The 72,089-nt window shown below is 38.9% G+C and overlaps 1 protein-coding gene across 2 annotated transcripts; it reads left to right on the top strand.

The window, feature by feature from the left end:
- The first annotated feature begins 28,644 nt into the window (after nt 1-28,644).
- DCP1A (decapping mRNA 1A) lies at nt 28,645-70,672 on the top strand. 2 transcript variants are annotated; one of them, XM_086755503.1, is made up of 10 exons: nt 28,645-28,835; nt 29,906-29,946; nt 31,751-31,878; nt 41,174-41,240; nt 50,196-50,334; nt 55,079-55,189; nt 59,280-60,041; nt 62,525-62,590; nt 64,691-64,909; nt 66,539-70,672. In XM_086755503.1, exons 1-10 carry the CDS (start codon nt 28,701-28,703, stop codon nt 66,617-66,619), a joined length of 1,749 nt encoding a protein of 582 aa, XP_086611629.1. In that variant the 5' UTR covers nt 28,645-28,700; the 3' UTR covers nt 66,620-70,672. The 2 variants fall into 2 exon arrangements, with proteins under 2 accessions (XP_086611629.1, XP_086611628.1); XM_086755502.1 differs by lacking the exon at nt 31,751-31,878 and having other exon boundaries at nt 28,745-28,835.
- The last annotated feature ends 1,417 nt before the right edge of the window (nt 70,673-72,089 follow it).

Genomic DNA, 72,089 nt, shown 5'->3' with positions numbered 1-72,089 from the left:
TTTACATTGTGAAAAGATTATAAGAGCTTTGCTGTGAGATGGTGTTTCTCTCATGTTCAATTGCCATTGTAGGAGAGGTTTCCATCGAGAAGGTGTAGACCTTCTTCAGAGCTTTCTCTCCAATTCTTCAGTTGGGTAAGCTTTCCCTCTGACAGGCTGGCAGCCTGTTACAAAATCCTGTTTGACATTGGCAGATGTGTGAGTTTTGTACTTTAGTCATGCATTATTTATTTACAGAGTATCTATACTGCATTGTACTTTATTTACTCTTTGTCTCCTTTTTTTTTTAATAAGATTTTCTTTAAAGTTCTTCTAAATTCACTATGATGATTGCCCAATTCATTTGGGGCAGGTGCCTCAGAAGTAATTTGTTCCCAGCTCTGGAAGTCAGGATATGAAGGGGATTTTTGCAGGTGCCTGCAGCTAAAGGTATGGCTTTGCTGGAGACCACCTGCATCAGTGATTCAGAGGCAGCAAGATTTACAATTAAAAATGCATTGGAAGAGAGGGAAAGATATCATATGATGGTGGGCTGGGAGGTTCTACTATCATGTGCTTAAATTGGCCACTTCACTCACAGTGATGAAGATACAAGGTAATACATCTGTGCACATTCATGCTGAGCAAAGTTAAATTGATTTTTAAAAGATCACATGCTATGTATTATATATATTATATTTTTCTTAAAATAATATTCAAATGTAATTTTTACCAAAACTGTGACCACACATTAAGTGCAAAACTGACTAGAAACAGCTTTTTCATATATAACTAGGATATGCCTTTTTGCTCTTGAAATTACAGCAACCAGAAGAATATAGTGATTAGACTTCCAAAAAGTAGGGAATTGTTGCTTTGTGATCACATCTTTTTCCAGTTCCCAAAACAGTAGTAATGGCACCTCATCTGCTGCTGCCTACTCTCATTTCCAAACTCACATTCTAGTGGTCATAGCAATATATGTTTGCAGAGAACGTAAAAGACATTTCCCTGAAGGCATCTTGTAGAAAAAGCTTTTCCCTGCACAAATCCATTACAAATCTGGAAAAAGAAGCAACTATTGAACTTCCCATCATTTCTTCATAAATGTTATTTAGTACTGAAAAACTGAAGTAATAAAACTTTAGAAATAGGCATAGACAGAAAGCAGTTAAACATGAATAGGAAGAATAAAATTTTACTAAGCTATTCCTTTAGTTCTGTCGTAGTTCAGCCCCAACGGGGACCAGACTACGCAGTCTCTCTCTCACACCCCCACTCTCCGAGAGAATAGGAGGAGATTTGACAAACAAAAGAAAACCAGGGAAAAAAAAAAAAAAAAAAACAAAAAAAAAAACAAACACGCAGGTTGAGATTGAACAAAAAGTAAATTTAACAGTAATGACAGAAGAAAACAAGAGAGTGATGGAACACCAATACAGTATAATAGCTCACAACAGATCTCCACATCCAGTCTCTTCCAACTAGCAGGGCCTCCCTTCAGCACCCTCCTCACTTATATACTGAGCATGATGTCAGATGGGATGGAATAGCCCTTTGGCTAATTTGGGTAAATTAACCCCAGCTGTTAGCTAATTAGTTAACTATCCCAGCCATAGGGGCTACCAGCTTCAGTTCTCCACCCAGCTCAGGTAAATATTAACTCTATCCTGGCCAGAACCAGGACAGTTCCTTAAGAGTCTCTTTGTGGCAATTTTATGCACAACGAACACTCCTTTCTCCAAAAAGTAGTTTCATTTATGTTAGGGAGTCAATCAGTGTGATCAGGGTTAATGAAGTGGATGCCAAAATAGGGTTGATGAATCTGCTCTTCCTTTAATTTCTGAATTGTTGTGGCTGCATTTTTCACTTTTTTTCAAATACAGGAATGTTCCACCAAGCAATCTCTGTCATCTGAATATATCATCAGTTGTTTCCCATTGACTGCCGTTCTTTAAATTTGAGAAGTAACTCAAAATTACAGGGTTTAAATTATCCATCAGCTGTCAATTAGTATTTACTGTGAGTATCTAATAATTTTAGAGTATTTTTTAAATAGATGCTCTCTATGTGTTTCTCTTTTTCTACTCTTTGTTACACTAAACAACGTCCTCATTCAGTTTATGTCTATTTGACTTTACTGAGTGTAAAGGACAATGAGGGAGATAATAATCCAGATTATTGTGTAGCCAAATCTCAGCAGAAGAATGTCTCCCAGCTAAAGGCATATAGATGAATGAACTTTTGTTAGCAATTAAGTGGTTACAGAAATGTTAATTAACTATTTCTTTATTTTCCCTGCCCCCCAAATCCTCTCCAGTCATTGTGGCTCTCTGTTAAGTCATTCCTCAAATTGCATTCCCAGCAGCAGGTACAGTTCACATTGCTCTGTGTGTGTGTGATTTTCATGCTTAGTTATCACAAGAAAATCATTTCTTCCATTTGGTTCTCTGAACATTGCCTCATGCCCATAAAGAGAAGGCTTTACTGAAGAAACTGAATGTTCTTGCTTAGCACAGTCCCTACCATGTTTCATCTGGACTAGGAGTTCAGGCAGAAATTTAGGATTAGCTCTGACACCAGTGAAGCCAGTTGCAGCATTGGCCATTTTCATTTATCCTCATTCTGAACTGAGTCAAGAACTAAGCTGAAAATCCCAGTGGACATTTGACTTCGGGCTCACCGTGCACATTAGTCTCAAATGGAAATACAATGTGCAAAGCTGTGCAGCAGTCATAAGAATGAAACTTTTCTTAACTGCCTTAGAGGAATGTCTCAAAATGCTCCCTGAGATGTTTTTTGAGGTCAGCTGATGAAATTACTGCCTGACTCAAATAAAGCCGCTGTTCATAATGAAGAATAGGGAAGACTTTTAAAGAATTGTACCTTCCAAGAGTCTGGGTGACTCGCACTTCAGTAGCTGAGTGACCACAACCCATCTCTACAAACAATGGCACTCCAAGGTCCACTTCTTTTTTTTTTTTTTAATACTTTTCTTTCTTATATTTGTAAGAAACAAATGTATAAAATAATCTTTTTTGTCACTGGCTACTTACAGAATATATTTGGATGTCCACCCATTAACACACAAGAGTAAAGCAAAGTTCCACAGAGAAATGGAACAGGTATTTGTCAACGGGTATTTGTAAGTTGCCTAGATGTAGAGCTTGAATGGCATTGACAAAATACATTTTCTTTCTTACAGCCCAGGAACATAAGAGTGACTTGAAAGGTGAACCATCATGTTCTGTGAGGTTTTCAGTCAGTATAGTACCAAATGGGTGTAAAAGATATAACCAGAGTTTAAGCTTTTACATTTTCTCGAACATAAAGCAGTAAGCCTTTTATATTAAAGAATGGCAGCATTAGGAAAATGGTGTGGGCTTATTCCTTTAAACTTGGGCCAAAAATTACATACCATTTGTGTGAACACAACACAGCGTTCCAAAGTCTTTTGCACGCTGCGTACAGTGCGTAATGCAACAGTGGATCTGACAGTTGTAAGAGCAGAAAAGGTCAACAAATAATTTCTTAAATTACCTTATAAACTAAAAAACTAGAGGGATTATATTTCAGAATACAAATAGTTGTGTGAAGATTTGCCTCTATAAAATTACAAAATTGCTGTCTTCTGACTACATCTTCTGGGAAGGGCACGTGTCTGTACAAACACGAGCTGTCACAATGCCGCGAGGCTTTGTGCAGAGAGAAGAGTAAGCAAGATTGCATTTAAAACCAAAGCAAATAGAATTTTTATGAGACTGATTCTTATAAACCAGAAAAAGATCTTGAAAACAAAATTTGCCATAAAGTATTTAACGTTAGAACATTTGGAATAACATTAATGTGTTTCATTTCAAGCTATACAGAACAAATATATAGCTTGTTTCTCACGTATAAAATATCTATTTGTCAAAATTAAGTGTTCTGTACAGTAGAAATTCTTTTTGTGTCCTGCTGCACTGAAATCTGTGGGGAAAAATGCATAATGGCTCTTCTTTGGAACAAATACTTCTAAATAGAAGGATACCAGATCTTCACTGGAGAGACAGAAGAGTCTCAAGCTCTTCATGGAGAGGAAAATAAGTATTTCAGTGGTGGCTGTACCAGTTTCCATCTATGCCACCAGAATAAGCTGGAAACTCAGTGCCACTGGTTTCCCTTTATTGCTTCTCTCCTTTGCTCCTGGTCCACACGCATGGTTTTGTATTAGTGGAGAGGCGTATGTAGTCTCCAGGTCTCCAGTCTCATAGAACAACCTCATACTGGTGAGGAAATGGAGTGGGCTGACCTACAAGATCTTTCCCTCACTAAAGTTTGTAATTCTGTGCTCTCTGTAATGATGTTGAGAAAGCTAATCTATGAATGGCTGGGTCACAAGAGAATTAATGTACCACAGCAGTGGAGCATGATATGCAGATCAGAGAGGGAGGAAGAATGTGGAGCTCAGCATATCACTTCTTTCTCATGTGCTCAGCTTAGAGAGGAAAACCGTACTAACGGTGCAGCTGACGTCTTGTTAGAAAACATCTGAACTGTGACCAATTCTTCTTGACAAGAATTTTTATTATGTATAAAAATGCAATGCTTAGTCATTTGGAAAATAAAGACCAAATCAGTGATGTAATTTCATTCAATGATGGAATTTCAAAGAGGGGTTTTTTTTCCCTTTATTATAAAGAAAATCTTTTAACAAGTCTATTGAACCAGCCCATCAATAAGCCTCTTTGCCGTCAGCATCAAAAGAGAAGTGAGAGCACAGTGCCTAGAGGATAAACAGGGATATAAAACCCTTTCTTACTGTTTTAAAATTCAAAGTTTCCGTGTCTCTGCATAAGGCTGTATGTGTATGTTCATGCACAAATAAGAGTGACAAGCAACAAATATCCTTGACAATTTTTAGCCTCTTGCTGTACAGGAATGAAAGGCAAATATAGAAGAAAATGTAACATGTCAGACATCCACACACTTCTTTCTTCCCGCAAGATACATGCTAGTTCTCCATAGGGAAATCTGCAGGAAAGTATTTCTCAGAATAGAATGCTGACTTGCCGATGACGTAATATATACGTTCCAGTGGGAAAAAGGGAAACAAGCTAAACCAGTTAGGACATATTTTAGCAGCACTTAATCAAAGTTGGTGAGTGAGCCCCAAGACAAGGACACAGCTGAAGGGACTGTTGTGTCCCACAGGTCTTTGCCATAGTCCCTCTGAAAATGAAACTCTAGTTTTCTCTTAGGATCCGGTGAAAAGGAGGCTGCCAGAAAAAGGTCACTGGGCAGAGGTGGCTGAGAGCACACCCACATACCTGTCCATCTCTTCGCAGGGCATTCCTTTCCATGGCTGTCTGGCTAAGCCATATATACAGTGTCAGTATGCACCAACATAGGTTTACATGTTGACATATATACCAGCATGTCCTAGTGTCAAATATTACCTCTGTATTCAGGAATGAAAAATTGTGTGGCTTCTTGGGCAGATTATACATAATTGGTTTTTTAAAGCTTTCCTTTTGACTTGATACACTGGACTTCCCAGAAGCTATTTGGAAAAGTGGTACAAAGAACAAAAAGTCTAGAATTTGTTACACTTATTCTGGTGGTTTTGGAAGTTTTCTCAAAGTTTACTAGACACTCAACAAATCAGTATTTTTTATACTTTCACTCATATCTGTATCTCAAAGAGTAATCATAATGAAATCAGAATAATGCTTAACACTCAAATCTTACTAAGCATTGCATAACTTTGGTTGTACACTCAAGAGACTATGCGTTTCTGCCTCCTGTACTTATATTCCCAAGCCAGGAGTTACTGAGATCATGATGTATCTGTTCTGGAGGTGCTGTATAACTGCGTTTCCTAACAAGGTTTCTTTATAAACTCTTTATGTCCTACTGCAAGAGTCCAGAAAAGCATTCACAAAAAAACAAATCTGGATTTTATTACAATTGTCATGCAGCACAGCAGGCTGCTAACCAGCAAACCCTTGGACTCACGTCTTCTTCTAAATATTTCAAAATACTTCACTAGATGAATAGATGAAGCTTCTAGTCCTCCTTTTTAATAAAAATTTTAAAATCCACATTTTATATGGAGGTAAGATGAGGCAATGAGAGATGTTTTGCATAAATATGAAGTATAAAATGCAAGTTTTGTTGCAATTACAGGTCTGGGGTAAGAACAAAACCCCAAAAGTTCTGACTTCCCTTCATCTGCTGTGATCTGCTCTGGAGTACAATGACGGTAAAGCAAAATAAAGCAAGTTACTTGGATCTTTTCCCATACATTTTCTTGTGCTCATATGCTTTATGACCTGCAGAATATTGTCAATGAAGATCCCATAAATACAGAAAACTGTTTTAGCTGAAGAGTCAGACATAATCCAGAGAAGGCTGCCATCACCTGTTTTGCAATTCTGATTCTCAGAAGCTTCTTCTGATTATTTTTTACCTTCTTTAATCAAACCTGACTCAGAGAAGCATGATATCACCCTCACTGCAGCTGTTGTCACTCTTATTAGCATTGTCCCTCAAAAGACTACTAATGAATAGCTGTGGTAGCTGTCAGCTCAAGAAACCAAGTGCTACACCCAGTTGTATAGACAGTGGCTGCATGCCTTCTTTAGGTAGCGAAATCTTGAGAGACCAAGGGGAGTTAAAGAGAGGCAATGATGTCTCCAACGATGGAGAGTTTATGCTGTTTCCCATGGAAAGCAGCTTGCAGCAGTGTTCCCCGGGGCAGCCACATCGGTGTCACACGGTTCCAGGAACTCCCCAGATCATATCCCTCAGAACCTGAGAAGTGGGTGCAAGGCCTGCGATATAATGCTGTCACATGTGAAAAGCACAAGAGAAAATGAGAGCAAAGGCAGGGATGATGCACAGTAATCTTTTCTCCGTGAATCAACGTAATTTGCATCAGTAAAGCAAAGGAAAAGTGGGATGATTTCAGACAAAGCAGGTGAATTCTTAAGGCATAAGCATTTTCATTCAAAGATCATTTTAAAGAATGAGCAAAATACAGATCTTATAGTGACAGGGAAGCATAGGAGATCAAATGAAAGTTTATACCTTGACTTGGCTGACAGCAATGAGCTGATCTGTTGTTGGTATAACATACTTGAAGGGTCTTCCTTCAGTGCTCCTGCCAGAGCTATTAACCTCCCTCTAGGCAGCTCTAAGCACCCACTCATTTGGTAGTTTATTCAGATTCACAACACCAAGGACAATTATTTCACTACTAATCTTTCTTTTAATAGACTAGATTTGTAGAACGATAGCAGCTGGAAGGACCTCTGAAGGTCACCTGGTCCAATCCCAGGCTCAGAGCAGGACCCACGTAGAGCAGGTTGCTCATGGCCTTGCCCAGTTGAGTCTTCTCCATGTCCAAAGATGAAGATTTCATTTCCCCAGTGGGAAAATGGGGCTAAGCTTCATGAGGGTCGTGTCAGTTGATGTCTGTAGGCTGTTAACATCCCTCTGCACATACTTCTTGTTTTATCTTCTTTAATATATGCATATCATATTTATTTTGTTAAAATTAATACAGTGTTAATCTCAGTCACCATGGGAAGATATATGATGGAGCTAAAGGGATTACAGTTCCCCTCTCCTTTAGCATTACCTGCTCACATTTACAGCAAGAACCACACATCCACCCACACCGTGATTGCATCCAACTGGAATCAGGCAGATAGCGTCCAGAGGCAATTCTCAGAGCCAAATTCCTATCTAGTATAAAATGGCATGGCATATTCAAGATGAAAGAACCTCTGCCATTTTAGAAAAGCTAGAGATCTAACCAAAAAGGCCTCTTGAAAATTTGTTTCTGCTTTCACTGAGATCAATGAGAAACTCCACAGGATCATTACTTCCACTGCTGCCATGTCAGGCACATGCAGATGGAGAGTGGGCACTTCAGGATGGATTCATATCTAGTTCATGCATTATTTGTGCTGTGGTAATGTCAGAAATGTTTTGGATAGCATCCATACACACAGGAAAGCAGACAGCCTGCTTCAAATGACTTACAGTCTAAAATATTAATGCCTACACCATCAACTAATACTTCTTTAATATGAGCTAAATTTTCTAATTCTTAAAGCTTTACTCTTTTCCCCTTTACAACAGAAAATCTCCTGTTTTCTTCCACCTTAGAGGACACTGACCCTACCTCAGTCAGAGGTATATAAAATGTCATTACAGTGAGTAGGTGCAAAGTTGCTGGCAGCACCGGAACAGCAATGCAGTATTCCACATCTTGCTAACGGTGTTTTTCCTCCTCAAACCTTAAACCTTTCCCCACCTCTAAAATGAAGAAGGTAGCCCCCAGAGAGGAGTCCTTCCACCCCACTGAACAACTCACTTCTAAGCCATAAACCACTTGAGTAATCCCACTGCTCAACTCAGGATAAAAGGAGAAAATAGCATTAAAGATTTAAAGTAAAGAACATAGCAAACTCAAATGATAGCTGCGCCATTCACGTCATTACAGCTAAGGGTTTGTCAGCACTTTCATTATCATGCTCATTTCTCTGCTGTCACTCGAGGCTAAAATTTGGCAGAGCATAAAACTTAAAGCACAGACAGACACAATAAGAACACAGTGAAAAGGAAAGTAAAGGCTTCAAGGACAGCATCCTAAGATACCTTCACATGTCAGGAACAAACAATATCTTACAAAGCGTGATGCAAGAAGTTAAGCTAGGAGAACGATCCCTTCTCTCATTAAGATGGTGTGATAGAGAGAGAATTGCACTGAAACCTCAGTGAGATATATTGTTATGAAACTACTATGGATGGATTAAAAGATCCTGAAGGCTGAGTATTAATATGGTAATTTAAGATAAATTTATGCCACAGTACAATTGAAATAAATAAGCTAGAAAGAAAGACTACACACAAATATTACATCAGGACAGTTTATATCAGACTTCACTTAGGGAATGTGTGAAAATATGTCTGCTTGGACTGGTCTGTGAAGTGGAAAGTGCCACCAACATAAGAGATTTCTCTCAAGCAGTGTTGAGTACCTTTCTCCCTTCCCCCTTTCAGAGTTGAGACTGTTTCTCCAACAAATGTCCAACTATAAGAAGAAAGCAGGACTGAGCGTAGCATAAAAATATATCTTATACTCCAACAGTAAGCCTTATATTGCACGGTCGCATGAATTAGTGCTGCCATTGCAAGAAACGGCCTCACTCACCCCTCTGCTTCATCCCCTCAGCTCCTTTGTCAGCCTCAGTACTGGTACCCATATGGATGCAGAATGCCCCAGAGTACAGCACTGAGTTAGATCAAAACTAAGCTATGATGGTGAGTCAGTTTTAACTTGGATAAAGCCCTGAGCAACCTGGTCTGAGACCAGTACTGATGCCTGCTTTGAGCAGGAGGCTTGGCTGGGTGACCTCCTGAGGTCCCTTCTTACCTGTGAGAATCTCTGCTCCCATGGATCAGCTTGTGGATAAGGTCAGACAGGTTTAGGACCCCTCCTCACACTAACAGAGCTAGCTAATGCTAGGTTAAAGTGTCTGTAGAGCCACAGTATTAGGTTGGTTTTTTTCTTTAAAAAAGTTTTTAACTGGTTTGATTACTTTCATAGAAAATGGTAAGAAAAGCAAAGATGCAGTTACTGTTACACAGACCTGGTGCACTGGATGGTGTACTCATCCCCCATTTTTGCCAGTAGGTGCTGTGGGACTTAGCAGCAGCCATTTAATTTTGTTTCAGCATCAATGAAAATGTTTCTTATCTTTAAAAAGCACTTAGAGATGAACAGTACTGTCTACGCAACATACGATTGTTATTATTATCTCAGTTAAATTTTATGAGGATTTGAAGAATGCCAGTAAGTCAAAAAAGAAGGTGCTTAGTTCCCATGTTCAGAATTAGTTATAACAAAGACCTAAGATAACAATTTTATAGGCCACCTAATCCCATTTTCTTTGTTAGGGTAGCATCTTCCTTGACTTTGTAAATGAGTGCAGGTTTTGACTGATATTCTTTCAGCAGCGCTTGAAGAGTGACAGCTGTGCATCCTTTATAATACATGCTCAAGTGTTTGAGAAAATCCAGTGCATCCTTCCTAAAGCAGTGCAACTGCTGAACATGGAAAAATTGTACTGTGCTCATCATATGAGGCTCTGATGGTTGTAGGAAACCGGGAATTAAAGGCAATATTAAAACAAACACATGTCCACACAACATCAGTTTAATTTGGTAGCAAAGGAATTATTTTCACTGTAGTAATGAACAATGCTGTTGCTTAAGGACTGCAGTTCTGTCATAAGTTTATCAGGACATGCACGCATGTTATAATATAAAATTTACTGTCATTTATCACAGACCAGCACTGGAACTCCATTCCCCTGCTTGCCTTTGTTGTCAGGGAAGGGCATGCTGTTTGCATAAGATCGAGGTCAAACATTCAAAACCATTTTCCTGGCACTCTCAGTCTGCTTCCTTTGTGCAAATGCTGATGCTTTTGAGATGCAACGATTTAGCGTGTCACTGTGCTAGCGTAACAGATGGCGCAGGAGGGTAGAATGAACAATGAACGAGGGACCACGTTTCACTTTTGTCAGTGTGCGATTTTTTAGCGGTTCTGATACAAGGCATCTATTATTCCCTGTTTTTAGATCAATCTGCTCACTTTGTTTAACACTACCCAGTTAATAGTGAGATATATTTTGGCCAGAATTAGGTTAAGAGTCAGTGTAGTATGCAGAATTAATGGGAGAAGTCTGGTCTTTTTAAACCTGAGGTCCTCATTTCCTTCTAACAGGACCCCACAATGATGAGTATTCTCTTTATCTTGTATCTGACCGTACAGCTCCCTGAATCAAAACCAAGAAGTGTTTCCTAGCCTCCTCTGCAAAGTCTAGCGCAACCCTTCGGTGTCACTGAAGCCCCAGACAACACCTGAAGCCAGGATTTTAAGTGGGATTAAACATTCTTGAGCAAGGACCTTAGACTTTGCACTGACTCTTTATTCAAGGATAAAGCTAGAAGAGGATAAAGCTTCTAAAGAGTAAGAAAAAGAGAAAATAGGTTTAAAGTCTTCAAGGCAGCATTCAGCTGCGTGGCCGTGTTTATCCACTCACTAGGCATGAGGAGCAAAGACAGTGGATTAAAAAACCCCGTTCTAACCCGCAGGTAAAGAGGAGATAGCTGCAAGATAAAATGCAAAGGATGACTTCTCTTGTACAAGTTAAGGACCACTGAGGCACAGCAACATTCTTACATTCTGTCAGACCTCAGGCAGCTGTTCCACATATTTCTGTGCGTGTGGAAAGGAAAGAGTGATACTCTTAAAATACCCATGTATATGTTAACATGGGAAGGGGATGTATCAGGTGGAAAATAAATTATAAGCTTTTCAAGTGCAGGTATTAAAACATCAAGCTATGAAAAGCACTGCAGCGTTCTATAGTAACAGTCCAAGCATTACAGTCTAAAAATGTTACAGAAATGTTTATATAACCGGATCTAAAGACCTAATCCAGTGCTCATGGACTTCAGTGAGACTAAAAATCTTGATTCAACTTTTTTTTTTCTTTAAATAATCCCTTGGAACTGGAAAACCAGTATGTATTTGGAGACCAAGGGCTTTCCACTGACAGAACTCTTGGAAAAGTCATTATTTTCTGAAGTGATTCCTGTCTCTGAAGGTTAATTAACGTTGATTTGACTTAGTGTAAAAGGGAAAAGAAATGGGATTTTTTTTTGTCTTAATTTCCTTTGATTTTAAACAATGTGCTACTGATACACAGTTCTTACGTGCTACACATTTTTTCTTATCTGACAGCTCTCAGGCTTCAATTGTCAAGGCTGCAAGAGGAAGCACACTGCTTTGTGTAATGAGGATACGGATCCTGCTTTAGGGAGCTCTGTGCAAAACCCTTTTCAGTTAGAGTAATAAATTGTCTATCCTTTGGGAAATTCAGGCATTTCAAAATTTATTTCCATCCTAAGTGGGCTAAAAAATATTGAAATCCCAAAATGTTTAGTAAAATATGGATTCCACTGTCTTTTAATTTGGAAATATCAACCAGGCCCTGTTGAAATATTTTTACAGTAATATTGAAATATTGCAGCCTGTACATCTAAAGATTTGAACATGAAAAAAAGATCCAAATGAAAAATTAAAATGTTGAAATAGACTATTCCATTTCATTTAAAAAATATTTTTAATATTTTCCATATCAAGTTATTCTTCTATATTACTAGAAGACATTTTGAATTAAGTATTTTCCAACATAACAGTTCTTTTTTTTCTAGAGCTTATTGAAAATTTTTAATTTTATAAGCTTTCAAAGAAACAGTAAAATTTAAAATAACTACCTGAAGCTTCTCTGACTTTTAGGAATGTGTCTGCACTTGCACACATTTTAAAAATCGCACATCCTGTGTCTGTGATCCATATTCAGGGAGGGAAGAAAAAAGCGACTACAAACAGCTGCTACTAATTTAAAGCCTATACCAAATTCAGAGACTATGAGGTTTAATGGTGTTGAAAAGCTAATGCACTGGGAATTAAAGGGAAAAAAAAAGGAATTACAGTGTCACTCTTGAAAAGATATCAACAAATACTTATTTTTTTACAAAGACACCTAAAAGATGCTTTTATCCCAAACATATTTTGGATACCCCAAATCACCTTTTTTTTACATAGTTCATTTCAAAGCCTTAAATGACCTACCAGCCAGTCAGAAATGTGTGTCAAATTATTCAGTATCTATTATCGTACTAGTCTCCAAACTCAAACCCTGGAATTTTACTGGGATTTTGAGCGTATAGAAGACTTTAAAAAATTAAGTCTGGGCAAGGTGCAGTACGCTCTGCAAGTGTCTCTGCCTGAGCTGGAAATGATGTGGGAACTTCCATTTGGTTGGTCTCGGTGCAGTTTTAAACCAGTGCAAAAGGGAGAAAGGGGTCCAAGGAGAGCAAGGCCACAGAGGACACTCCTCCACAGCTCTGCAAGGTGGGAACTTGTGCATCTGAAAGGCATGATTAGCTTTTCCTGCAATGCATCCAAACTTCTGTCATGGAAAGCCTGAGAGATCCAGGGATATGTAACAGCAGCAAAATGACTTCATGGTGGATGCTTCACCCACTATTCAGTTCCCATCCAAACCCACTTGCAGCAAGAGGAAAAGAAGCCAATTACATGCAGAATGCAGGAACGGACCTGCTACGCCTGCTCCAGCATGGAGGAGGTGCCTCTGCTTCAGGGTGAAATACAAATACTTCTCCACAAATGGATGAGTTAGAAAATAATTTTTTTCACAATAGTTTTGCAACTGTTTTCCCAGTAGAAAGTATTATTAATTACTTCCTGAAAGCCATTAGATTTTAGACCTAAGTGTAAAATCCATGAAACGGATAGGAATTACAGTGAAAAACCAGCAGCCAGAACAAGCCTTTACTAGGCTATACTTGGAGAATGTTAAAGGCAATTTAACCTCTGCCATCAGAGTGGAGGTTGTGCAGCTGTAAACAGCTCTCACATCCAACCCTCTAGCACATCCTAAACCAACACCACCTTAAGCCTGCTCCCTCAGCTGGGAAACAGGCTAGTTTAAAGGCATCTTTGATCCCTGCCACCTAGAAAGATCTTGTTGCAAAAAAAAAAAAAAAAAAAGAAAAAAAAAAAGATATGGGGCAGGACTTTGAAGATAATCAATTCACTGGAGGAAAAAAAAAAGGCCTCCTAGGCTTTGGCAGGTCTTTCTCCTACGTACAGAGTGTCTGCCTATCATAAAATGTGAGTGAGATCAGTCAGCAAGTCATTATTAATGAATAACGGGAAATGCAACGGAAAAGCCAAACCCTGAGTGCAATGGACAATAACAGCTTCAATGACTATTTTATCTCACCAGTTATAGGTGTGCTTTCTAAAGTATCAGAAATAAAACTGAGTTACAGAGTCCACAATGCAAGATGCAGGTCTCAAGGAACATCAAATATAAGGAATCCATGGGAATTGCTTCTCTCAAAATAATGATCTTCGTATATGCTGCTGAAACACTTGAAAGTGTGCGTCAAGTCAGTGCAAACAAACCAGGATGAAATAAAACTTCAGCTAGTTTTACAAAAACAAGACAGCAGCTCCAGCTGCGAGTGAGGTAGAAATGCCACAGCAGTAACCATTCTGATGGCAATCCTTTGGGTCTTCATCAAGAGCAAACTGGCACTACCATCTGAAAGTTCTCTGAATTCAGTGTAATTCTTTACTGAATTCCACGTAATCATTGAATTAAAATAAAGCATTGTAAATAGCCTTTACTAACATTTCAGTAAGGAGAGATTTTTTTTAAATAGAAAAGGAATCATCATTGTTTTAAAGAATCATTACTAACCTCTTCTGCCTTAAAAACTAACTACTCCTTTAAATTAAAAAAAAAAATGTATTTAGAGGACTATGTAAGACTAGTTCAGTTTTGCTATTCATACGAAAAATGTTCTGACTCAAGGTCAAGCCCGCCAAAGCCCAAAGACGACCTGGTCTGTGTTGTCCACACTCATCATTTCTGATCTGTAACAGGCGGACAGTGCAGTGTTTCAGCCTTGTTCTTTAACACATTTTGTTCCTGGTGTGAGTTAGTTGCTCCATTATGCAAAAATTTCTTTGATGTGCTATTTACTGCTTTAATATTCTAAAACTGTGGGATGCAACAACAGCAAAACTGCCCTACCACAAACACCTCTCAAGAATGTGCAGGTATTTACTTAAGGAAGAACTAATAGACATTAAAACTTATTATTTATGTCTCTGCCTATTTTCTATGAATATGTAAAATGACAGTTTCTTTCTTTGCACCATACACATTTCATTAAAACCAAAGCTTTGTGATTTCACACAAACTCAAAATGTGGCAGAAAAGTTCTAGACAAAAACTAAAATGTAAATTATTTTAACAAATAGACTACAGAGTTTAATTATTTTTTTTATATGACTATACCATGAAGTACAGTCATATACATTTAAGCTACAGTTACCAAGCCGGGTCCTCAATTTGCTTGTCTACTTACTGCTTCACAAAAAGGGCTCTCTTCAAATTAATCTTCTGCAGCTACTGAAATTATTCAGTATTCTAAGATATGGAGTTAATCCTTGTTTTCCCTGCAGAAAGTCTGCAACAGATGAACTACAGTGCTGTGTAGAACAATGATTTAACACTTGTGTGTTCAGCTTTGTAGGACCCGTGTACTGAAAAGGAGCACTCGAAAACTGGAGTGTGCTTCCTCCCCAGTTAGTGTATCTCAGCACTAAAACTGGCCATTGCTATCACCCATCAAGTAATACCTAAGGAATATCAGTGTACACCTTTTGTGTACTAAGATACCTTAGATATGCTCCAAGGATTGGTCCTAAAGGAGCAGGGTTAGACTTAGCCATCGAACCCGCTGACCTTCCGTTCCCACAATTCATACAGTGGTGTATTATCTATACACAAACAGCAGGTCATCTGACAAGGCATTAGAGCAACAGAGAGCTTGTGCTTTTTTCGAATTGCTGAGAAGAATGACTGTGGTACACAGCCTCTCTCTTCAAAATAACAGCTGTCTCTACCCTGAAGGAAAGAGAAGAACAGAACTTGGGCTTTTGGACTCCAGGGGGGGTTCAGCAAAAGAGATAAAGAGCTGGCGAACTTCAAAACGCCGCCCTAACACATACGTGCTCACACTCACCGGAAGGTTTTCTCTTTATAAAGAACAACAAAAATTATTATTTGGGAGAGGGAAGGATAGTGCGGTGGAGTGACTTGAACTGACAAAATGAGGTGCTGATTCCAGACCATATGTACTGAATTCTCCTCCAGAAACCGAAAGAACAGTCACCGAGTCCATCTGGTCCCCGTACCGCAGAATAAAGCCTCCTTTGCTCACAGAGCTCGGCGCAGCACATGGATGTGATTTAACTTCACCTTCCTGTAATTATCTTAGTACATTCCCCAGGAAGCTTGTCTTATCCACTTGACAGCTACCAAGTGATCCAGGCAGAGCCCAGCGCTCCCGCTGAGCCAGAGGCATGTTAATGGACAGCCGCCCCGCAGACGATGTGACAGGGGAGTCCAGCAAACGCTTTATCATGCATTTCCTCCCCGTGTTTCCCAAGCCGCTATGCAAGCACCGGCACTTAGCGGAGCTGATTCTCCCTATCTAAGCAGTCTTCCTAAAGCTGTGACAGTGATTCCTGTTCGAAATCTTCTGCTGCGTTCCCAAGGAGGCCAAGATTGCATTAACCATGGAACAATAGGATAGTCAATATCTCCTCTGAAATTATGCCGCATCCTCACTTGAGGAACAACTGCATCTAATTCACTGAGCTCTCTGATCCAAGAGAAAGCGGTGACAGAAAGGTTCATAAGCCATTGAAAATATATACCCTGTATTTCCTTACATTCCTTTTTACCTTTAAATAGACCAACTAATTAGTGCTTTGTTATAAAATACTACTGGAGCTGCCTGAATAGTCTTGTAGTTATTTAATAAATTACTCGGCAAAGGAGTGAATTTAGCCAGGCGTCCACTGGTGAGGAGACTGCTAATTAACTGATATCCAGGCAGGCAGCAATTATCCTTCTCCTCCCAGACAAAAAAAAGAATATCTCTATTCCAAATACATGTCCAGAAAGAATTAAGAGCTCTGAAATGTACATCTCATCCAGTACGAAGTGATGTGGAATGGAGTAGCAGTCAACCCAAAGATCTCACATCCTTTTAAGTAAATACAAAACAAGATAAAATAAAGAATCTGTGCTTTATGAAGGGAGCGAACTGGCTGCAGGAATAAGTTTCCAGCTGGGACCAGATTGCAAATGCCTTTATTCACTCTGCGGGAGTAGTTATTCACGCGAACAGTCCCTGTAAAACCAGGGAAATAAACTCACATGAGCATGTAGTCACGACTGTGAACATGAAGCTTGCCATCTGACCTTCAAAACTGACAGAATTTTGTGGTGCTTTTATTGAAAATATTATAGAGATGTTGGGTGTTGGTTTTATTTTCCTTAAATATTATTTTGCTGTCATTTCATATCAAATGTCTTAGAAGGAAATTAACTGATTTCATTTTAATTTACGGAGAGTTTTTCATTCAGCACATTTGCTCAAATAAGCTAATTTACAGGATGGTGTCTCAGCAACAGATTTCTAGCAAACAGGATGCTGGGATTTATCAGGCTTGCGCTCATTTTGTTTTTTGAAATGTCCAGCCATAAAGCAGACTTCCCATGGCCACCTGGGGCTGAGAAGCAGTTAGAGCTAATATCTGAAACCATAATCTAAGCCTAGGACAAGAAGCTATCTGGCACCCAAAGACCAGCAATCAGGCTAAATACCAAAGGTCAAGAGCCTGAGTCAGGAACCAAGATACAAGCCAGAGGTTAGGACTGAAATAGGTCCTGGATGCAAGCCGAAGGTCACAAAATCAGCATTTTCAAATAGCCACGCAGCTCAGCTACTGACTGGTCACAGGACAAATTTAGATGCTCCCTTAAATAGCACTGATGTTAGTGAGCATTCACAGGGGTGACCACAGTCATGGTGATTGTGGACTTGCTGAAAGGGTCATCCCAGCCCACCCAGTCCTTAATAGCCCACCACTGAGGTCAGTCTGGGTCATTCAGATCCGGAGTAAGGCTAGTAACAGCTCCCCCTGATTGCACAGATGAGTGAAGCCCCCAAAAGCCACACATATGTTTGCAAAGTTTTCCATTGGAAAAATAAGTTATGGAGATTCACAAAGTTCCTCTCCTCCATAAGCTTGGTGGAACTGAAAAAAAAGGGCAGTTCCAGCTGAAATACGAGAAAAAACTGGGCCCCAAAGAGACTGTAAGGGACTCAAAGATGCATGAACTAACAGAAGATGTTGCTACAAATCTACATTTTAGTTGCCTTTTTCCTCTTTTACCAATTTGCTGATTATAATAGAAGTATACATACGAGCCCTGCTGCTACTGTACTGCTTTGGCTACACAGAAATAAGCAAGATGTTCTCTTTTGATAATTTTACAGGATAAACATTTTATAGCATTAGATTATTTTTAATGAGAAACAGGTAATAAAAGTATCAAAAATAACCTTCTTATGTATAAATTAAAAGAATAAATTCATGTTGATGTCACATTATATGCCTCATTAGCATATCCTCTAGGGAATGCTTGATGGCTTTGGGGGCCTTTCAAGAACCACTACAATGTTGCTTAAAACTACAATTAAGGGATATCTTAAGTAATAATCTCAGTGAACAGTTTGCAAATAGCCCAGATACTAGAATATAGAATCATAGAACATAGAATTATAGAATGGTTTGGGTTGGAAGGGACATTTAAAGGCCATCCAGTCCAACCTCCCTGCAAGGAGCAGGGACATCTCCAACCAGATCAGGTTGCTCAGAGCCCCCTCCAACCTTGCCTTGAATGTTTCCAGGGATGGGGCATCCACCACCTCTCTGGGCAACCTGGGCCAGTGTGCCACCACCCTCATTGTAAAAAATGTCTTCCTTATATCCAGTCTGAATCTACCTCCTTCTATTTTAAAGCCCTTACGTATTGTCCTATCACTATGTGCCTTTGTCAAAATCCCTCTCCAGTTTTCCTGTAGGCCCCCTTGAGGTACTGGAAAGCCACTATCAGGTCTCCCCAGAGCCTCCTCTTCTCCAGGCTGAACGGCCCCAACTCTCTCAGCCTGTCCTCATAACAGAGGTGTTTTGCAAACATTAATAATTAAATTCTAATTTTTTTTTCTTTTTTTTTTTTTTCTTTCTTGAGGTGTTTGACAAAGTGCCCTTATCCTGGCAACCATGTCCGCCTGAAGTCAGTGTTTCAATTACTAGCTTTCACTTGCAGTGGATTTTACTTAGTAGGTCTCTCATTGTCTAAAAACAAACAAATATTTACTACCCTTTGAAACTCTGAGCAGATGATGTGGTGCCACTAAGCTATGGAGAACACTTTGCAGAAGTGTGACCATTAAACAAGCCCTATAAAGTAGGTTAGGGCCTAAAAAAGGAATATCTGAAGTTGAATAAATGTAAAAATCCTTTATATTACAGAGTAATATTTTGGGGACTTTCTAAAGGAACAAGAATAACAGATTATTGCTCTTTTAACTTAAGCATTCCCCATGGCTGTTTACAAGCCTACAGCATTGCCTGGCTCTCATGTCACAGAAGCTCATGAATCCCATGGTGGCCCTGAAGTGCTAAATCTCAAAGGTTTACACAGCCTACTTAGCCAGCTCCCCATTACAGCTGGAATTTAAGACTGAGTCCAAAAAAAAAATCAAGGAAAAAAAACCAAAACAGACTACAATGGGAGAATCTTACCAAAAATGTATGCCCATGGTATTTAGCAAAGTCAGAACGCTCCCTTCCTACACAAATACATTGCAAAGACATGGCAGCTTTGCCTGCTAAGCCCTTCCTTCAGCCTGAGCTCCCCTGCTACTCCTGTGCGGACACTCCTGCCCCTGAGAGCTAAAGCAAAGGGTGGGAGGAGCACTGTGCCTTCCCCCTCGCCGGTCCCACACTCCCCTTCCACGCACCACCGGTACACCAGCAGCTCACCCTCCGAATCCAGCTTACCTTCCAGACATAACCACTCATGAAGTATTCAGGTGACAAGTCCATCATGAAAACGCAGCTGATCAGAATTTTCCTTTATCCAAAAAAAAAGGCAAAAAGGATGCCAGTTTTATCCCAGAGCGAAAACATTACACAGAGGCCACTTTGTAATCTATTTTTTTGGAAATGGTTTTGAATTATTTTCCATTAGGATAAATAGTGGGCTCTGTTCACCCCTGCCCTGTTCATCACTTCTGGAACTCACTTCTCTTGCCTGGCAGGTCTGTTCTGTCACAGAAGTGTCAAGCCTCCTAAAACCGCCCATCTCTGTCTGACTAACACCAGGTGCACACATGCACACAGGGAGAGAGGAAAGGCAAATGTCCAAGTTTGACCTGCCCATCACCGATTTCTGTGCCAGCTGCTGTCAGCCATAGATGGCACTCACAGGTAGAGGAGGAACTAGGCAGTTAGGCAGGCGCGGGGTTTACATCTCCAGGACTACAGAGCTCAGCTGAACTGGCCAGCTCTGGAAGGCATCGCACCAGAAGGAAAAAGCAAGAGGAGATGTGGCCCTTCAGCTGTTTTTGCATATGTGCATTGTTTACACTGCAGCTCTCAAAGTTTTAAATTTAATTGTTTTGGAAATCACATAACTTCTATAGACTTCAGAAGAGGTCATCATTTTGAAAATGAGAAGCAGTCATCATATTGACTGTGAGAGGTTTGAAAGCCCCTGTCAGAGCCTGTCATGCAAACTGGCACTTAGGAAGTGTTTAAATAATTATTTGTGATTATTACAATCTATTGGAGAGATCTTCATCAGCTCTTAAACCACTTACCTGACAAAATGCATCACCCCTACAGAAGCTCTTCGGATTCATCATTTCAGTACACTAATTCCACATGGTAAAAGTAATTTTACTGTGAGATACCACTGGGGAAAAATTACTGTATGAATGCAGAGGATGGTTTCAATACACAACATACTAGTTAGGTCTTCTTCCTTTGAAAACATTCCGAGGCAAGCAATCTAATTTGTAGATTAATCTCTAAAGTTACATTCATTTTCAAAGTGAAAACTCAGTAAATCTGCACACAGAATTTTGTAGAGAATATTTTACTAGTTGACTGCCATTTTGCTTTATATACATAACTGCACCTGATCAATATGAAACTAATTAAATAAGATGTTACTGCTTTTATTCTTTAATAATTCCCTACTGTCTGATAACCTGTTATCTAACACCAGTCAAGGGGACGTGAGGTCCCAAAATTAAAGGCAGCAATTGCAATTCCATCACAGCCCTTACAGCCTGCCTGAACTACAGCAGTTTCTTACGCTAAGCTCTGTGCCACAGTTTGGTTGCAAATTTCCACAGCCTTGAGTGTTAACGCGGTCCCCTTGAAACGCCCTTCCTATGCCACTCCTCGCACATCTTAACCACAGGGCTCCCCTGAGGATCTTCAGCAGACAGCTTTATGGCTCTCTTCTGAGTGACTACAGCAAAGGAATTCGCCATCAGCCAGAGCTTAATTGGTGAAAAGGAGCTAAATAAGAGGTTAGGATCTCATTCAGTTTATTTACTTAGTCATGAGGTAATTGAGCTTCCCTTTTCTCCAGTACGGTGACTCCTTCCCACTTTTCTTATCCTGCATTCCTTACCCTCTGGAGGAAAGCCATTCCATCCCACACCGGTGGGTCTCCCTCAGCGTTTCCGTTCAAAGCAGAAACACATTATGTATTCTCGTCTGCAACTGTTAGGGGCTGAACTTACCACACAACAGACATTAGATCCACATGGCTACATCACTGAACGCTTGTATGTGACACATCGTGGAGAAAGCTGACAAAGCAAAGAGCAAGAAATACACGTGCTTACACTAAGAATCAACCGGTGCTGTGCCTGCGGTCTCTGGCTACATATGTGCATCTTTCAGTTTGCAGCCCAACCCTAGCAGGCAGACGAGGAGAAGGTGTTCAGCGGCAGCAAGGGGCCTGAGGAAATCCCCCGACAGAGCACAGCGGCGTTCCCGAACCTGCTCCTTTGTCATGACCACAGGGTTGGGATGACAGCAGTCAATGCAGCTGCTGTCCTCACCTTCAAAAAAAAGTCTTGCCATAGATCAGCAATCCACCAGCCCTTCCCTGGATGAGTGAAACAGCATCATAATGCCTACTGTTTACATGACCCTTCAAGAAAGTATTTCAATGAAACTTATAATGATGGGTAAATACATTGTACTCATTTTATGTCTGAGAAAATGAAGGTACAGAGAGCTGAAGTGGTTTAATAATCTATGAAATGAATGCAGATTTATGGGTTCCTGGTCCTCTCACACCGGACAACCTAAGAAGCATCAAAAGCAGCCAAAATCACCTGGCTGTTTTACATTGTAATTGTTCCCAGTCATGTCTGAAAGGCTCTAGAAGCTCTCAGAATTGTGTTGCATCTTCTTTATTAGTATTGTACCACATCAAGAAAAGCCTATTGAAAAATACACATTGAGTCATAAAAAAATTAACTAACCTATTTTGAAGATGATTACTCTGATAAGTGCATATTTTGCAAGAGGAATAGCTGAAAATATTAAAAAACAATTCTGACTTGCTATTTACAGTGACGCTTCAGAGACGAAGAAGCATATAAACCCACATTATATATTTTATGTGACAGTCTCAATATTTAAAGGGCTAGATATATAGAGGCATCAGAAGTGGCTCAGGAACCTTAAAGGATACAAAAGGATGCTTATAAGAAAGCAAAAATATAAGCACACAATAATGCCATAAATCTGACACAGTATATTTTAGGTACATAACTCAATAATTAAATATTGCCCTAGTCAAAAACTGATGTAGTTCTACTAAAGTAGCTTGCTTGAGGCTCAGCATATCTACTACTGATGCACAATCGTTTCTTATGTATTGCTCAATTCTGTACAGAGCAGAATCTTGCTAATCTAATTTACTTTTGTTTTAATCTATGCAATCTATTATCTGTACAAGAAGACTTAGGAGAAGAGGCTGCTCTGCCTTGTGGTAGTAACTGCATATTGTTTTTCCTAATGTTATTATACCAGTAAAACAGAAACTACATGTAAAATGAAATAAGCAATAGAGAATCCTTTATAGTGCACCTTTGCTTCTGCAATATTTTGTCCAATTGCTAGTTTGCCACAATGGGGATTTGCAGTAGAGTTCGTTTTCAATAACGAAATTAGTACAGTTCCAACATATTCAGCAGCAGGTATTGTATCTACTGTTGGATAAAATACGACAGAACTGGCTAAAGACATATATTCCCAGCCCTATATACTACATGAAGTATACAAATCGGTAAAAGTCAGGCTGTACACCTACGCCTAATGTACTTACAGAGGCTGCGATCACTGAAAGGCTTGAATTCAAAAATAAGTTGTATTTAAATTTTTTCTCAAATTTAGTCAGGAAGAACACATTACTGGATATTTATGCAAAATGCAGGGTCCCAGGAATAACATTTTCTCTCTAGTTTTGATTTATGCCAATGATAAACTTCTCTCTTTACTCTGTTCAGTGACAGATTATAACTAAGGGTGAACACGATATCATTTCCGAGCCAAACCTCTGTGCTCTAGTTAAAAAAAAAAGTTAGTTTTACCTGTCTAATTTCACTACCTACCTTCATCAGAGAAGAGCTGTCATATTTTGATGCAAATTCCAGCAATTTACAGGTTTCAAGCTGGCAGGCAATGTCTTCCTAGAAAAACTGCCACCCTTCCACAATCCCCCGTGAAACGGCAAACCAGGTTAGAAAGACAGAGGAGATTGGATTACCTGTCTGCGCCAGATCATTGTTTCTAGGAGATAATCCATAAATGATTAATCCTTCTAATGTTCTTGAGCAATGTAAGGAGGGCTGCCTGTGACCTATTTCAACCTCTTGCACTGTTGTTGTGGGAACAGCTTTACTGTATAAATCGAATTTACTATTTTCATTCTCTTGGTTGTATTGAATTTTAAGTGTAATTCAGTGCCTTTTATTTGTTCAATGCTTTTTTAGCATCTCTTAGAAGGACGGTAAGTTGGTAATACTCATGTCTAAAATGGCCGTGAACATACAGATGGCTTTTTACTTTTAATGTTGCTTTCCTTGTCCTTTATTAAATTACATTATTTCAATAATTCACTGTTGTTTTTAATGCTTCCTGCTTCACATTTTCTAGAACATTCTACCAGTTGTACAAGGAAGAAAGAAAAAAAAAAAAAGGAAAAGAGGAAAAAGTCATTCATTCCTGTTACAGAATCATGACTGCAACTATTACATGACAAAATGAGACCAAGGTAATTTATAGTTAAATTCAGATTTCAGTGTAAACTGCCATGTTCTTTTTTAAAATGTTCTTTCTTTTGACTGAGTAACATAATAATTCACCTTGTTTTCTCTTGCAAGACATGCACCCTAGTTCTTTTGCCATTCCTCTCCCTTTTTCCCCAGAGTCTTCTCTCAGTTTGTCTACAATTCCTATTTAGTGTATCACTCAAGCAGGACGTTATAAATTGACACATTTATCATGGAATTAATTACTAAAAATCCAGGGAAAGGATATTAGTTGTACATCTGGTGGTATTTTATCCTCATGCCAATCAGCAAGCATTTCAACATGTTTAGTTTTGTAGCCAGGGGAAGAAGGATGAAAGGAAACTGATCTGGTGACCAACAGATACTGCAGAGTATTGAAATTTTAAAAACTCTCAGGTAAAAAGGAAAAATGTTGCTGTCCTACAGCACTGTAATGTGTAACAATTTTGAAAACTTTCCTCTAAAGGTGGAAAAAGATTTTTTATAGCTAAAAATAAATATCTGCCACCATGAATAAGGTACCTGTGGATGCAGCATTAGAGCAGAAAGAGTATACTGCAAGTTGGAAGACCCATGAAAGGCTTGTTATTCACTCGACACCCCCAAAAAACCAGAATAATTGCCAGGAAAGGTATCTGCAGTATAAACTGCTGTTGAGCAGCATGCAAGGCCATTTCTGTGCTAATCCTCAAAAGGTGAGATTTTTACAAATCTCATTTACAAAGAGATGGGTTATAATCTCCAACTGTAGCAATTTTCAGTTATCCTTTATCAGCTTGGAGAATCACCACAGTAGGACTGTTTGTACAGTGAGGTACAGTAAGGAGACTGAATATCAGGAACCGTCGGTCTCACCAGTAACAAAAGTCAAATGTGCATTCACAGTAGAGCAAAGAATACAATTGAAGTAAACACTGTAATAAATAATAAGCAAACAAAAATGCTCAAGTAACGTCTCCTGGCAAATAAAACAGCAACCCTTGCAAAATTCTACCATCCCTCCCCTTGTTGTTTCAAACACTTTGAAATAACACAGAAATTTGCATCTCTCATAAAAAAGACAGGCTAAACATTTGCAGGCTTGCTCAGAGAACTAAAACACAAAATAAAAGTTCATTAAATTATTGATTAAGGAAGTTATCATCAGGACAATTTGCCCTAGCTAGGACTAAGCCTAAATAAACACTCTGTAGAATTACAACCATTATCTCTGAAGTGTAAGGTATTGATAACAATGCAATTACTGATCAATAGCCCAAGAATTGCCTGCTATTACAATTCAAGGAAAAACATCTGTAAGCAAACCAATTAAAAGTCTGTCATTTGCAAAATATATCATGAAACCAGAAACTTCTGACAATTGTTTCACGTGGAAAACAGCAAAGCTAGAGTATGAGCTCTATGAGTCACTCAGGTTTGCTGGGCTCCACTGGACCTTAATTCAACATTCAGTAATAACAGAAAGCGCACTGACTGGGAATGCTTACTGCACTCCTCCATCATCTTAACAGCAGCAATATATCCTTTCCTGATGATATTCAGCTAACAAGGGAAAAACAAAGGGACTGCGGACTGAAGAAGACTTTTTCTGTATGAAGTCTGAAAAGAGTGACTGCAGCCCAAACATGCTTTGGGAATACTTAAGTAACGTGCTGCGTGAAAATCAGGGGCCAGAAAAAGAGTCTGTGAAACATAACTGCAAACAGCAGAGCAGATATCAATGGAGAGACCCAGCCATGCTGTCACAAGCAACTGAAGACGTAAAATACAGTCTTTATTATTTCACATACCTTAATATTAACATATATCAAGTAGATAATAGTACTTAGGGTAATAAATCACCATATCCTGTCCTATAAAACCTCAGCTGAACAACTGAAATATAGAACATAATGTTCTTTTCACTTGTTGAAACACAAATGGAATCTGTCCCACTCTCAGAGAAAACATCAAAAGGGCATTATGTACATCATCCCACTTCTGCTGGTTCAGTGCAAGACTCGGGAACAGCGAGTGATAGATGAACATTTCCCCAGCAGTGACTGCTGCACAGCTTCACAGGAGGACAAAGAGATTTGCAATATACAATAATCACAGAACAAGCCTGAATGGATACAACTAACATTTCAGTTTACACTGAGGTCACAGCTTGAGTCTAAGTATACTAGATACTTTGGTGTTCTTCAAGGTTGGGGAAGCAGATGGCAGGCCATATGACTCATTTCTGATATAAAATTTTTATTCCAAGGCAACAACAGTGAAGAAGGGCAGGGAGAATAAATTCACTAAAATGCAGAACTGGAATTAGCAGACAAAGGAGGAAAACAATCATAACCAGAAACCACTGCTTCTCTTTTTTTATCGATGCTCCCCATGTTTCACTTTTAATTCAAGATGAAGCCAAGGAGTTTTCACCCTTGAGAAGATCTCACACAGCAGAAGGCTGTCCTTTGCCAATACGTTTTTTTTTTTACTTTGAAAGATACCTTTGCTTTACAGTAATCTTGCAGAAAGGAGCAATTTGGTGCAGATGTTTCAGATGTCATTTAAAACCAGCTCTTAAAAACATTTTTGTCATTTTCTTTCTGTTTCATTTGAGCACTTAGAATGCTGTCTCTTTCTACAAGGTTGTTTTCAAACTTTAACTTCCCTATACTATCTTTTCCTAATATAGAGTCTTAATGATTAATAATTAGACATTTTACATCAAAGTATTTTTGCCACCATAACAAGCATCATTGTTTGATCTTGATGGAAACAGTTTTAGGTACTTTACTAATAGAACCAGTGAAACCCCACATTTTATGGATTAGGTTGAGCCCTCCTGTAGTAAAATCATTAGAAGGAGATGGAAGATTTATGGAGCTCTAAGACATTCTGTATGAATTTTATTCTTTTTCTTCCTGATGCTTAGGTCTTGGGATTCAAGGGTGAGTTACTGGCATGAAGTACACAGGAGTTACGTGTCCAGATTATGTATTTCTTCTAAGAAATGTCTTTTTACTTTATACTAGAAGTGTTTGACAGCAAACCAGGTAAATTAATGTTCTATCCAAAAAGCTTTGCTTTTATAATAAAAAAAAAAAAAAATTATACTGGAACTTGATATTTCCACTGCTTACCAGAAAGACTTTTTATGGAATCACACAACTGCTGGATCCTTGCTTATAGTTTGTGCATTAAATGTCTACCATTGGGAGAGGATTATACAGTAAAGTTGTATTAAAATCAAAGTATGTCTACCTGCAATGGAGAAGAACATGACCTGCAGTAATACAGAGCTTAGTGGAAATTCTTTACATTCTCAGAAGCTTGCCAGAAAACATGGCTGTGTTTAGAAACTTACAAACCTGTTTTCTTCCTGTCAGATTGCACAAAATGCTACAAAGATAGTTGAATCTCAGTGATCTTATCTTGGAAGTAATTCATGCCTCGGTCCTAATAAATATTCTGTACTTTCCTGTTCCTAAAATCCAGTAATGATTAAAAAAATTGCAGGAACAAAGCTCAGTGCACTGCGTGTTACCTTGTTCTTATTCCAGCAAACTTAAATGTGTACTACATAGGACAGTTGATATGTTTACTATCAACTGAGAAAAAGAAAGTATTTAATTCTAAAATTCTTTTAAAACATTGAAAATTCCATATCCCACTGCAGACTGTGAAATACTCAGATACCAGATAATGATGAACATGTGAACAGACAGCATCACCCTAAAAGTACTGAAGATAATTCCTCCAGCCTGTGACTCAGCTCATCGCACGTCATATGCCAGCCTGCAATAAGTTCAGAAGCCTTTGTATTACTAATGCCAGTAAATAAATAATAACAATAAAAATAATGACCTATTTCAGTGTAAACCATACACGGATCTTCAGTTTGATCTGTTCCATGGAAATAAAGAAGCTATTTCTCTTAATGGCATGTCCAGCTGTGGAGAGGCAACTTGGGAGAAACAACCGAAAAGAGAATCATAGGATAGTTTGGATGGGAGGGGATCTTTAGAGGTCATCTAAAATCTCACAGAACGTGCTCAAGGGGACCAAGTACAGGGAGCGGAGCCGGCTAGGGTGGCTGATAGGACCCTTCTTCAGCAAAGGACTGAAAGTCCCTTCCTCACAGCATTGCGTGAGCTGAACCTGAGCGACACATCTGACAGAAACTGGAGGGAGCTCCAGCCGGCTGACGCGGAGGGGAGGCGGCCGGGAGGGAGCACAACTCTCAGCGTGGCCGGGGATGGCAGCGCTCGGCGTCCCGGGACGCTCGGCAGCAGGGCAGCGCGCAGGCCGCCGCTCCGCCCCGCCAGCCCAGCCCCGCAGCCCATGGCGGCACAGCCCTGCAGCCGCCGGCCGCCCGCTCTGCCGGTGCCCGCCAGCACCGGGGGACGCGCCACAGCCCGGCTGCCCCGCGTCAGGTTGAACCCCGTGAAGCCGGTTTTCCGCCCACGCCGCTGCGGCGCTGGTGTGTGAACGCCGGCCCTCAGCCCCGGGCCACGCGTGTCGGCGGGGGCTGGCGGCGGCCTCGGTCACGGCCGGTGCCCAACGCCCCATGGCCCAGCAAGGCCTCGGGCACGGGAGCTGAGGGAGAGCCCACGGAGGGGGGAGGTCGGGGTCCCGAGGGGGCGGGAACGGCCTCGTTGCTCCGGGCCGGCGGCTGCCGCGGCGCAGCCCTAGAGGGGGCTCAACCGCCGGGCGGAACGGCAGGTGCGGGGCTTGGCGTTCCGGCCGGCGGCCGGGACGGGCGTGCCGGTGACACCGCGCGTCAGCTTCTTGCCCTCCCCCGCGAGTGGCTGCCGGGATCCAAGATGGAGGCGGCGAGCAGAGCGGGGCAGGAGATCAGCCTGGCGGCCCTGAAGCAGCACGACCCGTACATCACCAGCATCGCCGACGTGACCGGCCAGGTAGCGCTCTACAGCTTCAGCCCGAAGGCCAACGAGTGGGTAAGTCCGGAGGAGCGGGCCTGCCTCTCCCCGCGGCCGGGCCGGGCCGGGGGGCGGCGGCGGTGCGGCCCTAGGGAGGGTGTTCGCGACCGCCCGTCGTGCGGGGTCGAGGCTCCGGTCGCCCGTGCCCTCGCCCCGCCGGCCGCCTGGCCCGGCGTCTGTGTACGGGGCCCCGGCGGAGGCTGCTCTCGTCCAACGGGAAGTTTGGGATTTGAGTGGCTTCCCCCCGCGGAGGGGTCGACCCCGACGGGCGCTTGTGCCCGAGGAGGGGGAGGAAAGCCTGTGCTGGCGCACGGGAGGCGCGGCGTCGTTCGCTCTCGGGGTAACTGTGACTGAAGCAGCTGGGGAGCTGGAGGTTTCTTTTGCTTCTGGTAGCCGTTGCTGGGTGTACTTTTTTTTTCCTTTTTATAAGTTTTAATTTGTTGTTGCTCATGCGTGTTGAACAAACCTCTAATTCAGGAGGAGTAGGATTTGAGAAATGTTAGTAATTTTCATGACCTTAAAACATAGTTTTGGCTTTACCACCGGTTTTGTCACAAAACTGAAAAATAGAAATATGTGAAACTTTGCATTGGCACGTGCAGTGCTGGAGCTGCATGCAGCTGTCTATGCTTGCAGGTCAGAAGCACGTGGTGAAGGTTGCTTTGAAAACTGAAATATGAAACAGAGCCATGGTCCATTGTTATATTGCCTTGTTGTTGGCTGTGCTGTTATTGCTGTCCTTTAAGTAACATTGCGGAAGACAACCTATCCAGTGTTTGCAGAACAATGGACTGTAGTCCATATTTAAAATAAAGAGTAATGAGTATAGGAAGGTTGTAGAATATTGTATATCACATCATCAGATTGATAGCTTGAATAAAGTCTTCTGGAAATGGGTTTAGTTTCCTAATCTTACTAAGATAAAACAGGTAGTTTCTGAAAATAAGAGATCATATTTTCAGTCGTATGGTGTTGACCCTTATGGAAAGATAAGGATGTTGTAAATCTCTGTAATTAAAATGTTATACAAAAGCTACGTAACTGTGTGAACAAGCATATCCCTTAAATGCAATTGCTGTCTCTTCTAGGAGAAAACTGACATAGAAGGGACCTTATTTGTATACAAAAGGTAAGGGCTTTGGGGTTTGTGGGTTTCCTTCTTTTTCCTTCCTTAAGAAAACAAACCTCAGGTGTCTTAATGTGTAGCTTTCAATCCAGTTTACTGGATTTACTGTGTCCAGTAAACTCGTAATTACTTATTTGTCCAGCTGTTAATGTCTGCGTACTCATTCGAAAAGCATAAACTCTGCACATAGGTGAACAACTGTTGAAAGCCCCCAAAAGTACTGCCGAGAAATTGTAAAACTTGACGAATGCTGCGTATGTATCCTCAGAGAAACCTAGCTTACCACATTTATTTTGTTAATCCAATAGCATTTGTTAACATATTGAGTTTGTTAAATGCTGAGTTTTCTTTTGTCTCTTGAAGTCTGTAAAGTTGATTATGAAAACAACACAGATGACAAATAATCTTTCCCAACTTAATTTCTATCATTTCCCAACAGTTTTTTAAATTGCCAAAGTTGCCTAAAAGCTGGAGATCTGCTAGGGTACAGTTTTGGGGGCTACTTGATTTCCTCATCAAAACTATGAAATAAATTTCCAGTTATATAGGATGGGGAAAAGGAGTGAGGGGTAAAACCAATGATGGATTTAAGTTTTAAATTACAGGCAAATAAAAAACCTAACAATGAGATAACACTCTGAACCTAAGAAATACAAATAATGCAGACTTAAGCCATACCGAAACAGATCTCATGGACCAGGTCATTACAATATTTTATCCTGGCAGTGTGAAGGGATACTAGTAACTGGTTCCTGTCTATTTTGCCTTAGCTTCCAGCTTGGAAATACTTAGTGTAAGAAAGCCAACCAAACTTAAAACTGAAAATCTAAGCAAAAAGTTTCCTTGTGACTAGCTTATTATTTCAAACAAGTTCTGTTAGGCATATTAAAAGACTAACTCATGATGGTAAAGACTGTTTGCCCCCTCCTTACAAGTTCTTGACAGATTTTGTTGTTGATCGTTCAGTAAAGGTGGCCACGTTGTTACAGAAATCTTAACACTTAATAGCTAATTATAATCTGATTTTTACCTTGCCTTCATCGTGCTGCTGTGTTGGTTATATGACTGTTTAGAGGTACAGCTGAGTATGCTGATGCAATATTAATGCAGCAAGAGAAAACAGATCTAAAACTATCTTGAACTTTCAGTTTTTGCTTTTTTGATGTTTTCTTTTTGCACCTGGTGTCTAGCAGAAATCTAGATAATAAAAATGGTTTCACCAAGCAATACAGTTCTGAATAATTTAATATCTACTTGAGGACACTGGGTTCAGTCTTTATTTTAAGAGTCTCCCTTTAAGAATAAATTACTGCTTCTGCTTCCCCTTATAAGTGTATTTCATGTTATTTAAACTAATAGCTTTTTTTCATTGCTGTACCTGTTTACAGTAAGGTACGCTCCATGAGTGGTTTCTTTTTTTTTTTTCTTCTCTAATAAAAGATTCTGCAATGCCTCAAGGTATCTTGTATAAAGTATTGAATACACTTGCATTTTCATCCTGGACCTGCCCCCTGTCCTAGTTTTTTTTTAATAGATTTTTTTTTTTGAGGCTTATCTTTGACTCAGCAACTGAGCAGTGTAGAACTGTAATGTTCATCCTAATCCTAGTTTGAAGTAAGTGTAGTTTTAAATTTAAATTAGTTGGCATACCAAGAAAATGCATAGAAGAACGACTATTAGAGCTTCAGGACTGCTAAAGCTTTGGCTGATAATGGAGATTTGCAGATTAATTCAAAACTATATTTCAGAAAATTTTATATGTTGATCAAGGTATTAATCTTTGTCTTTGTTTTAATTGAAACAATAGGTCAGCTTCTCCTTATCATGGTTTTACAATAGTAAATCGACTGAACATGCACAACCTAGTTGAACCAGTAAATAAAGATTTGGAGTTTCAGCTCCATGAACCTTTTCTTCTCTACAGAAATGCTAGCTGTGAGTATAACTTTCTTTAATCCATATAACCTTCATGTCCTGTCTGATAACCTAGACCACTTCTGATTACTGCGATGTCTGTTTCAAGTATAAAGTAATGGGGCATTGCATTGAAATGTGTGATTATATTTTCTGCCTGCAGTGCTAGATTTGCTTAAATAGGTGTGATACTATGTTACGATGACCACTTGCTTTGACAGAAAGGCTATACTAACAAAGTTCAATATTGCTATGTTTTTCTTAGGTAACGATCTGATAGGTTTAATCTAAACATATACACTATGAAATAATAGTGAGGATTGATAGATTTTGTAAGTATTTAACACCAAGAACAGTTCTAATGGCTTCCTCTTTTGCAAGCGGAAAATAAAATATTAACGAGTAGCTGCTTGAAGAAGTTGAGAAAATTGCTCAGCTCTAGGTTGAAGGTTTCTTTGTCCACGATACGTTTTGGACTCAGGAGATGTCTATACTAAATTTCCTGGAGTCTAGATTCCAGCAAGTCTGAGTTGGGTTAGTCATTATACAGATGAGTAGTAAAACGGTATCTTCTTGCTGCCTTTTGAATTCTAGTCATGTTCTGGGGCATCGGTCAAGCTTCAGAGTCCTGCTCTACTGTGTTCTATTTAGGTACATGCTAAAAATCCTGTTACTCCAAAGAACTCGAAGTATAAATTATGTATCCCTTAAAGAGAGGAGGAGGAAGTATATGTGTATATGAAATTCACAGAATGTTAAGTAGATAAATAAAAGATATCCCACAGAGCAGAGGGCCCTACTAATACAAAGGTGTCATTTCATGTCCTTTTTTCTAGGCAAAGTTCTTGAAACTAGTTTGCTGCTGTGTAGTGACAGATTCCCGTTACCGAATTAATTGGAGAACTTATGTGCTGTCTAGATACAGTACATTCTCAAAACTGTATCTTCTTCCTATCAGAATGTCCCATTGAATTACAGAGAGGAACACTGATTTGGCTATGCTTTAGTGTACCTAAAAGAACAGTCAGATGTTAATCCCGTCCTGTTTCCTCCTTGGAAAGCCTCTATGATCTGTGGGGAGTAGGATAGATTCCATTATGGTGACAAAGAACAGCTTAAGCTGGGTGGTCTGCTTGGTTTAATAGTCTTAGCAATCCTTCTGTAAGTGTCATTGAGAGGAAAAAGTCAAAACTCATCAGTAACTTGAGAAGTCTAGGAGATCGGGGAGGTAAATGACTGGCAAGAAATCAGAAGAGGAAAAAATATTGCATTGAGTTGGATATTTAAGCAGGTTTCTTGGTCTGGAAGAAAAAGGAGCGGTAGATGATGGTGGTAGGAGTAGGAGGCCAATGAGGTGGCAGTAGGGGGGAGAATTGCAGTTGTGAGATTGGTGACATAAGGGAAGCAGGAAGTTGGTTCATTTGTTTGTTGGAACTGCTGATGGTATCAGGAACCAGGAGCTGCTGTGGAATTACCATGGTGTATTCTAGTGGGAGTGACTAGAGTATCGCTTAAAGGAAGCAATCAAAGAAGGTAGGCTGTGTGTGAGTTCATTAGAAACCCCTAAAGCTAATTATATGCCTTTTCTCTCATTGATAAAAGCACTCCTTTTTCTACGGGACACTATTGTGTAAGATCTGTGGGAGGCTCATGGGAGTTAGGATAGAGATGACAGGGAAGTATGACAAAGGAAGGAATTCTTACAAAGGTGAGCAAGGAAAATATCATAGGCTGGATATGGAAAATAGTTACAATCTGAAGTAATCAAGTTTTTTCCCTCCTTTCCCATTGTGATTTTAAGACTTTGTTCAGAAATTGTCCTTTATTTCATCACTGTGTCCTGTCTCCTGGAAGAGGGTGGTAGCATGTCCAGAAACAGCCTGTACTGTTTGCAAATTAAAAGTATTCAGTGTAGTTAGTGTGTCATTAGTTATTTCCCGAGTGCCACAAATAAGCAGCACATCAGTTTTTGTGTGCTTTGCCAGTGTTCACTTTGTTCAAATATAAGCTGAAAGGCATAGAAAACAGCATCTAAGCTTTTTATTCCTTACGATTTCAAAACTGCTGACTCCTTCACGTTTTGCATTTAGCTGTTATGTTTTGGATTTTCTACTTTATATGCAGTTTCACAGATTTTCTGACTTCTGAATTAGTTAGAAATAAACCAAATTGTATGATTGAAATGTTCAATGTTAAATCTGTTTGCTTCTATCTGCATAATATTCATGAAACTTAAAAACAACAACAACAAAAAAAAAAAAACAAACAAAAAAACAAACAAACCCAAACACACTACAAACCAAAAAAAAAAAACCGCTTCAGGATTGATTTGGATTTGCAGGCAAATTTCAACATATATCTGTGTTATTTGTATATGTAGATTAGAGGATTCTTGTCCAAGTTATTTTCATAGGGTGTCCACTTCTGCTCAGCTGCCTGCTGGCATGAAAAACCTTTGCATCTGTGGGACTAATTCAGACAGGAGTTCTAAGCCAATGGTTAAGCCAATGTGTATCTCTAATGGCTTAATGTGAAGTTCTTTTGAGATCCTTTAATGACCGAAAGGGAATGGACTGCTAGGTGTGCAAGGAAAAACTATCTCTTATACAAAGTACTGGCAACAATTCTGTTTCTTGTAGAGTGTGGAGGTTTTTTGTATCCTGCTTGGGGAAGTTTGCTGTGGTCATTAGAAACTCTTAAGAGTAAGTTGTCCTGCTAAGCTGCTGAGTGATTGAACTGATGATTCTGTTTCCTTAGCTTACAGTTGGGAAATGGTTCAGACTACCTGATAAAAACCTGTAACCATGTTTATGGATACTGCTGTTTGGCAGAAACAAACATATTTTGTGTCTGTGTATTTAGGTTGTAACAAGATCAATGACAAATCGTGGTTTACACTTCCCCAGGGCCTGGCAGAAATAGTAGATGATGATCAAAGCAAAATTATGCTGCCGCCTATTTGGGGGAAGTTCGGTGTCAACAATCTTTATAACTGAATAAGATTATACTACTTTATAAACTTAACATTTTCCCTTTGTTCTGGGATTCTGTCTTGACTTAACAGACTTTGCCTTTATTATCTTATGTATACCAGATCAGACCTTCTGGCAATGAGAAGCATGAGAGCTGTTCTAAGTATATCAAGTGATGTACTCCAGTCTATGCAGAGCTGCTAGCAAGTTGTATGAGAAACTTTGCAAGCAGTATATAAACTTTTTTTGTTGTTTTTTGCTTGGCTGGAGGCTATAAAATTATTTGCCTGTCATGCTAGATCATAATATTTTTTGTGAGTTTTAACATTCTTTTATAGTTTGATTTGTTCAAATACTTATTTTTAATATACAATGGAATTTTTAGTTTGCTGCATATCAGAACTTACTTTTGTTAAGCCGTAGACATGAGATCCTTTATCCAATTGCACAAAAGCTTTTTCATACTCTTAGAACAAGACTAGGTAATTGTCATTTTATTCTGATGGGGAGGCCTGACTTATCTTTCGTAGTCATTAGGGGTTTCCCCCCTGTTTTTTCAGAGTGGAATATGAAGGAGTCTTTCATGGGTGTTCTGGAAGGAGAACAGACCAAGTGATACAGGACCTTTCTTATATCTACCTTTTGTTGTGTGGAATGGAAGACATTTGGGTCAATTTGTTATTTGTGACTTTGGTTAGATGTAAGACATGTAGAGGATTTGTTGTTTTTGTTGTGGGGTTTTTTTTGGTTTTGTGTTTTTTTTTTTTTTTTTTTCAGGAAATACTACAATTTAATATTTTAGCCATTAATGGGGAATTTTTTCCCAACTCTAGACTTTTTTTTTTTTTCTCCCCCCTCAAAATCATTCTGGCTACGTAATACAGTTTAAGCCCCAAAATAATCCTTAAACCTAGAATTTTGGGAAATGCTATGTCTACTTTAAAAGTTGTATATAATGCTGCCTGAAAACTTCCACTATTTTTCCATGAGGCATAAGAACCTAAACCAAAAATGATAGGGGGTCTGACTAAGAAGCTGTGAGACATTGTACCAGCTACAGTGGTAAACAGAAAAAAAGGTATTCAGCTTTTCATTGTTAGAGAGAAGTAAAGAAAGCAAATATCTCCAAATGTGAAAAACCAAGAAATTAAGTCAAACAATTTATTTACATTTCAGTAATATAACATGGTTTTAATTTAGAATTCCTCTTAAAAGGTGGCAGTTTTTTTAGGTTATACTTCATACTTAATGTGCTGTTTATTATTGCTTAATCTGGAATATGCATTGCTGGGTACACTTGATTCTTGTCTAGCTTTCCCTCTGGACGCATGCACATTCTTTAGAGTATTCAAAGTATTTGTTCATGAAGCACTGAATCCCATTGACCTAGGCTTGTTTCCTCCTGACTGCATTTTGTGAGGAGTATGTTAAACTCTGTTTTAAAAAAATGCATACAGTTCTGCCAGTAACAATAATAATAGTCCAGCCTGAAAATTCAGTATTCCTTTCAGTCTGTAATGTGAAAATTTGGAGCTGATAGTTGATAGTTTGCTTAATAATCGAGGAAAATTAGTCAAAGTTTTAAACGATGGCCGACTTACCTCTTAAAGTCTGCAAGAAGTATTCTTCTAAGTCTTTCTCGTTTATAATTTTCCCTCTGTATTGGTGGTGTTGGTCTTGAGTAAAAGGCTTTTTAATCCAAGCTAGTTCACTTGGGAGGTCAGGCAGATTGATTTCCATGATGCTGAGAAGACAGATGCTAAGCATAAAACTTGAGTATTGAAATAAATCGTCCTTGTTTGGTGTGGATTTTTTTTTTGTTTGGGTTTTTCTTGCTTGCTTCTTATTCCTGTCTTGTCTTGCTTCTTATTCCTGTCCAAGGGCAAGAATTAGTAAACCAAAAATAATGGATTTTTGGAGAGGTTTATACATTTTAAGCTGAAAACTCAGCTATAAAGTGCTGTCCTCTGGGTTTGTTGTATTATCATTGATTAAACAAACTCATATTCAGAACAGCAAAGGCAAAAAGAGTTGTGTTGTTTCAAATGGCTCTTAAAATTCTTTGAAAGAGCTCATGACTGGTTTAAAAACGAGCCATCTGTACTGGTAAGGAAAGCCTTTCATTGTCACCTTTGTTCCTGTCTGGCAGTGCATTAAGCATAACATATCTCTCCCACAGCCGAATGGCTCTCCAGCAAGTGCATTAACCCAGTGGTTTAGCCCGAGATAAGAAAGGAGCCTGTTCTTGATACCTTTATAGCAGAAGCAGCAATGCAAGCAGTGCTAACGGGATGGGAGGAACTATTGAAAGCTGTTAAGGAGTTCTAAAAATATTTTGTTTGACCTGAAAGATGGCACTCTAACTGGAAGGGGTTTTCTACTCTGGTTCATTGTTGCAAAGTAGTAATCCCTCTCATTCCACACTAGACTTTGTCGAGTGGCTGTTTGTTAGTGTTAATCTTGGATGCTGTTTGCCACCGCTGAATTACTCCAGTGCAACTGCTTGTGGGATTGTGCTGTGAACTGTATTTGTGAAATGGCCTTAGATATTCAAAACAATAAGAAACAGAGGGACTCTTTAAAATTAATTCTAATGATCTATAAATCTATGTGGCAGGCTAATATTCAAATTGAGGGGAAATATGAATAGTGGATGGGGAATCTCAGTGAAGAAATCAGAGCAGAGTGGCTGAGGAGAGGTGGCATTTCAGCTGACCTTGCTACTGGAAGGAGTATTAGCTTGAGAGAGATTGCTTTGTGCCTTGAACTCTAAAGTGTAAAATGACACATACTGTATGCAAATTATGTATATATCTACTTTTCTTTATGGCAGTGAGGTCAGGTTAAGTTGATTTCCATGATTACCTTACAGGATGGGTTTCAAAATACGAGTCTCTGCTTTCCAGAGAGAGTTTGAAAGGTTACTGTTCCCCACTTTCAGTTGTTCTGCTTCATTTGTATAGCAACATCTAAATTGGAACTATAAAATAAAACTTTTCTTCTGTCTTCTATCAGCTCTTCCAACTAGTTATGGTAACTTTTAAACACATCATGTTTTTGAATGAAATGAAGCTGTACCTGCACAAATGGCTGAACTGCCCAAGGCAAGAGAGTGCTAGTGTCTGGAATCTCTGAAACTGGCAGTGCGGATGGGTCCCGTGTACACTTCTGGCACAGCATTCTCAGGCTACAGTTTCATGAGCATTTTAACAGTTTTGCCTTACTGTGCTGGCCCCAGCTTCTTGTTTCTGCCCTCTCCTGTGCTGGATGGCATGTTTGTGAAGCCAATGCACTTCAGTATCAAGGAAATGATCTGGACTAAAATGTATGCAGCTGATGTAAGAGACAGGAGTGATTTGGGGTAGAATGAGTTAATGGCAAAGTTGTGAGAATCTAAGAGGGGTGACACTGCTTCTTTCTGCTTACTTGAAAACTGAAGTGAAACTACAGCTTTGGGATGCAACTTCATTTTTATGTTGCTGAAGAGTGAGGCCTCTGTCTCACTGGCACTTTGCTATTCCTACTCTTAATTCAGATGTACTAACTGGGCAGCATTGGAACAGTAAGCTGACTGCCCTGTGAAGCAGTGGGAGCACAATGTAGAAAAGAGTCCAGGACCATCCTTCTGGTGTCATCTGGCTGTTAGACTTTTGTAATGCTTTTGTCTTCTCTAAATCTCTTTGTTCTCCCATAGAAAGTTCAGTCAAGTTTTAATGATTGATCCAGTCAAGTTTGGAGAGGTTGAGTGTTATGTGTTAAATAAATACTTGTGGGTCAGTGTTTCAAATAAAAATGACATATTAGAGAAGAATGTAGATGAAGATATCTGCTGGCTTCTTTTAATTTTGTGAAATCTGATTTGTCTGTGATATGGGTTACTCATGACTTCATGTGTGTCAAAGTGCAGTGTGAATCCAGCTGAAAGATAGTGCTGCTGGTGATTACAAACTACTTCAACTTGATTACTAAAGATGCAGTATAGAAAAGCTGGATGGAAAGTCTTGAACTAGATGGAAAAAATGAGTCAATTTGGTAGCTTCTGTTGGATGAGACTCTTGAAAGAACTGCAGTAGAAAGATGTGCCATTAGACACGTGAACATTCAGCTAATGTTTATGCTGATTGTAGTAAAAAGATCACAGATTTGAAAAAAGCTGTTGTTAATAAAAGGATGTTTGTAGCTCAAGTTGCATGTGTGTAAGAAATACATCAAATATAGTAATGCAGTTGGGTCACACACACATACTTCTGGGGCAAGAGAGCTCAACTGATAGTACAAATTAGTCCTCTTTTGAAAAGAGGAAGGTAAGCATTCCAGCCTGTTGGACCATATCTAAGTTAATGCCAAAGTTAACTTGTTCACAATCTGCTTTACATCTTTGTAATACTGTTAATGTTTTGCAGTGACTCCCTATGATTGCTTGCCAGTAGTACAAAATAGAAAAAAAGGCTGATACTTTGTACAGCAAACTGAGATTTGGATCTGCTTCTGGTCTTGTGTAGGCCTGTTTCTGGCAGAATTGAGTGTGACTTTTATCATTTGTCCCATTAAGATATCATTATGGATTCCTTATCTTCATTTCTTCAGCAAGTATGCTTTTGAAGAAGCTTTCTTCTCTTGGCAGTTTTCTGCTAATGGATTCAGGGAATGGAAAGAGCTTTTCTTCAGTGTTAAAATATGTTGCATGACTAAAGTAGTAGCTCAGACTGGAAAGACGTTAGGTTTCTATGCAGTAGACAATCCAGTTGTATTGAATATTAGTAAATACTTCAAAAGCACTGGTACATGGATGAAATGCTTTTTTTTAATTGGCTTATGTCTTTTGTAAGAAGAAAGTTCCTTAAATTGCGCTGTACTGATTTTTCTATGACTTGAAAAGCTGTCTGTTGCTTAAGCTGTAGCTTCTGAAGAAACAACACCCAAATGAAAATTTAATAAAATAAATTTTAAATAAGAAGCTAAGTAGAATTTACATTTGTCTTAAGACACTGTTACAGAAATGAGGTGCGAGCATGACTTTTTGAGGGTTTTAGTCCAACACAGTAAACCTAGGATAGCTGGGAGGTCTAGAAGAAAGGTTTGGTAAATAATTCCCTTATTTGCCATGGCTTGAAATAACTTTGAATGGACTTTGGTTGAGATTTTTTTTTAGTGTTTTGAGGAGGAAGAAAAAAGTGCTGTGTATTTTTTTTTTTAACATTCCTTTCCTTTAAGACATATTTTCACAATCGGTTAGTGGTTTCAACATCTTAAAACCTTTATACTGCATGTATTGCAGTATAAAGATGACTTTTGAAAGGCTAGAAGTGTCTTCTCAGAAATGAAAATATTTTAATGGTACCATACATAAAGTGTCCAGTTGCCTTTGATGTACTTGCACGCTATGCATTGACAAACTTCATAGGTGAGCCAAGATTTAAAATAGCCCACTTTGTGGGTTGGATTAAATACAATTCTGAGAAGACTTTTGCGGATTTGTTGTGTTGGCACGACTGTGGGGACAGTGAGGAGATGGATATGTGTGTGGGTAAAAAGTGACCTCTTTGAAGTGGGATTGCTGATGAAGAAATATTACGTGGTACCTCTGACAAAGTTTCTTCTTCTGATGGAGTAACTTTTAGCTCGGTGATCAAGCTCTAACTCTGCCAGCTTTCAGTGTAATTTTACTTATTCTGAAAGCCAGAATAAGGCTTGCAGTGTCTTGCTGAGCTGGAACCCTTTTGCCCTCATTGCTTTGTCCTTGATACCTTCACAGAGTAGAGTTCAATATGAATCTGGTTTTAAGCTGCTCCATTAATGTGATTGGAGCTTTGGTACTGCTTCCTTGCTATACAACTATTTCTCTTACAAAAAGAATTTGGAGAGGGAACCTTCCAGAGAGCCTCTAACTGAACTGTCATACTGTAATTCAAACTTTAATATTATTGTTGAGCTTCAAAAATGGACAAACTTAAAAATGAGCATTAAAAAAAAAATGTTCCTTAGCCTAGTTGAAATGCTAAAGTCAGTAATTCAAAACAGAAGGTTGCAACTGCAGGGAGAAGGCATGTGGTAGTTAAAACTTCATTTTTTGTACCACTTTTATTTATAAACACTATCAACATTTTGTAGTTCTTCCATTTAATCTGACTGAAGTTGTATTTGTGTTCCCACATGACCTATTTCTAGTTACTTTACACATAGTAGTTGGTGACACAGAATATTTGAGTGGAAATTGATCGTAATTCATATGTTGCAGATCTAATGGACTGCTGTTTTTTTTCTTTTTTTTTTTCCTATTGGTTTTATTTCCTTTTTTAATTGTTTGTCTTACACTTGCTTTTTTTTCTTTTCTTATTTTCAAGTGTCAATTTACAGTATCTGGTTTTACGACAAGAATGACTGTCATCGAATAGCAAAACTCATGGCTAAGTAAGTACTCTGGTCTTAATCTAAAATTCCTTTATACAATACAGGGAAAAAAATTGAACATATTAAACATATTTGAGATTTTTCCTCACTCTCCTTAAATAGAAAAAAATCCTACTTTCTTGCTGGTACCAGTTTTTTTAGTAATCAAAATGTTGGGTTTGTTTTTTAAAAAACTACAGCTTTAAAATGTTCAGCTAAGTGGTAAACAAAAAAAAAAATCAATTGAAGTATTAGTTGGCATTCTCCAAAGAAAGCAAATATGAACACTGTATTTTATTTTGTATAGGAAATGCTAGCAAAAGATCCTGTGATGCAGAAAGTGTAATCAAATGGCTATGGTTTTTTGCTTGGTTTTGTGGGGTTTTTTTGGTGATGGGCTGGTTTTTGTTTGGGTTTGTTTTTTGTTTTTAGAGTGAGTTTGTTTGGGGTTTCTTTTCTTTTTAAGGCTTAGTTATTATTTCTGGCTAAAGTGAAGAGATGAGAGAGTGGTAGGAGAAGAAGGTGGAATCTTACAGAATTAAAGGGATGTTAGGACAGTAAGCAAAACTATGAAATAATAGGAGCATGTTGTTCCTAATTTCTGGATCGCTTGATTATTTTTTTTCTTTCTTTCTTCTTTGGAGATAAAATTGTTTTAAAAACCTGCCATGTCACTTGCTCTTATTTTGTAGTTGAAAGGGCTCCTAGAGATGTCACGCAGCAGGAGAATTTCTGAAGTGATCTCAATTTGAAGAAACCTTAAAAGACTGTGTTTACAATCCCATGGTTTTGTTAGTTTGTTTAAGCTGCTGTCACTGTAGCAATGCAGTTAGCTTAGCTGTACTCTAGACGGTTGCACTGCTACGGCTGAGGAGAGCTTCAGACTAGAGTACAGAAGTTTGAGTGAACAACAGAGGTCAAAAAAGGCTGGAATGGTTGAGCTGGCAATGTCCTTCAGGGACCTGATGGGCCAAGTGCCATGGGAGGCGGCCCTGGAGGGAAGAGGGGCCCAGGAAAGTTGGTCCATATTCAAGGAGCACCTCCTCCAGGCTCAGCAGAGGTGCATCCCGATGAAAAACAAGTCGGGCATAAAGGCCAGGAGGCTGGCATGGATGAGCAAGGAGCTCCTGGACCAACTGAAAGTGAAAAAGGAAGCCTATAGAGGGTGGAAGTGGGGACAGGTAGCCTGGGAGGACTACAAAGAGGCTGCGCGAGTGGCCAGGGATAAGGTAAGGAAGGCCAAAGCCCTGGCAGAACTGAATCTGGCCAGGGATATAAAACGTAATAAGAAGAGCTTTTATAGGTACGTAGGGGACAAAAGAAAGTCCAGGGTAAATGTAGGCCCCCTCCGGAAGGGAACTGGTGTCCTGGTTACCCAGGACATGGAGAAGGCTGAGGTTCTCAATGACTTTTTTGCCTCAGTCTTCACCGACAAGAGTTCCTGTCCCACTGCCCAAGCTGTAGAAGGTGCAAGCAGGGACTGCGCGAATGAAGAACTGCCCATTGTACTCGAAGAGCAGGTTCGGGATCATCTGAGGAACCTAAAGGTGCACAAGTCCATGGGTCCTGATGAGATCCATCCGTGGGTCCTGAGGGAACTGGCGGATGAAGTTGCCAAGCCACTGGCTATTGTATTTGAGAAGTTGTGGCGGTCTGGTGAGTTCCCCGATGACTGGAAGAGAGGGAACATAACCCCAATTTTAAAAAGGGGAATAAGGAAGACCCAGGTAACTACAGGCCGGTCAGCCTCACCTCTGTGCCTGGCAAGGTCGTGGAGCAGATTCTCCTGGAAACCATGCTAAGGTACATGGAGAGCAAGGAGGTGGTTGGTGACAGCCAACATGGCTTCACCAAGGGCAGATCGTGCCTGACCAATCTGGTGGCCTTCTATGACGGGGTGATGGCATCGGTGGACAAGGGACGAGCAACTGTCATCATCTACCTGGACTTGTGCAAAGCTTTTGACACTGTCCCGCGCGACATCCTTCTCTCTAAACTGGAGAGACATGGGTTTGATGGACGGACCACTCGGTGGATAAGGAGTTGGCTGGATGGCCGCACTCAGAGAGTGGTGGTCAACAGCTCAATGTCCATGTGGAGACTGGTCACGAGTGGCGTCCCTCAGGGGTCCGTGCTGGGCCCGGACCCGTTCAACATCTTTGTCGGCGACATGGACAGTGGGATAGAGTGCACCCTCAGCAAGTTCGCCGACGACACCAAGTTGTGTGGTGCCGTCGACACGCTGGAAGGGAGGGATGCCATCCAGAGGGACCTTGACAGGCTGGAGAGGTGGGCCTGTGCCAACCTTATGAAGTTCAACCAGGCCAAGTGCAAGGTCCTGCACCTGGGTCATGGCAATCCCAGGCACAAATCCAGGCTGGGCGGGGATTGGATTGAGAGCAGCCCTGAGGAGAAGGACTTGGGAGTGCTGGTGGATGAGAAGCTCAACATGAGCAGGCAATGCGCCCTTGCGGCCCAGAAGCCCAACCGCATCCTGGGCTGCATCAAGAGGAGTGTGGCCAGCAGGTCGAGGGAGGTGATTCTCCCCCTCTACTCTGCCCTGGTGAGACCCCACCTGCAGTACTGTGTCCAGTTCTGGAGCCCCCAGCACAAGAAGGACATGGACCAGTTGGAGAAGGTCCAGAGGAGGGCCACGAAGATAATAAAAGGGCTGGAGCACCTCTCTTATGAGGACAGGCTGAGAGAGTTGGGGCTGCTCAGCCTGGAGAAGAGGAGGCTCCGGGGAGACCTGATAGCGGTCTTCCAGTACCTCAAGGGGGCCTACAAGAAAGATGGGGATAGGCTGTTCAGTAGGGCCTGTTGCGATAGGACGAGAGGTAATGGTTTTAAAATAGAGGGCGGTAGATTTAGATTAGAAATTAGGAAAAAAATTTTTACGATGCGAGTTATAGAACACTGGCACAGGTTGCCCAGAAAGGTGGTGGAGGCCCCATCTCTGGAAACGTTCAAGGCCAGGCTGGATGAGGCTCTGAGCAATCTGATCTAGTCGGGGATGTCCCTGCTCCTTGCAGGGGGCTTGGACTAGATGACCTTTGAAGGTCCCTTCCAACCCTAACCATTCTATGATTCTATGAATGTGGCATAAAGTCTTTAAAATAGGTTGTGATGGGAGGATATTCTTGCACCTTTTGGTTCCTTCAGGTGAGGTGTCTTGCAAATTAAGCCAAGACTTTTTACTAATAGAAAAGGATTAGAATTAACTTAAGCAAATCTTCAATGTTCTTATGAAAGCAAAGAGCTTGACGTGTATGACAGTTGCACTAGCAAAAATACAAAATTGCAAAATGCACATGTACTGCACCGGCTATCTTCTCATCCCTTGTTCTCTGCTTTGCTTTTCTTCACCATCACACTCTGCTTTCCTGAACTTTCTTTTTTGTTGCATGCCTTAATCAGTATGTCATGTCTTGCAAGTCAGGATTTCTTGAAGACTCACAAAACTTAGTTATACAGAAACTAGTCACACTGTAGACATTTTAAGCTGAATTCTAGTTTCTTCTTCTGGGGTTTTTGCTTTGTGTTGTTTTGACTTTCCCCCACAGAAGCAATGTAAGACAACACAAATGACAGACTTTGATATCAAGGTCTCTTTCTAAATTCTTTTCTTTTCTCTCACCCTGATGACCCTATACAGTTGCCATTTTCCACTTTTTTTCCTGTTATTTGACTTGTTCAAATATAAGGATTAATGGAAAACATAAGAAGGACATGAACCTGTTGGAGAGAGTCCAACAGGGCTCACGAAGATGATCAAAGGGCTGGAGCACCTCTCCTATGAGGACAGGCTGAGAGAGTTGGGGCCCTTCAGCCTGGAGAAGAAAAGGCTCTGGGGAGATCTTATAGTGGCCTTCCAGTATCGAAAGGGGGTGTACAGGAAAGATGGGGAGAAACTCTTCAGCAGGGCCTGTTGCAATAGGATGAGGGGTAATGGTTGTAAAATAGAGGGAGGTAGATTCACACTGGACATTAGGAAAAAAAATATTACAATAAGGGTGATGGAACACTGGGACAGGTTGCCCAGAGAGGTGGTGGTGGAAGCTCCATCCCTGGAAACGTTCAAGGCCAGGTTGGATGAGGCTCTGAGCAACCTGATCTGATTAGAGATGTCCCTGCTCCTTGCAGGGGGGTTGGACTGGATGGGCTTTAAAGGTCCCTTCCAACCCAAACAATTCTGTGATTTTAAAACAATTGTGTGAAACTGACTCTCAGAAATTGTTACTAAAACAAATAAAATGTCTATTGCCTTTCCACTTTATAAACAGAGCATCAGAAGGGCAAGGTTTTCTTTTTTTTTTTTTATGCACCTTTTAATCTAAAACCATGATTAATGTTTGAAGTGGAGGAGAGAGCTGGACCTTCAAACTCTACCATGTTCTTATTCTGTCGTGCAGAGCTACACTGCAGATCTTAGCGTTATATAGCAAAACTTGAGTTCATTTGGTATTAAACCAGCCACTGTAGCACAAATCATGGGCTGTAGATACTTCAAGGATCTTTAAAAGTGTAATCAGGTAAACAATCAGTCTAGCCATGGCTCAGCAGTCCATGAAGTATATCTACTCTTGCTGGATTCTGTGATGTTCTGGAAATAAATGTAACCCCATAGGCTCATTTAAAGTCAGTCTGGAAATAATCGAAGTTTTATTGTCATCTCCTTTGTAAACTACTGTAACCTGCCTTTTCTTGGGTCCTTGGTGCCTCTGTTGCAGCTTTGTTAACACACAGAGGCAGAAGTGCCGAAGTTGACATTATTGCTTCGCCCCTTTTTATGGTGCAGATGCTCACACTCTTGTGATTGCAGCACCTCAGCACCCTAGAAAGTTTCTGAGATTACAGATTATTTTGGAAGGTCAAAAAGCTGAAATGTTTGTTTGGGGTTTTTTTAAGTGTTGGAATTTTTTATCATAGGTGTTGGAATGATTGTGTATTTAAAGTATCTTTGAAATTAGAGTTCATGTATCAAGCGGACTTCGGGGAACATGTATTGAGCTTTGTCACTTCAGACATAGGCAAGTGAAACTGGAGAAATCAAATGTGTACATAAAAAGATTAATTGATTTGATATTGGCAGTATACAGACAGTTACATTTTGCTAGCTGGCTAGGACCTCCCTTTAGTATAATTTTTAGTCTTTACTGCTATTGGCAAAAAAAAAAGGTATAAGTGATCTTTGCTAGGCTAGCTACTGCTTAGTATTAAGTCTTTCATTATCTGAGTGCTTTTTTAAATAAAGCCTTTCTTTATTATTAGATTATGGAATGTCTGAATATTTCTAGTTCTTTTTTCCTTTAAAATTGTGTATTAGTTTGAGGGTAACAGAAGTATTTTCAGAAGCCATTTTTATACTGAGAAAGGTGTTTAGTATTTAGTGTAAGTCTATTTACTTGTATTTGTTAAAAAAGCAGTGTAGAATGAAATCACACTTCATTTGGTTCCTCATGCCTTATAGCTTCTGAATATCTAAAGGTTCATACTAGGGAAAATGAAATTAAGGCATTCTAGTTGCACGTTACAGTAGGATGGAAAATCTGCACTTCTGAGGCTGTTGTTACAAACTTGATGAGAAGCAGATTGATACTATTTGCTGACATCCACTTCCACAGGTGCCAAGCCTTCTCTCTCCCAAAATGGGTAAAGGCAGTCAGAAGATAATTAAAAATGCTGATAATTCTGTGTGCTTCTCTATAAAAAGGAGGCTGAAACTACAAGAATTATTTCATCCTGGGATGAAAGATGTATTTAAGAAAATTTAAAATATCCTCTTTAATTTAAACAAAAATAGTTTTTTAAAATTCCTTTTTAAATCTTCCTTAGAGAAGGAAAGCTGCATTTCAGCGCATGGTAGCGGTCTCCATCAGGCTTAGTTCAGTATATTTTGAAATAAATATTTACATTGTCTTCCAAGGGTATTAATTTTGTTTCACAGATTTTGTCTTTGTCTTGGGTGGAAATTTGGATTTGCACCCTTTTGCTTACGTGGGGCTTTTTATCACTGATAGGAAAGAGTACTGCCTTTATAGTACCGCAGAGCTTCAAAAACATAACCGTAAAAGGCTTCAAGGAGATTGCGTTCTCTTTCCTGCTGGTTGACTTGACCTTATTGTGCCAGACTGAGTTAACGAGATCGCAGGCCACCCATTTATATTTTGGTGGCTTATCTTTCAAAAGGAAAGTAAATTAGTGTTTGTGGGCTTTATAATCACAGACTTCACTTCTCACATTCTGTCTGTCTCCCTGCTCCCCACCTCTCCTTCTGTGAGGTTGTGCCGGGTATATTTTCAATGCTAGAACTGCAGATACTCTGAAGCAAGCTGTCACAGCAGCTACTGTGTCCCCGAAGGAATGCGTGCTACTTCTGCTATCTGATACAATGAAGAGAAACAGCAGGTCTTCTTTTAAAAAGATACAATCCCAGATTGCACACAGAGCGTGTTCAGTGTACACATTTGTATTAGTGGACTTTTTTTCCACCAGCAAAGCTATTCGATTTACAGAACTTCTTCGTTTTTATAAAAAGAACTCTAGAATTTCATGAGATGAAAAAAATTTTATGGGAGTCATCAGACTGTTAACTTCAGAAATAATTAATTTGGGTCAAGTTAAGTCAAGGCGATTGTTTGTACGGGGTAAGCTTTCTAGAAGTAGGACAAAAACTAGGGATTTTCAAGTCTTTGTGAAACTATCACATTGTGACATGTAACTTTGCAGAGGGTTGGTTTTTTTTTTTTTAATTTTTAGGTTAGTTTATGGGCTTGTGTTATCCTGTTTCCACAGTCAGATCCAAAGCAGCTTCTGAGATACAGGCAGAAAGCTAGAAGTGGGAAAGTATCTCAGAGTTTTGGGAGTATACCGTTTAACACTTACCCCATCACCACTGTCTGAATGTAACTTGCACAAGACAGACGATAGAGGAAGAGCTATTACACAATTATCTACATGAGAAGATAATTTGTTATTCTTAAAAAAAAAATTAAGAAGATAAACACTTCATAATGGACAACAGAAAAATATTATGAAATGTTTTTTCAGAAATCTTTGTGAAGCATTTCTTAGAAATGGATGTACTCCTTGAAGATGTTTTGCTATGAGACCAGTTAGTATTATTTTAATGGGAAGATGTTTTGATGAAGCCTTCTGGACCAACTAATTAAGAGCAGAAGGAGGATCTCAAGACTGAAGCCTTTGCGTCACCTGTCAGGCAGCACACGCGTGACTTCAGCTGTCCAGAATTTTCCTTCTAACTGAAGTATTTATTTTTTTCTAATACAATTATGATGACACTTAAAATCTCAGCAGAGTATTCTGGTTATTTTACCTTGCCCTATCTTATCCCTAGGTTCGGAGTTGAGTTTAGACAAGTCCTAAGTCAGGACTTGCCCGCGTGGGGTGCTAGAACAAAATGTTCTCTCAGGGAGTCACCATAGAAACATTTGTATAGTATTGAGCTGCTTCATCCAAACAAGCACACGCTGCAGTTCTTAGAAATTGTCAGACAGAGTGTAGATTGGCCTCTGCATTCCAAGTTAAGTTTGCAGGTGAATGCTTGCTTACAAACAGAGAAAGCTGTACTAATAATGAGAAGCTGGTTAAATAAGCAGCTTGTATGATTAAAAATTTTCAAAGTAATTTTGAAAGCAACATTGAATTGTTGCCAAATCTAACTCTTCTTCAAATAAACACAGCTAAGCTCTAGTGAAGTGGCTTGGTTGCTAGAAAACTGCAAAGAAATTTCTAAGATGTAAACTATTTTTTTCCCTCAAAAATGGCAACTTAGAGGTGCTTATAAATATCTGATTACAGTTTATAAAATCTACAGTTTGTCCTGAATCCTGACTGACCCAAAGAAACTGGAAACTGGAATGATTGACACTTTTTGTGATTGTTACGATGGCACCTCTTGGCTCCCCTGTCAGCCATCAGTTCCACAGCATGAGAGTTCTCAAGTGACATGCCAGCTCCAGAGCTCTGCCCTGTTTACAGTGCTTGTTTTTTCTTAACATATTTGATTAATGCAGGCTTAAAAAAGAGGGGATTACAGGCTGGTGTGTGTTTATTTCAAGAGGATAAGCTTTAGCGCATTGCACAGCCATGTATATCTTGTGAACTGCGTATGGATTAGGAGTAGAAATATCTGCTGCCTTTACTTTTATTAATGGAGCATACCAGCTACACATCATCTTCTTGCATATCTTAACCATCGTTTGAACTGAGGCTTTTTGATACTTGAGGCAGGTAGGGATGAAGTGGAAGTGATTCATGAATTGTAGGCACCAAAGGCCAGAGGAAAAGATGTTGTAGACCTGCAGATAACTGTAATGACTACAGGGCAGCTAGAGAAGAAAATGACTTGCCCTGCTTTCCAGAGCCTGAAGTGGGGGAGTAAGGGGTAACTTGTTCTAAGCCTCCTTGCAGACTGACTCCAGAGACATCTGGTGTGAGCCAGCTCTCTTCTTTCCCAGTGTCTTTGTTCTGTTGTATAATGGTAGGCCTCATCCTAAATTAGAACTGTTTTGTAATTGATTTTGTTGGATAACATGGCTTGATTGGCTAAATATGGAAAAAATGCATGTTAGGAAATGAGTAAAAAATCTATTTTACTCAGTCTATGGTATAATACATGTGCTCTTTGTATAACACATGCTTGGATGTCCACATACTTTACTGTAAAAGTGTCTAAACATGACAGTTTTACAGAAGAAGTGTTTACTGCAGGCAAACTTTGTGAGAGACAGACCAGTGCTCTCTGGATTGGAGAGAAATTGTACAGACCATTTGACAGTTTGACTTGTATAAACCTTGTAGCAAATAAGAACTTGTGTAATTTTGGTCAATGGTTTTTGTTCAGTCAGAAGAAAATGTGTTAATATGCCAGGAGTACATTATTCTTTACTGCTTTTTGCAAGATGTTAACTCTAGATAAAGATTTTAAATCCTGTTTCTCCTTTCCTGTTATAGAGTGGTAGAACAAGAAGCTCTGAGATCGCAGCAAGTTTCCCAGGACAGAAAAAGTCCCGGCAGAACCAATGGCTGCAATGAAAACAGGCCCATTGACATCTTGGAAATGCTTAGTAAAGCCAAGGATGAATATGAACGAGTAAGGAAATGGCTGTGGGGGTTTGTTTGTTTGTTTTCTCCCCCCCCCCCCCCCCACCTTATGAACAAATAAAAACACTACTTCTATGTCTGAATAAGGGGCTTAGGACATCTTGTGGACTCCACTTAGAGAGAAGGAGTAGTGTGGGGAAAAAATCATATTTTAAAACAATGTGGGATTTGATTGTTGCATGAATTCTTAAGTTTTATTTCACTAATTATTACCTTAGTGGGCAACTTTTTGCCTACTTTTTCGGGTTTTTTTTTTTTTTTCAGTTTTAAGAAAGCCTATCTGGAAACCAGTTTTTAACACATCAGCTGTGTTTTGTTTAAAGAGCAGGCATTCTCTGCCGCTGTTTCAGTAGCCTTGTTTTCAGACTGATGTCTTGTTCCCTCCCTAAAGTACGCTATACTAGGAAACAGTCTCTGATTTCAGGCAAGGTGGGTTGAATACTGATCATGTGATCCAACTCAAAATGTAGCTAGATAGACCCATTTCACAATGATTTCTCTTGCTCTGAGAAAATTTTGTCTCTGGGAATAGCAAATAAAAATTGTACCCAACAGCATCTCTCTCTTTCTAGTCTTGAAGTCTTTGTGGTATTAGAGGTTAGAGATTTAATCATTCAGTACATTTGTGGACTCTGAAGCATACTTTCAATAGCTGTAGACTACGTATAACAATACTATTCTCCTGTTCCCCCACTTATTACTTCTGCCCTGTCTACTTTTAACAAATTAATTGGTTTCAGAAGGATGAGTCTGCTATCTTCTGCCAGTGCTAAATTCACAAGTTCACATAATGAAGGATCTCTTGGGAAAAGATTACTTTATATAGTCCTGAGGACCAAATTCATACATGCAGGATGAATATAGAGGAAATATGTGGGAGATCCAAAAAAGGACACAAAGATTCTGAACACACTTCTCTGCAAATATAATAATAGAAGAATGTGCAATAGTGAAGCAATGTGTGAGTATAACCTTGCAGAGCCTTGGTATGGGTTTTGTGGCTGTACTGGTGGGAGAAGAGTTAGCACGTTAGTATGTTGCGTGATTCCTTTCAGAAGTTGCTCGTGCAGCAGAGTTCCTTTGAGTACTTGGGATTTGAGTCTTTGTAGGATTCTAGATTGTTACAGTACAGTGTGGGATGAAAAAGAATGGAAGAAAAGAATGAACATGTGGATCAATGGCTTGATGTCCAAGTGGAGATCAGTGACGAGTGGCGTTTCTCAGGGGCTGGTATTAGCACTGGTGCTGTTTGACATCTTTCTCTGCAACGTGGACAGTGAGGTAGAGTGCACTGTCAGCAAGTTTACTGATGACACCAAGCTATGTGCTGCAGTTGACACCCTGGCGGGAAGGGATGCCATCCAGAGGGACCTTGACAGGTGGGAGAGGTGGGTTCATGTGAACCTCATGAAGTTCAGCCAGGCCAACTGCAAGGTCCTACACATGGGTCATGGCAATCCCAAGCATGAATACAGGCTGGGTAGTAAATTGAGAGCAGCCCTGAGGAGAAGGACTTGGGAGTGCTGGAGGACAAGAAGCTCAACATGAGCCAGCAGTGTGCACTTGCAGCCTAGAAAGCCAACCGCATCCTGGGCTGTATCAAAAGAAGCATGGCCAGCAAGTTGAGGGAGGTGATTCTGCCCCTCTGCTCCCCTCTCGTGAGACCCCCAGCTACAGTACTGTGTCCAGCTCTGGAGCCCACAGCTTAAGAAGGACATGGACCTGTTGGAGCAGGTCCAGAGGAGGTCATAAAGATGATCAGAGGGCTGGAGCACCTCTCTCATATGAGGACAGGCTGAGAGAGTTGGGGCCCTTCAGCCTGGAGAAGAAAAGGCTCTGAGGAGACCTTATAGCAGTCTTCCAGTACCTAAAGGTGGCTTATAAAAAAGATGAGGAGAAACTCTTCAACAGGGCCTGTTGCAATAGGATGAGGGGTAATGGTTGTAAAATAGAGGGAGGTAGATTCAGACTGGACATTAGGGAAAAAAAAAATTTTTACAGTGAGGATGGTAGAACACTGGCACAGGTTGCCCAGAGAGGTGGTGGATGCCCATCCCTGGAAACGTTCAAGGCCAGGCTGGATGGGGCCCTTAGCAACCTGATTTGGTTGGAGATGTCCCTGCTCCTTGCAGGGGGGTTGGACTGGATGGCCTTTGAAGGTCCCTTCCAACCTAAACAATTCTGTGATTAAGCCTTGTATGAGCCAACGTGTCTACTTTCTGACATAGATTGAGGGCAAGTGAATGTGACAAACCATACAATATATTTGACCCAGGCCAGATAACTTGTTTCTGAATGTGAGTAATGTGGTTTTTTTAAATGCTTTAAATACAGATTGGGGGGGGAATAAATGAATTGCTTCTGATTTTCTGAGCATCAGTGCTGTTTGGGGAGGTGTCTTTTGAGGGCCAGCATTGTGGAAGTAGCAGCTTTTGTGAGAGCACAGAAGGAAGCATTAAAACCTGAACAACTCATCTTTGTATCAATTGGGACAGATTTGAAGAAGTTGAAGGCTTTTGGGGAAGAAACATAAACAAACAAAACCAAAACCCAGACACTGCAAGAACGCACTGTTTTGGTAGTGCCTTCCTAGGGTGTGATGAAGCCCTTCTCCCTCCTTGTCCTTGCGGTATTGGATAATACATGTTTCCAACAGATGGCCATTAAAAATTACTCAGGATATTCCAGCTTCTCCTCTCCTAATTTTCTGATCTTTTTTCATGTAAGAGTACTGAAAAGCTTTTGCTAGAAACAAAGTTCCTAAGCATCATGGATAAAGCTCAGTAGACAAGTAAAATACTGCTAAACAGGCAGTGCTGTGTAGGTTTTGGGGGTATAGTCGATATCTGTGCTGCCTGTAATAGAATAGGGAAATACGCGGGGCGTGGACTACAGTAGGGCTACTGTATAATTGAGGTTTTTGTCTTGATCTTGATTTGTCCTTGATGTGTGTTTTTCTTTATGCTTTTAGAACAGTAGTGAAACTAGAATAATTATTTAATTTCCTTTGCGTGTATGTGAACTGTAAACTTAATCTGTTGAACATAATCCCATAGTCTGCTATGATTGTAGTTATGTAGAGGTTGCCAGATAAACAGAACTGAGCAATGTTAGTCACGTTTAAGCAAACTTCTTTGGAGGATGTTCTTTTGACCACTTCAGCTTTAGCAGCAAACCTCTGGCACATTAATTTTGGAACTCCTTGTAGACAAGGTATGTCAGTGTTAACATGATTAGGTAACGTGTTTTGAAGTTGGTTGAGAGACCCTTCCTGTCTTAATTTAAAAACAAACAAACAAACATTTATTTTATGGCACTCAGTAGTTACGCATGAATTTGTATTTAGGAGCAGAAAGTACTTATCTGCCTGGTACATTCCAGATGGATCATACAGTAATCCTTGTGTGCAGCCCACATGAGATTGGCAGAGTGTCAGCATGAGAAGGGGGCAGAGAGAGTGAAAGAGAGATTTATGAAGGTCTGAGTGATTTAATCTAGGATTCCAAATCAGCTTAATCCTTGAAGTACTTGCTACATCAAGTCCATATGTGAAAATGAATGAATTCTGAGACTTACTTTTTTTTTTTTTTTTTTAAATGAAGTGAATGGATGCTTTTTATAGTGTGGTGTTTTTGTGTGTGTTTCATGTAGGAGCATGGAACCATACTGCAGCTCATTCTCTAGTGAAAATATAACTATGCTTTGTCTGATTTTGCAAGCTTAAGGCCTCCAGCATTTCAGGCACAGAGTTTTGACCTCCAAGTTAATGGCTAAAAGTCAGAAAGATGGAAGAACTGCTTCTTGCTTCTGTCCCTAAATTGCAATATATAGTATTGACTTTGTATTTCTTGCTTTTAATTAGAAATTGAAGACAAAAGAATAGTAAAGCTCAGATTTTTTTTTTTTTTGTTGTTTTGTTTTGTTTTTTTAACTGATTGCTTAAAAGTTTAACCCGTACTTTGCTGCTGTGGGTAAGTGACCAGAGCAATCATCATGTGTTGTGCTAATGTTCAGCTATGTCATATGCATAAGGTGTAGTTTATCTATTGAAAGCCAGGCTGTTCTACAGTTTACATTTTTTTCAGTGGTGACTAAAACTATAATACAATGTCTATATTTGTCTATGTATATATTTATTAAAGATGAAAATCAACTTGATCTGTAAACATACTCTCTATTATAATGCAGCTCTCTTGTCTGTTTTTGCCATATTCACAGGCAACCAAATTAACACCTTCTGAAAATACATGGACATGGTTAATTAAATCTGGTGGAAATAAGTCGGTGACAAGCTCTCTTTCCAGCTGCTTAGAATTATTTCTGACAGGATTTTTCTAAGTTGTTTCTAGTTTGGGTTCTTGATTTAATGAAGTATAGCAAAATTCCTTCTTATCAGCTAATGCAGGTAAAGGATGTGAAAAGCCTGCTTTAAAAAAAAAAAATATTTTTTTGTGAAAAAATATGAAGCTAATTGGCATTTTTTTAATAATAAAGAGTAAGACCTTTATGATTACATACCAGATGGTGGATGTCTTGGTATGATTTTTATTTCCTGAAATTTGTGAATTCCACCATATCTTACTAAAATCAATACTCTGTACGTAGTCTCTGTTTCAGTCCAAGTCTCATGTAAGCAGGATTGTAGGTAAATGTAGTAGGTAAATGTAGTTGGTAAATGTAGACTTAAAAAACTCATATGCTTATGTTACTTTTTTTTTCCCCTTCCCTCCCAGAATCAGATCAATGACTTATCAAGCTCTGTAATGCAACAAAATGCAAATCCTTCAAAGACAGAAAGCACAGAGCCTTCAGAACAAAAAACTTCATTGCAAGTGCAAGAGCAGGTATGTTTCATCCAACCCTAAATAAGGTGCTTTTTTTTCATTTAGTATTTTGGTTTGGTATCAAAATATTTTTTCTTAGAATGCCTGAAGTGTTTTCTGCTGAATGTATTTTTACTTTAAATAAGGTAATGGATTTGAAGATTTAAGATCCTAAATTCTGTCTTTTGACTTAGCTTTTAAAAATATGAGGCTATGTCCACACTACTGTGGATATCCAAGTATTTTTAAATGGGCTAACTTGGATTCTGGAAGAAGTCAGTTTGTGGTAACATGAAGACTTGTGCAGGATGACTTGCAGAGCCAAGAAGCAGGAAAATACTACCTCTGTCACATTATTGGACTGAATTTGGCATCAGTTAGCTGTGCATGTTGTTGCAGTCTTTCACACAGGAAATCAAGCCCTGTTAAGGTTTATCTATGCTGCGTTCAGAGCTACAGCTACAGTCCTGGTAACTTAAATTGGCAGTGAATTGCTGGGCAAGCAATAGATTACGCTTCATGGCAGCAGCAAATTCTCTTTGGCAGAACTGAAAATGTCGTTGCCTACCTTCTCCCATGCTTCCGTAGCTTGCATTGAGCCTCTGCTTGTATAACTGTTTGGTAATGACGTCAGTCAGCTTGGCTGATTCCTTCATACTTAGACTATGGAAAAAGTTTGTGTAGTTTTGTGTTGGTTTGCTTCAGTGGCATTTTGGTGGTGGTAGGGAGTGTTGTTCGGGGTGTTTTTCCTGTCTTAAGATCTTATTGAAAGTATATACCTTCCTCTGCAAGAAGGGAAATATTGTAAAAAAAATTTTCAGTGCTGTTAGGGAGAGATGTTGCTCAAACTGTGATAATACTAGTGTTAAGGTCTATTTTGGGTAAGTGTTTGATACAACATATTGAATCAGCATGTATCCAAATATCTACAAATTCTAAAGCTTGGTGTTACTCTTGTCATTAAAGTTTAGACCACAGTAAAAATGCTAGTGAAAATAACCTCTGCTTCCTGTAAATATTATCTTTGAACCACAGGAAACTTGTTACAAAATACTTCAGTATCATCACTGGAGTGATGGAGGAATAGGTAGCAATATTTCAGTACTTGTTTCCATTTTTCAGTAAGCATTTCTGCACAAGGAAGCCGTAGCTTCATACAAGACTTTTTAGAGATAAATTAAAAAAAAAACCAAAACAAAACTGCAATAACTAAATTCCCTGTGACACTTAAGTAACTTGAGCCTTCTTACACTGCCACCCAGTGGGCACAGAAAGGTCAGTAGTGGTTTTCCTCAGAAAATACCACACTGAGGGACTCTGTTATAGGGGAAAGGGTAGTAACAGTTAATTAATTAAAATGGAGGTGGGGAGTTTTGCTGGGGTTATTGGCCATCACAGCCCCCTCTGCCCCCTGAGCCTCTGCTTTTGGATTAGCATAGGTGACAGACTGACCCCTGGCAGCCGGCTCTGCTTGCTGCATGTCTGGTCTTGAGACCTGGCAGCGGGGTTTCCTAAGGCTTTGATTTTAAAGGTAATTTTCTTTCGGGTCACTTCCTGTAGACTTTACATAATCACCTGAAGTGCCCTACCTGACAGTGCATGGAATTGCAGAACAGAAATAAAATAACTAGCAAAGGAAAAACTGGAAAGCTAAGATTCTAACAGATTGCCCTGAAGTAATTCAAGGGAGACAGCAGATTTATAGATCAGGTGTAATGGCATATTTTTAATTCCGTTGAGCTAGTTAAGATAAAAGCTGTAGAGATATTGGAAAAAATTAATTGGGTAACGTAAATGATAATAATTCTGTAAAGCTAGTTAACCGGGTTCAAATATATGACAGATGTGTTTGTTCTTAGTCACACTTTTAATAGCACGGACAACTGGAAGATTACTGACAAAACATTCCATTTGAACTATAAAACCACATTTTTCATGTAATTGAAACAGGTGACTAATGAAATTTAAAAATAGCATACATACAATTATGGTAAAATTCTTAAACCCCCATACATTTTTATGTTGATTGACTAACTTCATTCATGCTAAAGATATCAGAGATTTGGGAATAAAAATAAATGTCTTCTCTGTGATATTCTGAAGTTCAAGTTTTTTATCTTGGCCTTTCAAAATGAAAATCAGTGGTATCATGAAATGCTTTTGTACCAGCAATCAGCAAAACTGAACCAGAACACTGAAATTAAACTTTGAAGTGCCAGCTCTGACTGCTAATTCATGTTTCAATATAGAATCATGGAACAGAATCATAGACTAGTTTGAGTTGGAAGGCACCCCTAAAGGCCATCTAGTCCAACTCCCCTCCAACCAGATCAGGTTGCTCAGAGCCCCATCCACCCTGGCTTTGAATGTTTCCAAGGATGGGGCATCCACCACCTCTCCAGGGAACCCATTTCAGTGTTTCACCACCTTCATTGTGAAAAACTTCTGCCTTCTGTCTAATCTAAATTGAGTTTAAAACCATATCTGAAATGATTTCTGGACAAAACTTCTGAGCAGCGCTCTGTTCTTACCGAGTAGAGTGATCATGTTGCCTTTTTGCAGCCTTTGTTGATAAGGGTCTTCATAGCACACAGAGTTGATGGTGCACTCAAAATACACCTCAGCCAGAGATAAGACAGGCAAAAGATGTGTTTTATACTTCAGGCTGGAAATTAACTTCATGTTTGAGACTGTATCTGTGTAAGGGGCTAGTCTGACTTGGATGAGAACATGGTAGAGATTTCTGTTTATTTTTTAATATTGTGATGTATTAATAAAGGAAAGCTAGTCAATTTATCATAAGGAAGTGAAAAGCTGATTTTGAAATGAGATAGAATAGTGATTTTTTTCTTAATGGAATCTCTACAGTTGAAGGACAGGTCTCCAGAACAGTAAGGTCAGCAGAGAAAAGTAACAGCTTTCTAGGAAGAATTCCTAACAAAATTAACAAGGTTTATAAACTATAGAATGTCTCAGCTGCAAAATGAAAGTGTGCCTGACTTTAAGACAGCTAAAAATGAATAACAACAACAATGGCAGTAAAGATTAGTAACCTGGGGAGAAGTCAGTATGATTTCAAGCTCAAGGTTGTTTTTTTTTTTGTTAGGCTACTTGGCATGCTACCTGTCCTGCCATACTTTCACCGCTGTTATCTGTGCTAGTAAAATTAGAGCTAGCATAGCAATGTCATGGTACAGTAGTTGTCATTGTAAAATAGCATCTTTGTTTAGACATACCATCAGAATACACTGGAATTGTGCTGCAGGCCATTCAGTCTTCTGAACAGAATGTTGTATTTTAGTCCAGCTGTTTTACATAACTTCTGGTCCTGTGCAGCCTGAAAAAAAAAAAAATGAGATTGAGTGTTAATAGCTGTTTCTTTTCTCTTCAGTGAAACACATTTCTAAAGGTTTTCAGAAAAATATTAAGATGATGATACCCATAAAATCAGATTTTTCTAACAATGTCAATGAGGTAGGCTAGATGTATATTTCTGAGAGAGACTAAAGGACTGGTAGATGTATCTGTGTGTACATATACACATACACACTTTTGAAGGAGAGATACATACACATATGTTTAGGTTTATACAGATTCTTCTACCTATTGTAACATCTATTGCTGAAAAGAGTGAGAACAACTGTCTAGGCATGTATTGCTAGACCAGTTGTGTATCTTCAAGTTTCTCTTTCCTTTCCCATCTTTTAGGCCATTTAACTTTTTCCAACTCTATAAATTCTATGTCAGTGTTGCTCAACATGTATGTTCCTTCTCTCCTGCCCCCCTGAAGTACCTCGTGTAGTTAGGTCTGAACAATGAAGGCAGGTGCCATCTTAAGAACAGAATCCATAGCCTTCCTTCTTTACTACTAGCATACAGTCTGTCCATAGAAGGCTGTAAAGAAAAACCTTACCTAGACAGGATGTTCCTAGTAAATGAAACTTATTTCAAAATTGCTGTTAAAAGTGCACACTTGATATCCAAACTGTATTTTAAATGCATTTGACCTAGTTGCCTTTCATAGTTTTCTTGAAATTGTAATAGACTGTGTGAGATGCACAGTGGTGTGTGTATTTCTAAACTGAAAACTTCCTTTTTCTCTTCTTTCTAGCCTTTTCAGTCAAGGCAGAAGCATCTGACTTTGGAGGAATTGTTTGGAACCTCTGTACCAAAGGAACAGCCTGCAGCGCCGTATCCCAATCCAGACAGAATGGAAAAGTTGCAGACTGACACCTCTGCCAGAGAGCAGCACAGTTTGCTCTTGCCTTTTTCCTTTGATCAGTCAACAGTAATGCAACAATCACTAGGGAAATCTGAAAGTCCAAGCATTAAATCCAGTGCCAATCCTTTGAATCAGCAGGAATGTTTAACACCTATGCGAATACCTCCAGTTTCAGTTTCCCAGCCTGATGTAAAAAATGTTTCAAGCTATTCAGTTCGCTTAAGCCCTATTCTTAATTCAGCCTCAACAGTGGAAGCTGCCCCTGCTCAGATGCTTCCTGGCCTAAAGCAAAACAGTATAATGCAAGTTATGCAGCAAGCTGCCAAGCAGATATCCCCAGTAGTGAATCAGCCGCCATCTGAAGTGAACCACGCTCCACAAAATCTAATGGCTGGCCAAAGCCAGCTTATAGCACCCTTGACATCAGCAAATACAGGAACTGTGTCAACTACATCCCATACAAGCGTTGATCTTCTCCAGAAACTCAGGTTGACCCCACAGCATGACCAAATGCAACAGCAGTCTGTCACTAAGACTTCCTTAACACCAAACATCTCTGCCTCGGTTGGCCAACTTGCAACACCAGAAAGCTTCAAAGAATCTCACAGTAAGCCATCAACCCTGAACAGCAAGATTCTCTCTCCCCTTCAGGTATTCTGTGGGTTTTTATATCTATGAAGCTGTAGACTGTTTTTAGACTGCATGTATTTTCCCTTGGAAAATGTGCTGTTATATATTAGTGTTTTGAAAATAATTAAGGGCTTCCGTTGTGTGGTATGGATTGAATCGCTAACTTGGAAATCCAGTTCTATTAGTTTTATATCATTAGCATCTGCTGTCAGTGACAGACCTCTCTGTAGAGGAGGAGGATTTTCAAGCTGGTGCTGTTAGGGGATGAATAAGTCCTAAAGAATGAATCTGTCCTTGTGTTAGAAAAACACTGCTAATAACTTTCTGGCCCTTCTCAGATCATCAGTTACAGACTACTGAGTGTTCTGAGGGTTGATGCTGTGAAAGTCTAGCCTCTGCCTTCTTTGAAGGTATAAAATGAACAATTTCCTGTTTCCTGTTTTTTGGGGTTTTTTTGCTTTGGATGTTTTGTACTCCAATTTTGACGCACTTCTGCTGGGGATACCTGTGGGCTACATTGAGATATTGTTAGTTACTTAGTAAAATGGATCACTAGCTGATTTATTTTGTTGCATTAACAACCTTGTTTTATCCTAGTATCACTTACAGAGGACCTCTTAAACTTTTGATTTCTTGGAGGAGAATCTATCATCTATGCCTTAATAATGTAAACCAAAGCAGTAAATTTGTTTTGAGAGACTAGGTGGAAATGTCACTGCTATTCTATAAATCTAATGTGTGTGGCTTTGTGCTATAAACTTTCTATCAATTAGCGTTGCTTTGCTGTAGAATTGGCTACCTCAGTAGTGAAGACATTAATCAGTTTGGGTTATTTGATTTCTTTTTTCTCCAAGAGCAGTAACTTTCTGTAGTGGCCACCTGTGAGGTTATCCAAAGACTTCTCTTCATTTTGTTGCTTTTTTTTTTTTTTAAATTTACATTAATGCAGACTAAACCAGTGTTTGATTGTGTCTTATTGCATCTTGGGTACAGTGATAAGGCAAGGATAAAAAGCACCAAACAAAGCTATTTACAGCTACATCTGCATGAATTTGCTAATGTTTATTATTACCCAGTGCTTGCCACTGGGTTTTAGGAAGAACTTTGGTAGCCCTGTCTGGGTCAGGTGCTATTCTTTGCTATGGACACGGTGATGACTTACTCATAACGGTTCTCATCAACAGCTCAACTCTTCAGCCTGTAACTTGTCCTCAGCATTTTTTCAGAATATCCTGTATTTTTCAAGTGTTGATTTTTTTGTTCTCAGAGGAGTTATCCCCATCTTATGGTGTGTTTTCATTGTGCTGTCTTTCTGATTAACTTATCTATAATCTACTACTGTTGTTCAATATTTTCAAGAAGGCTGTGACTGTGATGTACTAGGATTATTTTACTAGCGATCGCTTTTTGAGATGTTTAGACTGATTTATTTTGCAGAGGGAGTAGGAGAACTAAGTGCAGCATTGAGCAGCTATCTGGATCTAGGATTGAAGAACTGTACATTCTGAGCAGTATTTTTTCTTTTGTGTACTACTAAACCTTGATACATATTTAACTGAAGATTCTGACACCTTTGAGCATTTAGAAAAGCTGACTGGGTTTATCCATAACTGCCCTTGATTGCATTTATTCAATGTCTGCCTGATAGCCTTAGGAGTTAGCTCTTTACGTGCCAGTCTTACATCCTTTTTTCCTTCTGCCATGTCCCCTATGTGTACATATTTTCACTAGACAAAATTCTCCATAGTCCAAATATACTCGAAAACTAGCGAAAGACTTCTTAACTCTTGTGTAATTAGACTTGAAGAATTTGATCTTGTGCTTGTTACCACTTCATAAAGCTAATTTTATTTTTGTCATTAAGAACTATCAATTCCTTGAGGACTTTTCATTGCAGTTCAAGTAAGCTAAGTACTGTCTATTGGGTAGGGTTTTTTCCTGTTCTGTGTTGCCAAGAGGTAATCCAAATGGCTATAACAAGCCTTTCAAAGAATGCTACAGGAATTTAATGAAGTACCTTACCTACATGCCTTTTCTTGTGTTTTCTAGTATTTTATAGTACTTGAATTTTCCTATATTATAGTCTTGAAATCTCACTCAAGAAATATCTGTATGCTGTTTGTAAAGGTATAAAATACTTTTGAAATTCTAGCAGAAAACACATTTAATTTTTGTGGAGGCTTCTAGATCAAACTCATTTAAAAAATACAGCATTTAACCTTCCTGGCAATTTACCAAACTGCTTACAACTCTTCACTTTGTAGCACTTGTTTTGTTCCCAGTTTCAGTGTTTTAATGTTCAGATTTTTTTATTATTATTTTTATTTATTTATTTATAACTGTAGTAGTCTTTCTTCAAAAGTGTTTTGTTATGGCTTTACAGCCAAATTACATTTGAAGTCTTTTGAGACTTGCATTTTTGTGCTTTCACAAAACCAGAGAACCACCACTGGAAATTGAGCTGTGCATGCTAACTTGTAAATTATGCTTTCTTTTTAACTTAGACTGTACAACAAAACAAGGAAGCAGAAGTATTTCCACAGCCGAAGACTTTGTCTAAAGCAAGTCAAGTAAGTGAATAAATACTTCTGCTAATTGTTTTTTGGGTTTCTTTAAGAAAAAAATAAAACTAAAAAAGGACAAGAGTAAAACTGTGGTAACCAGTTGGTATCTCAAATAGCCATTGCCCACTGACCATATTTAAAGTGTTGTTATGAATCGGAAACAAGCTGTACTGAAGCAAGGAAGATTTTCTGTAGACTGCTATGAATGAGTACACTTTGTTGTTCAGTGCCTCTTACTGTTGGTGCTCACTCAAAAATAAGAATACATTTTTGGATCTGCAATTTTGCTTTGAGTTTGCGTCATTTGAACTTTTTTATTTAATCTTCTAAGCAAGCAGGACTAACATTGTAATATTGCAGTAGGGTCTACTAGACTTAACCCAACCTTAAGCACCCCAGAGGCATAAAATGGAATCTTGCCTTGCTGTCTCTTTCAGTTTTCCTGAGATACCTTGTATTTTATTGAAAAAGATACCGAGGGGAAAAAAAAAAAGATAGAGGAAGAAAAGAATAACAAGCATTTACTACTGCAAAGCTTTCTAATAGCAAGTTTCAGTGATCTAAATACAGATTTAACATTTAGAACTGCCTTTGAATAACAGTTTTAGAGTAATGTCAATATAAAACTTTAGGTTGTAGTTTAAAAAATAACTGGTAATAGCCAAGTCTTCAAGAATTGGTTTTAATTACCTTTCTGTTATATATTCTTTTCAGGATACCACCTGTAATTTAATTCTACTTTTTCTTTTACCCACTCTCTCCTTTTTCAAATCTGTTAAATTGTCTCATTCTTGTCCAACTTGTACTACACAAATAGCATGTCCGGATCTGATTGAGGGCAGTAAAAATGGTCCTGCTTAAAGTAAAATGCTGGTTTAGCTGCTGGCCTGCTATAAGACAAGCTATACAGTCTTCATAACACAGTTAGTGAATAATTATCTAAATAAAAGCATTTTACATGGATTTTGGAATTTTAAGTAACATGCATGTTGTGTGCCAACTGCATTTGTTGGTTTAAACACGTTGTCTTCAGCTGAAGTCCCACACTGTAAGACTTTACAGTTTTGACTGTAACAAGATCAATTTGCTAGTTCTGCTGTTGTTGATGCATTCACTTTAGATGGCTTTGCAGTTTTTTCTTCTGAAGATTTTTAGTTGTCCAAGGGGAACTCTCTCTGCTCATGTATCAAACATCTTTACATATCACATTTAGTTTTCTTTTCTTTTAAGTGCGATCGGCTTGTTTTTTTTCTTTTTTTTTCTTTTCACCATGTTGGTCATTCTGGAAGTGTGACTAAGATGTAGATTATCATACTGAATAATAATTGCAGTTATCAGGAGATGTCAGAGTTGCTCAAAGCTGATATTTATCCATGTCCACTTCATGCAACTGTAATACTCCTTTACATTTCCAATTTATGTTTAAAAGGAAAAGGGGTAAAGGCAGTGTGTGGATTTCTGTGATGAAATGAACACAGACCTGTGGAAGAATGAGGTGGGAAGATGGTCCTCAAAATATTTCCATCCTTCCCCCCCCCCCCCCCCCGGACCCTCCAAGGCAAAATGTATCTAGAATGAGAATATTTCAATGTACTCCAGTGCTTTAATCACAGTTCATCCATTATTTTAAGTATCTTTGAAATCCTTTACTTCAAATTATAAGTGTATTTGTTGGAGACCATAGAAGCGGGTGGGGCAGGAAGCAGGAGTAGCCTTTCTGTAAAGTCCTAAGGAAAATAACAATTTGCCACACAGCTAGGTGAATTTGATTACCTAGGTGAAAAGCTTATCTTTTATTCTGTGTTATATTTCAAAAATTCTGGAAGGTAGCAACTATATGAGGAGGAAGGAATCAACATAGAAGAATATTGAAGACTGTTATCTTCTTCAGCTTTTAAAATGAGAATTAAAATGAGAATTTTAAAATGTTGATATTAAGCTTCATAGGTAGACATTTCTTCATTAAGAGCAGCAATTCTGTAATATCTGACTGAATAATAGTGGCTACAATTTATTTTATTTTTTTTAATGCTTACCTCCCCAGCCTTTATAACAGCATTCATTCTTACTGGACATGGTGCTTATTAATCTTCCCTTTTTTTACAGGTTGCACCTCCACAGTTTGTTACAGCCACAACTACAGTAACGCCTTCAATCCTCTTGTCTCCTAGTGTTTTTCAGCAATTAGCTACAAAAGCTACTGAAGTGGAGAGTAAAGCCAATTCTTCTTCGCCTTTAACACTTGGAACAACAGAAATTCAGACTGTACCTCCTACTGTTCTCAGTAGGACTCAGCTTCAAGAAGCACTGATACATCTAATAAAGGTCCTGTCTTTACAGAGCTCAATTTCTGAGGGATGGGGTTCTAAGTACAGTAGCCAGTACTGAGAAATTCTGTACCCGTATTAACTCCTTTTGCCCTAAAACATTACAAAAGTTGTTACTTTCTGTTGTAAGGGGTAGATTACTCCACACTGTACACATAGTATGGCACAGCTTGCTCCTTTTGGATGCAAGATGGAGGACTTGGAAGGACAGAGATGTACATTGGATGTGTCCTTTCACATCCATATGAATATGTGGATAAGTGAGGAAAAAGTTGCACTAGTCAAAGCCCTGGGATGGGGACGTTGGTTTGTTGTCTTTGTAAGCGTTCCTGCTTTTCCAAGGGAAGCTTTTCTGTTTCCAGTTCCCTAGAAGTGTTCCTGATCTTTAACTCTGAAGCATGCGTCTTGGAAATGGATATTGTTAAGTTCTAGTTCTGTTGTTTCTAAGGACTAAATTTTCACTTGCTTTAAATCTGTGATACTGGGAGTAGCCATGCAGTGAGATCATTTTGACCTCTTATGTCATGGTGAGTTGCCATGAATGACAAACTGTCCTTTGTTAACTCAGGATTCTCTTGCCTTTTCCATGCTGATGTTAGTAGAGCTTATACCCAAAATGCAACTCTAAAAATAACAAACAATATCTTCCCGGTGATAAAGTTGTGAGGACCAAAAAGGGCCACTGCCAGATCCTGTCATTAGCTAGGTTGCCTGATTTGTCTATGTTGTTCCTTTTTTCATAACCTTTTTGTGTATTGGTGTGTATGGTTTTTTTTTTTTTTTCCCTCTTGAAAGACTTGAATTAGCTTACTTGTAAGTCTTGCAACTGAGTTCAACTGCCAGAAGTTTTACTCTGATTAAAGACATAGCGCACCCAGTAGTCTAATGAATATAATTGTGGTGACTTTAGAGAGCCAATTGGAATATTTGTCTCTTGTTTTCTCTTTATACAGAGACATAGCTGAATGAAACCCAAAATAGGCAAACCCTGCAGCATGGCGGTACTTGTGCAGCACTCCAAGCAGGATACCAAACTTGCTATGCAGATCCTGTAAAAAGAATATAACATCTTCAAGCTAGCTGATTAGATACCAGTTTTGTAAACTTGTCATTTGAAGGAATTAGACCCAGGAAATATCTCTAAATATTGTCTATAGATTAAGCGAATTCACTTCCCAGTAATGCTTTGACACAAGAATTCTTGTATAACACACTGCAATCCCTTTCAGGCTGGTCTGACAGACAAATAATATTTCTGACACTCATGCAGACTTTATTTGGGATCCTTTACACATAATGGAATTCCCCTTGTCTAAGATTAAGGTTTGGACTCTGGAAAGAAGTGAAGTTATGTGGCCAAGGCTGACCTAGTGACCTCTGTTTTGTTTGAGCATCCAATGTGCTTAGGGATCTCTTTAGCTGTCTTACCAGCTTCACGGTTCAAAGTCTCTTTGTTGTCCAAAAAGCATTACCTTTTGTACAAGTATGCAGCTAGGTCCCTTCTCTTAACTCTCAGATAGCTAGTACTGTAAGGAATCCTTATGCATAACTTAAATGGCATTAAATTTATCTTTTGCATCTTTTTACTAATGTTTCTAATGTGGAGTTTTGTTTTTTTTTTCTGCAGAATGATTCCCATTTTCTCAGCACTATTCATGAAGTCTACTTGCAAGTCCTAACCAAGAATACAGACAACATTAAGCTATAATCGATGTGAAATCTACTTAAAATATCTCCATTTTAGAAACAATTATGCCTCATCTATAAAACTAATATTTTTGTAAAAGAATATGTAGTTTTCAATGTCTTGAATTTGAACCTGTTAGGAAAGACTATTCCTTAAATACTTATGAAAGTAATGTTCTCAGAAGTGATCTAGGTTTTCACTGTGATCATCACCAGCAAACCTTTGTTTTTATTGGGGAGGGGACTTAAGTTGCATTTGAGCTCTCATTAGTATTAGGTGGATGTGCAAATGTTTGCTCTGGCTTTCATTCCTAGCTGTATTCACTGTTCAAGCATTATAGACTCAATGCTATTTCAGCCAGCAAATATATAGTACAGTACACTACACCACACCAGAACAAAATTCAGTTGTGGGAACCTAGTTCCAGTTTGAAGAACTGAGGAAAAGGAGAGCAAAATACCTTTGTGATTAAGTTTGCAGGTGTGGGGAAGGAATGGATCTGGAAGCCAGGCTGTTGCAGCTAAATCTTTAACAAAAGGTTTAAAAATATGACTTGCTCAATACATTGACAGTCTCTAGCTAATGCACATAAATTCATCTTTTAAATAGTCTGTTAATCTTATTTGATTCTGCATCACTGACATTAAACAGGTATCAAAGTGAGTAAGGCCATCTTCTCTAGAAAGGCAAAACTTTAAATATGCAAAATCCTCAGTGATTGTATCTTTTTTTTTTTTTAAGCAACAGAGTAGTTCTGTTGCATGTTGAAGTTCTCTTGTTTTAAACTTACAGTTAGGAGATGACCACTGGAGGACTCTCTTCCTGGTCAGTGGTGTTTGATATAATTGAAATACTTTGTTTTCCTTTTAGCTTAAGGATGGACCATGTCATAGTTGGCTTTCATTCCTCAGTTGCATTAGAGCTGCAGTGTTGAAAAATATGTAGATGGGGAACAAATACCTGTTTTTCTTCTGTTGCCCTCTCCTCAGATTGTTAGTGCACACTTCATAGTCTGAAGTTTTATCTAATTAAAATGTTATTGCTTCTTATGTTATTTAGTAATTCACTATTCACTAATGTAAGAATTTAACTGGATACTTTGCCATTTAAAAACAGGAAATTTCTAATTATAGTTTCTTATGCTGCTGTGTTGGTTTACCCATGACTTGTATTTATTTCTTAAAGGCATGCAAAGGTAATTAATCAAGACTTCAGGACCCAGCTTTTTCCAGCAATAGTAATTTTAAAGAATGCTTTTCCAGTAGAAGAGGTTTGGTTTATTGAGTTAAAAGGTAATCTGTAGTGAGTTATGATGCACTGCTTCTTTCTTTTCCCTCAAGCACTCTTCAATTATAAAGAAAAAAAAATTGCTTGGCTCCTTACAACCTATATGTATGTATATATATCCTAAGGATTAGTAAATGTTGACATAGTCAAGGTGCATGGTCATTTCATTGGAAACTAGTAATTGAGCTTTAATTGTGACTTGTTCACAAATTGGTATGTTTTAGATAGAACAAATATTTACATTTTTATGTATTTGATCTATTTTAGGTTTTTTTGGTAGCTTTTTAGTGGAAAATATATTTTGTTTAGCACTACCTGCCTACTGAAAAGCTTTTCTCAGCCTTTGAGTTCAGTGTTTCCAGGTAAAATATATAGTATTTTGTTAGAAAAATGTGCAAAATTCAGGGAAAGATTGTAATGTCATGCACATTCATCAAGAAATATATTGGCTTTAATGGTAGCATTTGAATTCAGCAATATAAACTCAGCCTTGTTAAGGAAGATAGGAGCTTCCTACATACATTTTAGAGTTATAATACTGTGTCTGTGCATAAACAATGACACTCAAATTAGATATAAGGTCTAAATTAATTTGTTGGGTTTTTAGAAAAATTTTAATTAAAAGGGACAAACCAATGAGCAGTTTCTCTGAACAAAAGTTGATAGCCTAAACCAAATAGAGAGTTGCTTTTTATTTGGACTTGGCAAAGATGAAGTCCGTAACTTCTCACTTTTTATGGACAGCTTCCAGTTTCTTCAAAGGAAGACTTGATAAAAGTTTTGAGTAATAGACATATTGGAAGCTGATAGTGCATATTTGTCCTATTTGCTAAATACAGTCACACCCAAAGATCTATGGAAATGATAGGAAGGAGTTGTATTTTGAGTTTTTCAGTAATATACTGTTCACAAAAGTAATACTGTTCAGAGTAGCAGTGCTGTTAGGAGAGTTTGACTCTGCTTTTAATATCCTTAACTTGTTTCCAGCTGTCCAGGAACCCCCACAAGCAGTTGCCAGATCCTTACTTTACTCTGGTTTTGTAGTGTACTAGTAGCAATACATTATTGGTTTACTCCCTGACCTCAGCTGCCACCCCTCAACCCCACCCCCCCCAACCCCCCAAACTTTCAAAATGTATTGGAAGATAAACTGAGTTTAAATCATAGTTACTAGGCAGGCATTTTTACAACAAGCAAACCTGTTCATCTTGGACACCTGCATATGTCTGTTCTAACCTCTCTAGGTGTAGCCAGCAGACACTGCAACCAAGTAGGTGTCATCCAACACAACACAGTTACAGTTTGTGCTTTATGACAAGTGCCACGGTAGTGGGTTTAACAGATAAACATCTTTAATGAAAAGTTGCATTGTAAAACACAAGCTTGACTATAGTGTAAAACTTGAGTTTAGTTTTTTAAAATGTGGGCTGTACTATTTAACAACTTTTTTTCCTGATTATTTTAACTTTTTCTATAAATCGAACATTACTAGCTTGTCCAAGTGTCTGACTTGTGTTATCCGCATGTAGGGATAACTAGTGTGTAGCAAGTTACCATGGGTCATCACAGGAAATGATTGTGACCATTTTCAGGTGACTTTTCTTTTTTGTAAAACTACTGTCTTAATGGGATTTTACCTATTAGTTCTGAGAATTAAAAGTTTATTAGTTTAGTCTAAACTTCCCACATTAATTGTATTATCTAAGCATGTGGTTTGTGGCTAGCATTAAGTCACCTTATTAAAAAAAAAAACCCACACCAAAATAAACAAACAAACTCAAACTTAATCAAAGATAGTTTTAAAACTTAGAGCTGCTGAATTGTTCAGGAAAATAAAATTATCAGTTTTATAATTAGACTTTATCTGCTATTATTTAACAATGCAAAGTTTATATGAAAGGTGCCTAACAGCTATTAACTTAGAAACGGTATATCTTTCCAAATTAAACAAAATTTGCAAAATTATTAAATAAAAAAAATTTAAGTGATTAATCTTGATTTTATATAAAATGTTTAATTCTGTGTATAAATACTCAATGTAATACTTAAATACTCGCTGCTGGATGTATCTAGTTTTTTGTTTGCGTTTCTAATTGCTTCATTTTGGTATATTTCTGAAATCCATTATGCCATGTGTAGTCACTGATATAATTTCTGAAATATTTTTGAAAACAAACTTTAACTTGGGACTTCTTGATTTTAAAAGTATTCTAAACAAATCAGCCACCTTTTTGCCAGGTATTTGGGTTGCTTTGTACAGCATATCTTAACAGGAGGAATGTGTGCAATAAATATCACCTCAGTTTTGTCTGGCAGCGTTATGAAAATGTTAAGATGCAGTATCTTCCTTCCTTTCACTTCAAGTTGGAAAAATTGCAGTATCTCTAATTAGGTGGTGTATTTATTTTTATCTATTCAGTGTACGGGCATATGGTTAGTTAGGTTTTTTTCTGTACATTATGTGCTTTTAGTAATTTCTGAGTTTTATCACTTGTGGATGCACCAGTTGTACCCATTTGCATGTTCTTTCAATATGAAGACCATGGGGAAGAGGGGCTTCAGGAAAGATTTCTGGAAACTGGGGATTATAATAATTGTAAGTCAGTAAGTGTAGATACTGCATCATTAACGTTTTTGGTATGGTATGGATTTTATAGCACCTATGTATGTTTGCAGTTATTAAGTTATTTCATAAATGTTTAAGAATGAGCATTTTTCATCCAAAATTTTGTATGTTTGCAAATATATTTTTGTAATAAAACTTCAAAACAAATGTTTCAGCACCTCCTAAAATCTTCCAATGTTTTCTTTTATTTATAGAGCTCTAGTAGCCTGCTAGAAGGGTAAGTTCAGATTTTATTTAGGGTTAATATTTTCCAGAGAATAAATGCAAACTCCTTACTCCTTTTTCCTGAGGCAAAAACAAACTGCATATATTCACTAAAGAAAACGTAGCATGCCTGCTTGAAGGACAGTGGACAGTAGCATCTGTCTCTTCTAACAGCTTCTGACTGTCCTCTCTATTGCTGTCAGTAAGCTTGCATTTTGAATTCGATAAACAGACCAATTTCCTTTCATGTTAAGAAACGCAGCTGCAAGTTCCCGGTCTTGTAAGTACAGCTGTAACTGGGTTTAGTGCTTTTCCTTATAACTTTTTTTACGGTATCCTCTCTCATCCACCTAAACATAGCATATGATACTCAATCCAGTGTTGGTCTCTGATCATAGACTGGAAATTGCAGTTGTCCTCTCACCATGTCTGACTGGTATCATGCAATTTATTGGCCCAAATTTCACAAAGTCATATAGGGAAGCTGATGAGGAGGAAAACTATGGCAGAAGTTCTGTTGGAATAGAATCTTGAAATTAAACAAAAATCTTATGCCAGGTTCCCTCAATCTTAGCTAGATGCTTATTCCCATTCTAACTTCCCATAAGAGTTAGAGATTGCAAGGTGTACCAAATGTCAGGAGATGCCATTGAAGAATGGTGTTTGCTGTTCTAGGAGTTAATACTGAACTGGCTCCTGTGCTATATACAGAAGCAGATTCTTCTAACAGAAGACTGTCATACAAAACAAGTGCAGACATCATGGATTTACTATAAGAAAAATGAGAAAAAGTGGAAACAGCTAAGGCCTAGAATCCAGCTTTAAATTCTGTGTTAGATATGTTGCCTGTTTGGTCAATATTAAGTAAGTTGGTTTTTTTTTTTTTTTTTTTTCATTGTTGATACTGTTAACCTTTTTGTCTTCTCTAGATCCAGGTATTCCTGATTACTGTTATTCCTATGAAGTGCTCCCCCTTTGGTTTGGAAATAAGATAATACTTCTGACTTACTATATGTAACTGAAGCTAAACCAGGCACTGTACAAAAAAAAAATTATGCAGACCAAAATACTTTTAGCCTTTTCTCTCTTGCTGCTGTGTGCTCTATAGTCATGTTTTCTGAGAGTGCACGGCAGCATAAAGTCAATCCCTACTATGATGGTGATACAGCACTAGATATAATCAAGGAGTAAGCATGAGGCTTCCTAAAACTTATCCACTAAAATCCAAATTTTATTTGCAGGCTTGCAGAATGAAATAACACAACTGGCTTTTTAAACAAAGTTATAGCTCATAGTCGTGGGACAAATCAATTGAAGTCACTGGACTCATGTATTTGGTAAGGATTCAACTGTACTTCATTCTCGATACACAAG

Source organism: Chlamydotis macqueenii, chromosome 10, assembly GCF_036417535.1.
Source record: "Chlamydotis macqueenii isolate bChlMac1 chromosome 10, bChlMac1.mat, whole genome shotgun sequence".
Taxonomy (NCBI): Eukaryota; Metazoa; Chordata; class Aves; order Otidiformes; family Otididae; genus Chlamydotis; species Chlamydotis macqueenii.
The sequence above is the reverse complement of the archived record's forward strand: the minus strand, read 5'-3'. Positions and strand labels throughout refer to the sequence as shown.

Coding starts and splice junctions, on each gene's coding strand:
- DCP1A (XM_086755503.1), top strand. CDS start 28,701: ATGGAGGCGGCGAGCAGAGCGGGGCAGGAGATCAGCCTGGCGGCCCTG. Junction 29,947..31,750: donor ACCTTATTTGTATACAAAAG/GTAAGGGCTTTG, acceptor TTGAAACAATAG/GTCAGCTTCTCCTTATCATG. Junction 55,190..59,279: donor CATTGCAAGTGCAAGAGCAG/GTATGTTTCATC, acceptor TCTTCTTTCTAG/CCTTTTCAGTCAAGGCAGAA.